The sequence below is a fragment of the Varroa destructor genome, unplaced genomic scaffold, assembly GCF_002443255.2.
Source record: "Varroa destructor unplaced genomic scaffold, Vdes_3.0 BEIS01000006.1, whole genome shotgun sequence".
Taxonomy (NCBI): Eukaryota; Metazoa; Arthropoda; class Arachnida; order Mesostigmata; family Varroidae; genus Varroa; species Varroa destructor.
This window is the reverse complement of record NW_019211459.1, coordinates 25590990-25661595: the sequence shown is the minus strand read 5'-3', so window position 1 is coordinate 25661595 and position 70606 is coordinate 25590990. Positions and strand designations below refer to the sequence as shown.

At 39.4% G+C, this 70606-nt stretch overlaps 6 protein-coding genes and 2 long non-coding RNA genes across 22 annotated transcripts in view; 4 read left to right on the top strand and 4 right to left on the bottom strand.

Annotated features, from left to right (window-relative positions):
- LOC111252920 (uncharacterized) overlaps positions 1-4066 on the top strand; it is a 7286-nt gene extending 3220 nt beyond the window's left edge. The window contains exons 3-4 of the long non-coding RNA XR_015330527.1: positions 101-2829; positions 3294-4066. This is a non-coding gene — a long non-coding RNA (uncharacterized LOC111252920). The remainder of the gene's footprint in view (positions 1-100; positions 2830-3293) is intronic.
- The window catches only part of LOC111252917 (sushi, von Willebrand factor type A, EGF and pentraxin domain-containing protein 1-like), an 11392-nt gene extending 4278 nt beyond the window's left edge, over positions 1-7114 (bottom strand). Inside the window, exons 1-11 of one of the 5 annotated variants that reach the window (XM_086993445.1) lie at positions 6708-7113; positions 5769-6087; positions 5266-5384; positions 4731-4887; positions 3901-4119; positions 3485-3665; positions 2666-2770; positions 2221-2339; positions 1422-1562; positions 1000-1119; positions 221-299 (exon numbers count right to left, since the gene is read on the bottom strand). In XM_086993445.1, the coding sequence (XP_086849571.1) occupies positions 221-299; positions 1000-1119; positions 1422-1562; positions 2221-2339; positions 2666-2770; positions 3485-3665; positions 3901-4119; positions 4731-4887; positions 5266-5384; positions 5769-6087; positions 6708-6919 (1771 nt within the window). In that variant the 5' untranslated portion in view covers positions 6920-7113. Of the gene's footprint in view, positions 1-220; positions 300-985; positions 1120-1421; positions 1563-2220; positions 2340-2665; positions 2771-3484; positions 3666-3900; positions 4120-4730; positions 4888-5265; positions 5385-5768; positions 6088-6707 lie in introns of all 5 variants that reach the window. The other 4 variants (XM_086993444.1, XM_022811572.2, XM_086993446.1 and 1 more) reach the window with 4 other exon arrangements.
- Positions 7115-10369: 3255 nt separating this feature from the next.
- On the top strand, positions 10370-17100 carry LOC111252918 (receptor-transporting protein 3-like). 3 transcript variants are annotated; one of them, XM_022811576.2, is made up of 4 exons: positions 10370-10567; positions 12815-12944; positions 14287-14478; positions 14771-17100. In XM_022811576.2, the coding sequence occupies exons 2-4, from the start codon at positions 12819-12821 to the stop codon at positions 14954-14956; spliced, it is 504 nt and encodes a 167-aa protein (XP_022667311.1). In that variant the 5' UTR covers positions 10370-10567; positions 12815-12818; the 3' UTR covers positions 14957-17100. The 3 variants fall into 3 exon arrangements, with proteins under 3 accessions (XP_022667311.1, XP_022667310.1, XP_022667309.1); XM_022811575.2 differs by having other exon boundaries at positions 10370-11195; XM_022811574.2 differs by having other exon boundaries at positions 10370-11716.
- A 41-nt stretch (positions 17101-17141) lies between these two features.
- On the bottom strand, positions 17142-19710 carry LOC111252919 (uncharacterized). The gene is made up of 3 exons (XM_022811577.2): positions 19326-19710; positions 18265-18587; positions 17142-17851 (listed from the first exon to the last, which is right to left on the bottom strand). The coding sequence occupies exons 1-3, from the start codon at positions 19701-19703 to the stop codon at positions 17656-17658; spliced, it is 897 nt and encodes a 298-aa protein (XP_022667312.2). The 5' UTR covers positions 19704-19710; the 3' UTR covers positions 17142-17655.
- A 3461-nt stretch (positions 19711-23171) lies between these two features.
- l(1)G0320 (signal sequence receptor subunit 1 l(1)G0320) lies at positions 23172-27104 on the bottom strand. The gene is made up of 3 exons (XM_022812446.2): positions 26613-27104; positions 25167-25298; positions 23172-24912 (listed from the first exon to the last, which is right to left on the bottom strand). The coding sequence occupies exons 1-3, from the start codon at positions 26679-26681 to the stop codon at positions 24388-24390; spliced, it is 726 nt and encodes a 241-aa protein (XP_022668181.1). The 5' UTR covers positions 26682-27104; the 3' UTR covers positions 23172-24387.
- A 2966-nt stretch (positions 27105-30070) lies between these two features.
- Positions 30071-54607, top strand: pds5 (cohesin associated factor B pds5). Of its 4 annotated transcripts, none has more exons than XR_015330203.1 (31): positions 30078-30641; positions 36868-37190; positions 38481-38632; positions 38874-38953; positions 39125-39275; positions 39682-39820; positions 40115-40351; positions 40691-40801; positions 40960-41075; positions 41296-41398; positions 41704-41823; positions 42415-42498; positions 42791-42913; positions 43042-43149; positions 43451-43561; positions 43845-43992; positions 44226-44386; positions 44593-44660; positions 44808-44904; positions 45385-45693; positions 45897-46100; positions 46493-46564; positions 46799-46927; positions 47167-47440; positions 47746-47879; positions 48585-48686; positions 48880-49041; positions 49403-49475; positions 49668-50110; positions 50568-51110; positions 54157-54607. XR_015330203.1 is itself a non-coding variant. In XM_086992858.1 (31 exons), the coding sequence occupies exons 3-31, from the start codon at positions 37098-37100 to the stop codon at positions 50598-50600; spliced, it is 4137 nt and encodes a 1378-aa protein (XP_086848984.1). In that variant the 5' UTR covers positions 30078-30641; positions 34667-34744; positions 36868-37097; the 3' UTR covers positions 50601-54607. The 4 variants fall into 4 exon arrangements, 3 of the variants coding, with proteins under 3 accessions (XP_022667534.1, XP_086848984.1, XP_022667532.1); XM_086992858.1 differs by adding an exon at positions 34667-34744 and having other exon boundaries at positions 50568-54607; XM_022811799.2 differs by having other exon boundaries at positions 30071-30641; positions 49668-50104; positions 50568-54607.
- A 1653-nt stretch (positions 54608-56260) lies between these two features.
- Positions 56261-63990, bottom strand: LOC111253016 (E3 ubiquitin-protein ligase NEURL1B-like). Its single transcript, XM_022811805.2, has 6 exons — positions 63851-63990; positions 60452-60580; positions 60049-60206; positions 59745-59814; positions 59294-59485; positions 56261-58932 (listed from the first exon to the last, which is right to left on the bottom strand). Exons 1-6 carry the CDS (start codon positions 63885-63887, stop codon positions 58214-58216), a joined length of 1305 nt encoding a protein of 434 aa, XP_022667540.1. The 5' UTR covers positions 63888-63990; the 3' UTR covers positions 56261-58213.
- LOC111253018 (uncharacterized) overlaps positions 63871-70606 on the top strand; it is a 15182-nt gene continuing 8446 nt past the window's right edge. Inside the window, exon 1 of one of the 6 annotated variants that reach the window (XR_015330209.1) lies at positions 63871-64128. This is a non-coding gene — a long non-coding RNA (uncharacterized LOC111253018). Of the gene's footprint in view, positions 64129-64600; positions 64820-65608; positions 66352-68155; positions 68377-68442; positions 68783-70606 lie in introns of those variants that run through there. The other 5 variants (XR_002674450.2, XR_015330210.1, XR_015330208.1 and 2 more) reach the window with 5 other exon arrangements.

The following is a 70606-nucleotide window of genomic DNA, read 5'->3' as shown; positions in this document are numbered from 1 at the left end:
GATATGGCAGTAAAGTAAAAAGATCAGCACTTGCAGTGCACAGCCTACGTTAGCTTCAAAACTAAAATTTTTCAGTGCCTATACATATATATATTTTCAGACCGCGAACAGCAAAAAGCGTGACGTCTGTAACATCGGGATCTAACATTATTTGATAAGCAAGCATTGAGGACACTCGGCAAAATGACGAGGAATGAAAAAGAAACATTCTCTAGACGACCTTTTTTTTGTGCTCTGCTCGATGTATACTTCATGCATTTGGAAAAGACATTCGGGTTTTCCATTCCGCGTAACTGAAACTTCAACGAAGAATGACGATGCTCCTCATTAGTACTACTATTAGAACAACTGATTATTGCAACGTCCCGTTTCCGCGTACATGCATACCTTTCAGGTGACTAAAAGTCCTCTTAGAACTTAAACCTGCTATTGTAGCACAATAGTAAAATATAGAACTATTCACTTAGTGAGATTTTATCCTACATTTTCTACTCTATTATACAGAAAAATCTAGTTTTACCTTCTTCGAAAAAAAAAAAAATAAAATAATCACAAGATACAAACAAATGTCTTATTATCAAAGTCTTATTTTTACCGCCTCTATTATTTCTGATCTTGATCATTTTCTGTGAATTCTAAATATACCGCTATTAAAAATCGTAGAGTTCGCACTAGAAGCTGGTAAACGTAAAACGTTAAACTTCTATACCTATACATATATATATATATATTATAGTAGAGAAACAATGGAAAGGGCAAACAAAATGCGCATTCATAGTAGGCGTCTAATCTAACGATCGAGTAAATAAAAACATCTTTCTTTTAATAGTAAAGTTATTCTGTTGAGATGCACAAAGGCGACAAGCGAGACCTTGCACACGATAGTCATGAAACTACATTGTCAACAAACACGCAAGATAACACATACAGTGTTCTTACTGATAATAATGATAAGCTTAATTATATAATGTACAAATAAGCGAACCTTTGCTGTCTCACCTTGTTGCCAGCCTTCTGCCTATAGGAACATTTGACGATACCGACTGTAGTGATCAGGACAAGAGCCAGTAGGCCTGCCACTATGCCGAAGCGCGTGCCGCGCGGAAAAGATCTGTATTTCTGGGACCAACAAAGAGACACAAAGGAAAATTATTAAATGGCAATAAACGCACGGAGCGGATTGTGTGGTTAAACGATACCATAAATGGCTTAAGAAAATTATAGGCAAGTAGAAGTGTTGGAGAAAATCTTCCCCAGGGTGTCACTAACAACATACTTTTGTTTAAACGATAAGAAAATTACAAGGAGCAAGTGTGTCTCGACAGCTTGAAAAAGTTACTTGGCATATATATATATATACATATATATATATGCGGCTTGCTATACGGTTGAGTAGTTAAGCGTCTATTTCGATGACGTACCTCTAATCCATTAGTCAAACGCTCTTTGACAGCACACTGGACAGAGTCTACGTTTCTTGCTAAAAAATCGAGCACACGCTCACACTGCGGCGCCGGTGCCCATAAAGAACTCGAGGCATTACAGTGAATCAAGGTATTTCCCTTTACGGACACACAGAAAGGGAAAAAATGTAGTAGGTTCATTGTAACCGCCATCGCAGTTGGTGCTTTCATACTGTATAATTGAATTTAATCTGATACATATATTGCTACCGATAATATCTGCCCATAAGTCAAGAAAGGCGATTTTTGATTTTGGCCTATCTAACAGCTAACTGCATGCGTCTATACGATGTAAAGCGGAAACCGCTTGATGTTATGGGGGAAGAGCTATCTAGTAATATGATGTAATCTGGTACATTATGGGGTTGTATTTACATACGAACTTTCTAAAAACTTCGAATTTTATTAGTTTGGATAATTTATCATGTATAACTGAACTTCCACTTAAGAAGTTTTTAAGCGCTAAAGCATACGCAAAATACAATGCTTTGGTCAATATGTGAGTCGTTCGAGAACATTCAATGTAACGTATAATCAGTAAGATTACCTGACAGATGTAAAGAGCATAAACGTGGGACGAACTTAAGATTAGGGGACAAAATTCGCTATATAATAAAAAAAAATAACCACCTCAAAGTTTTCTGGTTATATCTAAATAAATTTACACTGCTTAGACTTTACCGTTTAATTCAACTAATATAGATAAAGCGGATCGAGCACGTTTGATAGGAATCCGTTGCTTGTCATGAACGCTCACCTTTAGAAGTCGACCAGATATGCATGTGTATTTAACAGAATCTGGGGGACGCATATGAACGCTGGATCCCTCCACAAAAGGAGGCGGCCCACACGGGAAAGGTTTACAGCGAAGGCTTCCTGAAAACAGGCAACAATGTGACCTATGAGAATATATAGCTATTCAATTGAATAAAAAGCGCATTTTTGCTGCTGTCGGGTTTGAGTTGATGCGGAGAGATTGAACATACAAAGCCCTCTCGACAAGTATGACTCGGTGGGGTATTCTTTCTGAGCACGTATATAGCGGTTCTGATTAGGGTAGTGATTATGCGGATGACTATAAAAATGAACACCTTGTCAGATTTATCGACTGTCATTTACGCAGGCAAACTGACTGTGCATTTATCACCAGTGTATTTAGAGTGGAGAATATCATATTGTACTGAAGAAACGAGAGGTGTTACCTGAAAGTGTTCCGTTTTTTTGGCATACAAGACGGTCGTCTGGTGATGAAAAAAACCCGTCTTCACACCTTATGTCGCTCAGGGACTGACCTACTTTGAGTTTATCTGCAAAAAGGCAGCCATTCAACGACAGTGAGAAGTGGACATGCCTATGGCTAGAAGAGGTAACACGCTGAGCTAATAGCCTATCATTGGTTATCCTAACAGGACAATGTAACCTTTCTATTTGTCTTCTATTCTATACTACCTTTAATTATCTGAGGAATTTGACAAAGTCAATAGGAATTTCTATGATATACAGCCAACATATTATCGGCATTAAATGGGCAGATCGTCTTCAGAAAAATATGTCGTAATGAGTGTTAACGGTTTGCCAACATATTGGTAAAATTTTACGTAATTGGTAAAATCTAAGTTGTTGTAGACCACTCGTATAATGCCATCATATAACTCAATCAGTAATGATCCTTGTCACAACCTTATCGTGATCATATATGCGTACAATTTTCGTTGTCACAGAAATTAATAAGACCGTATTCAATGAAGAACTGCTGACGAAAGCAAATATTATTAGAAGTACACGTAAAATATGTCAATTAGACGCTAAAATGTTAACTACCTGTTACAGAGAACTTTCCTTCGCCAGAACAGGAATCGATGAGAGTCACGAACTAGTGCCCAATACGTAAAGGAGATAGTGAGCTTATTTATCATAAGTTCGCTATCCCTAATTAAAATACAACTGAGTTCGAATGCTTTCTACATAGAGAATCCCTATTATCTTCTACAAGCCGATAGATAAACGCAATCGATGCTCACCAAAAAGCGCCCAGTCTCGAAGGGCTTTTGGTAAGGGTGCAGTACCGCAGCTAAGCGGCTCGAATTGGCAAACTACACGGAGACCTTGCGCACAGTTAGCCGGCTCGAATGTCCTTGTGGGTCCGGCGGCGAAACATCGACTGTCTACAGATTCTTCTTCACGGGCCAGCTCCATACTTGGCTATATATTAGAGAACAATTCAATTTGGTATAAGTCTATAGATTTCTACAATTTTCAACCTGGAGTTAATGTTACCTTCGAAACAGGCAACGTTCATATATATACATATATAACGGAAGGGATTGTTCGATGCTTTTGACATCAACTAACTCTATTATATAAGCGTTAGTCAAGCAAGAACCCCTTCCCAGCTTTTGAGTTCGAATAGAACAATGTCTGAGTGGTGAGAACATACATCCTGGCTGTCATCCCAAGTCCACACTCCTTGATTCGAGCTCGCATCTAACCAGAACGGATCCTGACCAAAAAGTTTCGCAGCTCTCCACGCAAGGAAGTGCAATCCGTGACGCTTCAAGCCACGACCAACAAGTCGACCTCCACGATCCTCGCAAATGTTCCGAGCCTCGTTTAAGGGAACGCGTCGTTCAGCCGTATGGAACTCAATACATTTGCCCTGAAACACCGCGCGCGGAATGATGCCCCGTTCAACACGTATGCCAATTGTTTCCCCTATACTTGCTGTACAGATTTCCTATGTTGTCTTATGTGAAAACTAGTAGCAAATTACTTTCTAATCTGTAACTTACTTCAGGTGATTGCTATGTTGAACACTTAAACTGTATGCTACTAAGTTGTGAATCCAATCGTAGTTAGTTATATTACATAATAAGCGTGTTAGATAAAATTGATTTTTTGAGTCTTCGAATATTCACGGAAGGTTAGTTTCCGTCAAAAAGATTCTAAGTAAGCTATCAACGATATAGAAAGCTAGGGTATTACAAAATTTTCCGTGTAACATATGAAGCTGCCAAGACGAATTAAAATACTTTAAAAAATCGTGAGCTTTTCATATGGTTGGTTGGTCGGCAAGCAAACCGCTCTCCTGCGTAGATCATGGAACAGACTACATAATGATCGTATAATTTTGTCTGCATTATTATACATACGTTTTAGAAAGCTGTGCGGTTTAGTGAGTTTTTTTTTAAGTATATGAACCATTACCACGAGGTAATAACAGACAGCAGCATAAGGATGCCAACAATAATAATAATGGTGATGACTGACATGAAATAATTCGACGACAGTATTGTTTACATCGCCTTTTTCGCCAGTGAGATTTGGGCAAGCATCTTCTGGCGCCACACCAGACTCAGAATGAACCTCTACCGTGCATAATGAAAGCGGAGTACGTTCAACGCTTCGAAGGTGGATCGAAACGTATCTGAAACAGCGCAGCAACGATTAGACATTACTAACAGATGTAAAAACTTTCCTAGGGTGCTTTTTCTTAGAAAAGTTCTTTAGTGCGGTCTTTTTAACGGTGCGTTCGCTAGGCACAGGCAAACCAACTTCTATGCAGGACGAATGTCCTCCGCAATCGAAAAATCGAATAGTGTCATAACTTTTAGCGTACAAAACAAACAAGAGAGAGCAAAAAGTACAACCTGTTAAACGACTATTAAAAACATTTGCGACTTTTCTCAGATTGAAAAAAAAATGACAACTTCGTGCTTTCGAGTTAGCATACATAATTTTACCTAGTCTGCATGCTATCGTATTACGATAGAAGTCGAAGAAATGGAATTCAGGGATAGATTACCTTCCTCTGGTAGATGGTTCGTTGCATTTGATGTAGTGTGGTACTTTTGTCTCGAAGTCTTTGGTATCACTCCAGCAAATTTGATTCAGCGCCGGTGGATGGCTATTTCCGACGCGAACCTTTAATAGTGTTATCAGATGTGAGCGATGTGTTGTTTACAGCCTATCATATCACTTATTTTATCGCTGTTTCTTTGAACTAAAAATAGTAAAAGGATATCGACTCGCCGAACTTCCCATGCCCTATATAATAATATATCATAATATAATATACAGAGCAAGGAGGTTGACGCTATTGTTACAAGGCCTAGCGTATTTACATAGGCAATAAAGTAATCCACCGTAAGTAAACATACTGTTACTGACAACATCATTTAATTATTATACTATTGCTATCTGGGCTATATGCAAAAAATCTTGTATGGAAAAAAAAACACGTTTCATTAAACAATGTACTCAGTGCTTCTATTATTAGGCTCATATGCATTGAAATCCCTCGTTTACCTCTAGCTGAGCCTCCTTCAACGAAGTCCCGAAGACGATCTTCAACGTGCTCACGGTCATTTCTTCCAGCAATGCTACACTCCACAATCTCGGATGCCAAGTTGAATGGGTAAAGGAACAAGTTTCATCGTTACCATCGAGGGCAAGACCAGCAACTTGCACAGGCGATTCAGTCCTCTTCGGGTCAGCTGGTTTCAGAAAAGCTGGTTTATCCCTGGCAACATCGCGCACACAGTATGGGACTCCTCTAGCCCATGCGCCCCCAACACAACGCATACTTTTGGGTCCCAGCAACATATAGCCGTGATCGCAGCCAAACCTATCATTTGTACATGGTACATAGGAGTATATCATGTTGAGTACGCCCGTCACCAAGTTGTACTATTATTGGTCTAGGTAGTGGAATGATTGTATCTTGTAAAATTATGTAGTGATGAGTAGTATTTTATCACGTTTGCAATAAGATCAGCGTCTGAACTTGTGACTAATGAAGCAGGCGGGGTCAGACATTTGAGAGATAACTGAACATAGGAACCTGAATAGATGGCAAAGCTTTCTGAGGAAACATTCGCAGATGTTCTGCTGTTTTTTTGCTAAAAAAAGATTGCGTCGTCCGCAACAGTCCGCAGCATATGTGATGCATGCGTCCTAAGTGTTTGATGGTAAGAGATGCTCTATGAAATCAGTTTAGGAACGAATTCAGGACGGTTCTGAGTCGTCCCCTTGAATGCTGTAACATATCAAAACGAAAGGGCTATATATTTATACAATAACACTGCTAAAGTGTAATTAAGCCACGCGTCTAATTATTGCGCAGCCAATTTAACTTTGTTTACAGGATGACCTCGAACGGACATACTTGTTCCGATAGCACTTTTAGCTACCCTTCTAGTCATTAATATGCCCTATTCGCACACACGTAAACATGTTAGTGCTCACTCAATGGTGGAGTTGTCCGGAAACCCATTTTGATGGCGCACTATCCTTCCGTGACGTGGACTTCCCGGAAACGTGCAACGAAGGCTAACTGGGGTTAAATAAGTCTTCAGGCTTGTCTCGACCAGAATTTTTTGTGTGGTCACCTCCTTACCACAAACCAAATCACAAGAAATGAACCCCACAAGCCATGCTAACAAGTACGCAAATCGCATCGTTCCAATGTGAGACTACTCGAATCTATCGGGGTCCGAATCCTATAACTCGCTTGACACTAGCCGTTTAATACACGCAGCACAATGAGCCAATGACATACAGCATTCTAGACTCTCTAGATCCTGGTAATGCAACCGACGCTTAGGAAGGCGCAACATGATGCCATGAGCAGCGGGACGTGTTTGCCCAGACAGGTTACTATGCAGATTGCTGCGCACGTGAATTGTCGCGCGGGTTACACTTGAAAGTTTTCGTTAGAGAGCTAATGTCTCGTGTCGCCAGAGGCATTTATTCTATTAAAAATGGGTAGGGTTTGCTCCCGCATCAACACAGAGAAACTCGCCTCTTCGAAATTATTTTCTATGGCATCGTAAGATCAGGCACTATTCTAACAATTGTATTGTAGGGCCTAGGACAGAAACGGCCAAGGGCTGCACCGGCTTTTTGGGATTACATATATCAGACTTTAAAATCAAACGTTACCGAATGAAAACACGCTTCTGTCCCCCCGTATGAGGATAGAGAAAGAGGAAAAAAAAATGGCGAATACAAAAGCTCGTTTATGTTCCATTGAAAAAAGCTTCACCAAGCGTGACTAACACGCATCGATTTGCCAAATCGGTCTCACAAGGATATTGTTCTTGAATCCATCAGGTAATTTATTGGCTGGCTCAGTTCCTAGCGATGTAGTTCGTTTGCCTTAGTTGAGAAATTCAAGTTCGACTCTAGTGCAAGCTTACATCGAGACGACCTTTTTTACTGAACGCTTGGAGATCTACACATTTTTCGGCATTGAACATTGAGCATTTGGCATAAACTGGAGTTCGTCTTGTTGTCCGGAATAAAGACTCAAATGCGCAAAGTGTGATGTCCTTGTTTGTCTTCAATCCACCTCGAATACTTTGTCCAGCATCTATGAGCATAATTTCCTAATCACTGAAGATGGCTGACTTCGACATAAAATCGATGTTTCCCCTCTTTTGTATGTGTCTATGTAGATAAATGTTTCAATTACGACCCAGTGCTACATCCATTACTATCCATTCGGATATAAGAGCAAGCCTGAAAAAATCAGCTTGGGTACGTTTTTTCAGAATATGCGCCTCATCACTTTCCCGTACTCATTTCCCATATCATCCTGATTTAAGTGATATGAGATGTGAGAAAAAAAAAACTATGAAAAGTAATGGCGAGAAAATTTCAGTAAAAAATAATACGATTAGCTACAAAATGTTGGATGCGCTGGACTGATGCGATGCCTTATGAGAGATACTGAACGTAGAACTTAAAGTATTGCTTCAAGTTCTCGTTTAGAAGAACGTATTGTTGGACGAGGCCAAACAAGAATTGATTATAAAATGGATTTGGCGTATATGGCGATTAGATGTTAACTTATTTTGACATTTGCCTCCAAGTACTCATTCTATTTCTTTCTAGATCATCACTGTCTCAAATTGGACTCTTCATCATTTGACAGTCTGCCGATTCTTTAGTTTTATCGAAATAGCAAATAATCAACGTAGCACGCTAGCCAAAGAAAAGCTCGTCATGAAATTGCTTTTAGGTTTTTATGACTCGTTAGCTGACCGTCAATATGCTACAAGGTTGAAGATACGCTTTGCTTGTTGACGACGAAGCTAACAGGGTATTGTTTATGTGATACTGATAGGAGGACGACGTTGAGCTCCCGAAAGATCTTGAGCTGTCGTATTTATTGAAGGACTCCATATCTATTCTCAGTATTGACCAAAAAACAAACACCTTTGGCCTCCGGACCGACTGCTTTAGATATACAATGTTTATTCATGTTGGTTATATAATAATAATTGGTAATAGATTATAATGCAAAAGCTGGTTGCTTCGAGGGCTAAATTTCTGCGCTTGAGTCCAGCGAATTTCTGCTTTATTTTTCTATTGTACTACGCAATGCGACTCGAAAATTAACTATAGATATAGAGTAAAAACACACAGTGATGCACGCAGTTCTCTCATCTATCTTTAGCCGAAGATAGCCTAGATTAACGGAATACGAGCAATCGACTTTATTAATTGAGGCCTATTTTTCTGCCTTCTTCGACGCTATCTTTTAGTTTTCAACGAAATTTTTCGTTGCTAGTATCCGACAAAGGCGAGCGAAGTGAAAGTGTCATTGAATCAAAAAGAAAAACGACGTGAATCTGGAGATACTTCAACTGTTGTAGGCAGGGCACAGTTTTACATGTATACTATATGCTCCTAGCAGCGATAGAACAGTACAACTTCAAACAGAGCTCTGCCTAAATATAGCATCTTTAATAATGCACGATATACTCTTGCATTATTGACAGGTGACTCGTACCAGCCACTTCGAGGAATCTGCACATGTTTATTATCATAGTATATACCACGAATATTTTGATGAAATGATTTATTATGATCAATGGTGACGTCGATAATGATTGACCACGGTATTACTATTAGAGGCTATTTTCGTGCATGGATATTATGGACATACCGTTCGATCAATTTCACCATGCAGACTCTGCAGACAATAGATATTTTCAACAGTACACGCTTGCACGTGTATGACGACAACATTGCTAGTGCACCACTTCTGTTTTAGTTGGTCACCAAAGCCGGAAGGACAACGGTACGTAGCTCAGCAGCCGACTGTCACTGACTGGCTTAAGACCTGATTGGAAGCTGAACCTGTAACGTTTGACAGTAAAGACGACCCGTTCGTGCGAACGTTTTTCGGCAAACATCGTTCATCGAAGCCAGCCATTTCAGCTAGACGGGCAGAGGTTTTTCGTCGTCGGCGCAGCTAGGCGAAGCGTTCCGTGTTTTGGTCGCAATGTCCGTCATCCCATCAGTCCCAATCTGTCAGTATTACGGTAGCGCATAGCCTTATGCGAGATGCACCGTCACGCGCTGTTCCGGTTCGACTATGGCAGTTTTACTAGCGACAGCAACAATAGCTAGCAACATCATACTGTGACGACAACGTGTTGATATAGGCGGCACTGACAGCAGAAGTCCTATCATTGGTAGTCGTTACTAGCTTAGGGCGTCATCCATAGGCCTAGTCGCCTACACGCCCCTCCGATCTGTGCGTATCTAATCTATACCGATGATTTGCTCTGAGGCGTGGTTGCCTCGTTATACTGCATTTTCAGCTAACGCAGTCGAAATTCTCGTACCACGATTGCTTTTGCTGTGCCTACCACCATAGGCCATGCAGCACTTACGTTTACTCGTAACTTCAGGCCTTCCGCTGTTCCCAGGAGCTGCATTCCTTTACAGCTTCGCCCGCACACACGCGAAAAACAGACATACACACAAAGATATTTGCGCAGATGCAAAGATCGACCCATACATGCATAACAGGTAAAGCTTCCCGTCACACGCGGGCTGCTGGCCGACCGGCCTACTGGCGTGGCTTGCCTAGGTATCTAGTTTGATAGGCACTACGGCGCGTAACAGTAGCAGGGTGCGGTTTGCTGGTAGTTACTAGGCTTGATAGGTTCCGTGCGTCAGTTAATAAGTCCACCCGTTTGTGGTGCTGCTAGTATGGTAACTTGCTGGACGCCTGTGGTAAGCAAGAGGCGGGGCAAGCTGTTCCGCGGCGTAGAGGCCGAGTTAGTCAGCCACACAAATACTCTATGAAGGTAAGGTAGATAGACCTGCCTCCGCCTTTACGGTGAAAATTCCGATTGTCTTTTTGGTTGAGGGAACTGGTACATCCACTTCTGCTGTCATCGTGACTGTTGCCCATCGTGATGACGATGGTAGTGCTAATGGTAGTAGTGTTCGTAGTAAAAACAAGTTGTCGCTATTCTGAGCTCGGCACGTCGATGCCGTGGACACGCGGGGCTGCACCATAAATATTGACAGGCTAGTTTCGACCTAGTGCGTGGCAAGGACTTAACGTTACAGTGCTTCTGTTGATGGCGGCGGGAACAGTTGTTTTTAGTCTGGAATTGCACAAAGTTTATTGAAAATAGTGTATTCTGAAAAAAAGTCTACGTGTGGATTGGCGTGCCGGTGTGCAGAATGGAGTGAATAGAATACGACGGATTATAAAACTGACACAGGAATAATCCCATTACTCGATCTAGATAAATAATATAGGTACAGGGACGGCATGCAATTGATATAAAAAAAAAAGAAGGCTTCAAGGGAAAAAGAAGCACCAGGAAGCTGATAGCAATGACAATAGAGCAAGCCACCTATATCGCCATGACAAACAATACTGTAAATGTATCTACGCGATAGGCAAGAGCCTACCCTGCAAAGGTTCGTCACAAAAGGGATCATAATTAGCCGGTTGAAGTATTCGTAGATTTCCTTGCCATGATTTTTACAACCATTTGAATCAGACCAACCACCAAACTAAGCACTATTCACAGTTTCCTCTACGCATACAACTTCTGTCTTTTAAGAAGGTTTATTCTTCACATGGTTTCGTAATCGTCGCAAGTCGAAGTAAGATATGTGACTCTCGACTAAATTTGCCTTTGGAAGTGCTCAGATAATCAAACTTTGTGTTCGGGAATTCCAACCGGCGTCTGCACAAACCCCTTCATTGCACTCGTTGCTATGTCGGGTATATTTCCTCTCGGCTCCAATGCGGTCGTTCCAGCTCCGTGTGCCAGAACATTTTGCTCAGAATGTTCGTCTCTGGGGATGCCTAGCCCCGTAAGCTGTTCCGGAGGTTCCCTTGGACCGACCCCCACTTTCGGCTTGCTCGGTCTTCCAAGCTCCGTGATACCCCCAGGTCTTGCCTTCGCTCATGTCGTTCCGTGGAAACAGGCCTAGTACGTACAAAGGAAGAATTGATCACCGCTAATCTAGACCATGCATGATATTATAGTATGTTAGGAACTTAAGAGATAAATCAAGAAGGGATAGATTCTCTGCTGCCACCTTGGGCTTCCACTATAGCCTCTGTTATAGCTATAGCTTGTTATGGTTATTCGCTTATTACAATTTACAAAATTTCATAACTTAAGTGATCAGTAGTTTTTTTTACAAATCAATAGCTTCATTATAAATTACTGAAACATCTGCTATTCAATCCATATTATTTACGCGGTATATGTAAGCACTTTTTTGCGGAGGTGCTTTCTGAATTATTTGAGAGTTGTTTTAACGCAGTCCGATCTAAGGCCAGTGCCTTACATACAAGCTGGTTCCTATCTCGCTATGGAAAATTATCTTATTTATTTTTGCGTTATACACTGTGCGTTTTTTTTTTTTGGTGACATAAGTGGGATATTAAGGACTTACTGAGAGCGATAGCCAGGGTAAGTCTTGCTGGATTTCTTCAAATTTTCCCTAACAGACTTATGAAACGGCATTACAATCAATTTGGAAATTAACGTATTGAAGAAGCATTAGTGCTGAAAGGTCTAACTTATCAGGATCAAACCAGTACTATCCGATGTATTAAGATGCGCAAACTTCAAAGCCAGCGAAACGATATATATATATACATAAGGACATTCAGTCAGTATAGGATATAAAGAATTTGTCTTGTTTGTAAAGCTTTTTCTGCCTTCAAAATAAACAAAAACCTTCGTCTTGAATAAAACAGTATATAAGGAAAAAGACTCGGGACTGTATTTTAGCTGACTTCGAAGACAATGTGTCGTTGCTTCTCCTCTGATTCGCAATTTTACGAACTACGAAACATGGTTCAACATACAACGTCAATATATACGCCCGCCGCTTAATACAACCAAATTGCATCCTAGAGCTTTTTTTAGTTATTGTTCCTTTGTCTATGGAACGTTACGAAGTCCATACATAAATAAATTAGTACTGTAAACTTAAATCATGGTACGAGACCTGATTCACTATTGTAGCGTTAGCTGTATCCCATTTTTTGCTTTTCGATTTCTCTCTGCCATAAGTGGTATGGAGCAGGTTTGGTTGGGTGAATTCGGACAACTGTTTTCGTCGTACTTACCTCATCGCTGGAGTCTAGTGCCCGTGTCGGGCACTCCACTCGGATCTTGGAATCAATTCGTCGACTCCGCTAAGGTAGAACCCGAACCTAATCGAAAATATAATAATATAGTTATAGAGATAAGTCATCTTCGATTAGATATCCTATCCTAGAATTCTAAGCGAGTAAGAAAGTGATATATATATATATATATATATATATATATAAAAGAAAGAAAACACTATGGTAAAGATGGTGCCATCTTTGAAAAAGCCAACTATATTTAGAAAACACCTCGGTTTGCTCTAATGCGTATGATATAAAAATAACTGTTTTTTTTTAACGGTGTTTTTCTTTAAAACTATGAGCGAAAGCTTAAAAGCCCGCGAAATGTTATTAGGTAAAAGTTGCCTCGTTTTGAGCAACAGTCATAGAAAAGGACCCGATATAGAGTCATATATAGTATTTTCATAAAACGATTGAACATTTATGCAAATATTGACGTCTTCACAACTGGTTTGTTAACCTTTTTTGTGTGCGCGCATAAAATTTGGGGAATCACGGCCATTTCGTTCTGAGATAGCAAAATCATTGCATTGGAGTCTATCCGGATTCCTTTAATGGACCTATTAATAACAATAATAGAATAACGGGTTAATTGCAAGGGAATGATGGACAATTTTCATAGCGAAATAGCTGAAGGAGGAAAACATACGCGTTGAGAGCTCTTTTTTGTACGGGCTGAATTTCTGCTATGGGCAATACGGGATTGGCTTACCTAAATAACTGAAATATACTGAAAATGACTAGAACAATGTATGCAATCCACTGAAAAGACGTGACAGAACAGCTGTACGAACAAAAACAAGAGGTGACCCTGTGAGTTGCAATGCGATGCAATGGAGAAGCAAAAAGGTCTAGGGTAGCACATTAGGCTCGTGTTAAGGCCAAACAGATTTCAATTCGCTTCAGGCTCGATTGGAATATGTAAAAGAACAGTGTCACTTAGGGTCTTATCCAGTGCACAGGTTGTGCTGGACAGAAAGCAACGAACAAGTATCTAAGCGTAAGAGTACACAGCTACTAAAGACGGGCGGATGTCTGCTGCCGAGCTGCCGGAAAAATCAAGGATCGGCAATCACTTTTACTTTTTATATATATATATATATATATATATATTGATTTTAATTCGAGGAAACTTATTCGGCGGCCATAACTGACTTTGAAGTAACAAAAGAAAATGAGCTACTTGTTTCTTGCTGTCGATGTTCTTGGCGTCACCCCTTGGGTTCGGCGTGTTTTGTAATAACGCACAGGGAAGTACATCTCGCCTCTATTAACCCCTCAGCGAACAATCACTCCGTAAGAACGCTAGTTATCCCTGCCAAAGTGGTGGTTAACAGTGGTTATATGTCATTCGGTCTGATTGAATCACAGGTACGTTTTTGTTGCGAAGAGTGCGGTCACGGCTGGACATCGATGAAAGGTCGGGTGGCTTTCTGGTTTGCCCAGGCCGCTGGGACAGCCGGCGCAGGCGTTGTCGCCTTTCGTCTATACGGCCAGCAGTGTGAGCGGTGCAAAAGTGGCCGCTTTCAAGACGCTATGTGGTATCCTGAAGAAGTAGTCAAGGTACTTTTCTGTTCGATATGTTCCTACAAATATCCAGTCAGTCAATCGTTTATAGGCTTGACTGAGTATAATGCACACTTACCCGCCCCATCAACAACTTACTAGCAATGTACTAGTTATATCGGACGCAGAGTTCGCTTTGTAAGGAATGCGTATATATAGGAGAAGCAGTACATTTCTGATCAATTAGCATCAAATAATTTTGCAAAAAAAGTACGAAACGAATATTAGTCCTTGTTTGCTATGTTCAACTAAGTACCAGTCTCTCTAAACTTGCAACTGTGTTCAATAGGTGTTAATGAACCTCTACAACCGTGTAGGTCAAACCTATTACGGATTCTTCGAACCGCCTATCCAAAAGGCGCGACGCACTGGAAAACCTCGAACACCTCATAATGTACAACTATGCCAGGCGTGCCACGATGGGGTGTGCACTAACGAACACAAAACGTCCCCACAAGCGAAACTGTTGTCCTGATTCTGAAAGCAGTACTCAGCCGAGCAGAGTTCTCTACTTCGGAGACTTTGGCGTTATATTTTCAGCAACGTCATGGCTTACTATAATGTCATTTGGTGCTGCACCTATCTAGATTGTGTGACTATATCAAATACCGATACGATATAGGCTTTATACAAATGAAAATAGATACTATTTATAATAATAGAAAGTAATAATAATAATAATAATGCTAAATAAGCGATTCAGCAAGTTGCACGTTCACAATGATGACGTTGTTTCGCATAATTTTACCAAATTCACTTGTCAAATAATCGCATTTCTTTTTAACTTAAACCTTGTAAGCGTCCCTCGACGAGAACAACCCGACGTTAAGGAATGAGCGGACAACTTTTAAGAGGCATCGATTGGTTCTTAGCGGAACTTGTTTGGTGACGCTACAGGCTTTCATTTCAAACATTGTTTTTGCCTATAAGCAAATTTGAAGACTCTCAGGTCTGCAATTTCCGTTCTCTTTTTGCTGGCAAATCTGAGGAGATGATTACATAAGGTACGAGACAAGCGTTTTTATAAAAACAAAAACGTTATCAATGGCCTATTTAGCGCCATAATCTCTGAAAAATCACTTTTGTAAAATCCTGTATTACTGTCCGGCCGCCATTTTTCAAGACCACACCCAATTGAGAGCGTAGCCACTTACAGGAGATAATCGCTATGTTTTATCGCTATTTACACCCAGACTTACATAAATCGAAACGAATTATCGTGCGGAAAGCTTCCCAGTAAGTGTTTTACGAGTGCGCGTGCTCCGCAATCAAATTTGCCCTTGAAACATTAATTACCTTCGTCTAAGTATGGTTCAACTCGATCAAACGATAATATAATCGAACTTGAATGATAGTAGATGCTTGTCGTGCACAATGTAACTTTTTTTCTAACTAGAGAAGGTAACGTGAATTGAACTTGTTACGCACGATTAATATCCAGCTATGGATGGATAATACGAGCTTTTACAGCCATTATCACTATAATTTATCATCAATTCAGTAGTTCGTCAGGACTAGCTTATTCAAGATCTACGAACATGTAGCGCCAAACTAAATTCAGGCAGTGGTTTTAGTAATAAATAAATAATGTAAAACCAAGTGGGATTATTTATACATTTGGCCTACCTAAGATCGTCTACTGTTTATAGTGCTTAAACGAGCGTAAATCAAATTAGCGCTTTCAGAGAAAACCCAGTCGTGAAAGGATTTACTGGGCCGTTAGAATCATTGAATTGCTAGTTGTACCTACTCTCATCTCCGAATCATTATACTTCGCTCTGTTACAAGCCCTATCAAACCATCTCACACGTAAACATGTTAAAAGGCTAATTGTCACATGATTGACCGTTTCGCACAGCCCCGGACAGAATCATGCACAGGGCTGACTAGACCGATTCATCCTTGTATGATACAAGATCCCAGGAAGGCCAGACGCTGTGTGAATCAGTTTAAATGGACGAAATCTAGCCCAGGGTTGTTGTGACTGCCAACCCACGTAAAAGAGCACTGTTACCCAACCAGTGGTGACGCCAATGTGATTCGATCTTCTTTGCGGGTTCATCATTATCACAGACGCGTGCACAATTTTGTGTGTTTGCCATCTGGTTATTCTATTGTGTCGCCCCTTCTCCATTCCCTCTCAAGCTCAGAAAACGGCATTAACATCACACAGTACAAAGTACTGATTTGTATTTACTTCGCAAGGACGTCCTAAAATGACATTAGCGGGACTGACATAAATAACGCGTGTGTAGCTTCTGTTTTTTTGCCGTTGCTTCTATGGTCACGTTAGTGAGTGTATATGGGGACGAATAAACGAGCATTGTCATTACAAGTACATTTCACTAATAACAACTAGGTAAGGATACATTGAATGCCATTTGCATAGCGATGCAGGCGGCTCAAGCGTATCTCACCTCATATCAACTAGCGAAGCTTTGTAATTTGCCAGAAACATATCGTCACTTCGTGCGCTATAACACCAAATGTAAAAATGTAAATACGTCGAACAGATGCTCGGCGTCGTTGGCCTAATAATTAACGAGACAGCGTCATATAGAGCACGAGCTGTACTAACACGATTTAATAAATTAGATTAATAAATAGTGACAAAGATAATACGATAAAATGTTGTTATTAAGTAAGAATGATAACAAATCTTAGGATTGTTAGCTCGTCACGGCCGGTCTATTTGTGTTGCACTTCTCCCGCAAGTTTACCTCTAACGGTAAACTTAGATGATTCATTGAATACTTTTTACAAAGTGACTTTTTATGATGCAAGCTTCTTTTCTGTCGTTTGTTTCCCTTCCGACTTATATCCGAAAAATAGAAATTAGCCATACATACGGAAACTGAACAATGTAATATGCATAATTGTCACTATCTCATACGACTAGCTATACAACCTTGTGAAAAAGTCTTTACATGTCGAATCTGTCGTACGAGATCGTCAAAAGCTAAACCGAAAAGGTGTCGCTTCATCATTACACTCACTGGCAATTTCTGTAATTTGTACATTCGCCGTTTCAATATCTCTAGCTCCCGTTTTCCCGACAACTTGGAGATATGGTTCGGGGTCATGACCCAATGATGCCGAAGGGGGTTCCAGGCGTAACTCCATTTCTTAACTAACTTTCGTTCTCAGAATTTCTTTCATTGTCTACGAGACTTTTCAAGCGGCTGCAGAAGCTTTGCGATAGTAGGGGAATCCGGTGACACTTCGAGAGGGGTATGCTTCTGCCATGATAGCGGCTTCTGGGCCCGTAGGGGCAGTGGAGTGAAAGAAAACGTCAGCAGGCGAGTTGGACTCGGTACCCAATTCATTCGTTTCAATAGCAGCTCGAAAGCCGCCCTCGTCGGCAACATATCTGTAAGCATTTGAACGGTACAGCCACTATATTAAACGAGCATTGTATAGTAGTAAGACAACAGACGCCTTGTTTAAGCAAAGGGGCAGAACCATATCCAGTAGTTCTAAATTGGGTACTGAGAGCATACCTTTCATTGGTTAAAGTCAACAAGTAGATTTGGAATGCATCCTTAGCCTGAAGTTAAATCCAACAATAAGGCGGTTCATGGACACAGGATAGATGTAAATGCAAAAGCTCACTAACGTAATAACTGTCGAATTTTAGGTTTTGCACAGCCGTTAAGGATTGCTTTAGATAGTCCTCTTCAACTCGAAACAAAGCGTACCTATTCCGGGTTTTGAACCTCACATGCCCTTATGTTTGATAAGAAAACACGTAGGTACCGTACTATATTATGGGGACCCACTAACTTGACTATTCGCCGACGTCCATCAGCAATGTTGATCGTGTACGAGCCCTGGCGGCGATTGGCCCCGTCAGCTGTTTCTTCGTGGCTGTGAGCACCCTCCTCGGTGACGGTTGTGTAGGCAAAATGATAAGGCTGAGGGGGGTATGCAAATTTGGCATGCGCTGCGACTACTGGAACGGCCACGGGAACGTGGGAGACCTGCACTGGTGCTGTTGAGACGTGGGCAATCTGTACAGGCACGGGTACTGCTGCCACTTGAGTAACCCGACTTACGGGAGTAACTACTTGGGTCGCGGGGACGGCGATCGTGGTGATCTGAGCCCACTACATCAAAAAATGAAACCACTGAGTTACGCGATTTAACGCGCAGCGTTACCAATCAATCGTTCATTCGCACTCGTTTTTGATCAGATAGACCCTCCAAGTGATGTCGCAGACTGCGTGTATTTAGCGGCGCATTATCAAGCCCTGTTATTCTACAAGAGCTATGTATACATACATATAGAGTTTATTCGATTTAGCATTAGGTAATCAGTATGCTGGTACCTTGAACACAACCCATAATAAATGACGTATTGTTCAAATTTGCTTAATTTAATAAATTTATTCACAAATAAACTTGCTAAGTGGACTGGTTAGCTGTGGCAGTAGGTAGAAACCCTTCTTGAGTTAGAATTCGTTACAGATAGATAGGAGTACATACACAAAAGAAAACAAAACCACAGGAATTTACACTTGTTAGTGATAGAAGGCAATATTATATTAACCGAAAATGCATATTATCGTTTGGCAATCGTATAATGAGTGGCCGTGAGGGATACAATATTGTTAACTCAAAGTAAACTCTTGCAAACAGGATTGAAAAATTCCAAAACATCACTGGTCAACAAATTAAGTAGAAAAAGCGTCCCACGGATACAATTATCCATTGGAGTCCCAAAACAGCATAACGGTAACCCTCAGTATTTCTCGTAAAAGGCGTTCTATTTTTTTTTAGACATCGGTTTAATGCATATTGGCGCTGCGCGCGATATCTACACAATACGACACTGTAACACTCACAGCTGCCATGGCGGTGATGACGAACACGAAAAGGACACGCATTGTGTATCTGTCAGCAAATATCTCCTTCCAGAAAAATAAAAACGAAGGTAAAGCTGCTGACTGTACTGGAAATTCAATAAAGTTGAGGGACAGACAAATGAGCAGGTATCGATGTATCAGCTTAACAACAGATAGCTTCTCGTACACTGCGCATCCCAAATGCCAAGTGCTAGATGTTACCAGATATCGCCAGCTTTTTAGTGGATCTCGCCTGGCCTTGACGCCCTCGCGAAAGACCCTCGTATCATGGAGCAACTCGACAGCGCACGCCCATATTGATTTCGGGGTCCACCGTAACCGCACGCCTGCAAGGGCACCCCGCTTAAAAGTGTGCATATCTAAAATAATATAATCGCGCAATGCACCAAGCTTCACTCTCCATTTCAGATCAGGACATACTTGGAGAGGAAGACCAGAGACGAAAAAGAAATCAGCTTATAGCGATCCAGCCAAATGCCATTAGTCACAGTTCATTTTTTGAACAACAACAACAACGATAACGGCAGCGGCGTTTAAAGCGCCGCCGCCGCCGACGACGACGACGACGACGACGGCGGCAGCGGTGAATGTAGCAGCAATACCGGCTATGAGGGCGACGACGACAACTCATTGCTTCGTTGGTTTCGCTTAAAAACGGTCAAGCACAGTGCCTGTGAGGACCAATATGGCCACACACATATATTAACGCACGTAGCAAATACGTGAAGGCAATGACATTTAATTAACTATGCAAATGTTGCTGTCAATGGAAAAACAATAGCAGAGATGTAATAATCTTAATAAAGATAGCATGTCACTAGTGTTTGACCCAGCGATAACGGACGAGTCCAACGAATGCCACAATAACAGGAGAAGTAAGTACATATAAGAGGTGCTTGAATCACGAGTCGATTACCATAAATATATTATAAACTTACTGATTTATTGACCAATTAAACATGCTGTCCGTTGTGCCGGCTTGCCGCGTGTCAGTTATCAATAAACAGGGGCGGTCATAAAAGAACGCGTTGTTGGACTCCACTCAATGTTCCGCATTATCGCTACCACAATTGTTTTAGCCGCCGTGAGTTGGTAAGTATACGCTAGTGTCGGCGCTGGCGCTTATCGATGTTCATTATCATGCTTACGTGCTAACCCTCCACTATCGCACGTACGCTGAGACGGATCGCAGCAGAAGCAGGTCTTATAGCGGCAATCAAGACATGTCACATTTAGTGGTCACGTCCTAACCTCCAAAGTCAAATCTCTGCGGAAGTAATCAACGAAAGAAGGCCGATTCAACCTGGTGAAAGATCCAAATTTAATTAATTAGTAGTTGATACAGATTGTAGTCTCTTTTCGTCTGGCACTTTTTTCCAGACAGTAATTTCTGTCGGGAACTGACTGCTGATATCGTCGCTTTCGTGGTGGGTGCTCTCGCCTGCATTGCCTCCAATATAGATCGCTGATTCGACTATCGTTCGCAAGCTTTCCGCTTACTTCGTCGTTAAGGGCGATTGTAGTATTTTACTCATCATGTAAATCATCATTGTTATCAATACCATTTAGGTAGGGGCGCTGGGGGAAAGTGGGCGGTACCGCTGATAGAAATGTTTCAATGTTAAGAACATGGCAACCGTCGAAGCGAAGGCAGCTGGCGCTACGCTGCAAAACAACAAGTCCAATGAGAAAAACAGGGTAAACAGAAATCAGTACTCAGCGTGTCGTCCAATCGGGGCCCGTGTGCACGTACGTCATCAGGCAGGTGTATTTAAATTAGCTAACTGCGGACTAGCTTGTACCTTGAAAAATCTACTGACTCAATTAATATTCTACCTCTGTCTGTTAACCCTTTTGATATTTTTACAGTGTCGTTGAGCGTCGCACATTGTCGCTAACGTATCTATTGAACGATATATAGCTTAATATCTACCAGTCAATTAATTCGTGCTTGTTTTTCTTGTTGGTTTATTTTTAGCGTATTGACGGTTGGTGACCCACCACTGTAAGAAGGAAATGGGCACTTCATCTTGAAACAAACTTCATGATTAGTGACAGCTGATCGAGCGAGGCTATTGAGGTTTGTTATTCGTAACAATTTAATACCAAGCATTGAAACTATTAGGACCAAGCTTCTCAGTTGAATGAAAATGACAACGTTGAAGCGGTTATTTTGTCACTGGGATTTCGCTTGCCTAAGCACTTTATCGGCGCAAACTAGGGATATCATAGAATAGAGCTCAATTAGTTTCTCCCACGAGCGATGAGGCTAGCTAACGAAACGAAGGCGTATTGGTAATGTTTTCTTCAGTCAGCTGTTCAGCTAGGGAGACGTGGTCCTAAAAAGTGTAGAAAAAACAAGGGCACTTAAACATATAAATAAAAAAAAAACGTACACAATAGGTAGATATGCGCTCGGCAGGCAACGGATTGCTACTTGCAAAATTTATAACGAACTTGGGTTCGTAAACATTAGCCTAAAGAGGTTGGCTGGAAGCATAGACCGCATATTGTCATGCTTGCAGCATATCTTCGTTATTGGTGTCTAGATTCTTATGGGTTTTTATAATCAACTTGATTAGATTAACCAGGTTAAATGAAATGGAAGATATTGGTTTTCAGCTATTTATCGCATAGTCAAAACTTAGGAAAGATTTAAGCTCTTACGTACATTTACCTTAAACTGCATTTAACGCGAATTCAACTGCAAAATATATCTCAAAACACAAAACAAAACATTATTACAAAAGCTGACAGTCGCAACTCGAATCAAAATCATCTCAACTTCTGAGAGTTATTCCATTATGACCCACTTATTTACTTGAGGCGCAAATTTTGCATACGAGCACACTGAACTCCTAAATGACATTATCGTGATTATAAGTTGAGGGTTCGTGGCATTAGAGCTATTTGATTGCATTGTATGGAAACAATGCATGCGCCAATTCATACAAGGTAGGTAGGAAACAATTATATCCAGTGCACAAATAACGGACGGGTCTAAGGACAATACTCACAGTCGAGATAGTGGATCAGTGTTTGATGCTTTGAAACGAATGCAGCTTCTAATGCGAAAAATATATAATTTAACGATAATTATATTATTTGATTAAGTTATTATCCGTGGCTGATGTAAGCACGTTCTTTGGTCAAGAAGAAGGCAAGGATCTTAATATAGATATGAAATTTTCGGGGTCTGAGAACACACATTTGATTACATACACTATTCCATGGGTAGCTATAGTGAAGATTTATAATAAAAGAATCCATGATCTATGTTTGACTTAAGCAAACAGTTCATGGATTCGCTTTCGTTTAAAGCTCTACACACACGACGAAATATTTGCAGGCCATTGTGTTTACTGCAGTTTTTTCGCGTGCAATTTTGCAACTGGTTTCCACATTTATTTACTTTTTCTTTTTAAAGGGGTTTGAGTAGTGCCGGTCACGCAAGATTAGCCCCCAGAGCAACGTCTACCTAACGTGACCAATAAGTGTGGGTCTCAACAACGACGAGTGAATTATGTTTTAATGAGAGCACTAATTCAGTTTTTTTTTTATCTTACACGCCACTGTAACAACTTGGTCCTTCAATTTTCTTGTATAGAGTAGAAAGGGCGACTGAATAACCCGGGTCATCTCTGATAGGTTTTTACCCCCGCCAAACAACTATTTTTCGAAGATTTAGCTTAGAGCATAGCTGTACACAGCCCATGTAAACAAAGAAAGCTAACAATCACTTGGAAACTAACAAACGCACAAAATACCTAAAACAACTAATTACACATGTCACAAACTTTTCTAATTAAGTGACAAAATCATTGGTTATAGTGCCTTATTAAGTGTGAAATTTATTAAGATTTGTATTACATTTATTACACAATGCTCCCATAAGGAAACATGCACACAGATATGCATCGCAGTCAGTGATGTTTTCATCTTTCCTTAAATTACATCGCAACTTTTCTGTGATACTTCTCTACAGATACCACTGGTAGATGTCACACACGATACATACAACACGTCCTCATCCATCCGCAAGTACTCCTAATCATCTTAGTCTCTAACTCCACAGGTCCCTCGCTCCTATTTAACACAGTTCAAACGTCCCAATTTGTCACTCACTCATTTTCGTGCACTGTCAACATCGTTAAAAAACCTTAATTATATAAAACAATAATTTGCTCACGTTTTCCCTATCTTCGTCAAGCGCCAACCTTATTCAACGTCGTTCGCATGCCGTCGTCGTCGCAAACGATGAGCGGTTTCCATCCCAGGCGACCTCCTGAGAGATGACAACCTCCAATCTCTCCTTTTTACTTAAAGTCCAAGCCTTTCCAAAAATATCACGTGTTCGACATTTTCACTTACTTAGTAGCAGGCCATTTTTCTCAGTCTTGGGTGAATTGTCTAATATGAGCAAGTCGAAAGTAATACGGCGCACCCCATCCTTCTAAGTATATATCGCTTGACACTATGAACCGGACATTGGCAATCAAGTTAGTGCTAACTAGCTGTGCCGTTTCCGTTGTGTATTTCCAGCTCTGCAACCACGCGTGTTCTTCAACTCTGTCACCTCGTCTGATTCTCTCATTTTTTCCAGCCCAACAGAGCTGCTATGACTGGTCCGGACACGTACGTTGAGCTCAGTCGTGAAACAGAGATCGATCAAGCTGATTCTCGTCAGGCCAAACGGCCTTAACAAAAGCGGTTTCAGGCGGGCCCTTCAATCCACTGAAGTTCAAGAAATTCGAAGCAGTATCGATATAGACTTTTCATGTCATTAACGTTAACCGATCCGAATTCGATTTTCTCATGTGTTGTCTTTATTTTTTCTTTTTCAGTAGATCATCTACATGCGACTGATTTCTTGCTTCTACTTGTTTCTGACGTTAGTTCTATTTGTAGAGTGAACACCTGCATATACCAATGATTTATACCTGTTGGTAATTAGCCGAATAGTCTTTCTTTTATATACGAGTTGTTTGTTCCTGCTTACCACTTTTTCCTTTTGTTCTACGTCGTGTCATATGTAATATAATTATGCGTTTTTCGGCTTCCGCTGCTTTGGGCTGTTAGGTTTCGATCCACCCTGCTTTAGAACGCTTTGCGGAAGCCAAGCATAGTCAACGTCACCATCCTTGGTTCCAGTCTCAGTTCTGCCTGCGCCCTTTTTGCTGCTTGACATGCACTGCGCAAGGAGGAACAAACCTAACACAACACAGCTTGCTAGGAAAACATACAAGAAGAAAGTCTCTGCGTCAAATGTAACCTCGGGCTCTTCAACTGTCAACGTCGAGTTGAAGACGGCTTGACGATAGTGGCGCCCACCGATGTCATGATAGGTCAGTGACACCTCAAGACCAACCGGCATCCCACTCAAGACATTATCCACATGGAACTGATAAAAGAGCGAAGCTTCTTGGCCTTCTGACAACTTGCGAGAATAGTCAATTACTGAGAGATTTTGGATGACAGAGTTATAGTCGCCGGCGAGACGAAACGACGCGTGCAGCGTATCGAGAAACAGATCGTCAGAAGCACGATTAATGAATCCTACGAGTATCTGTAAAGAGCAGTCAGGAAAAACGAAAAAAAAAGGATTGTTTGGAGTACGATTTTTGATATCGAATCCGGATCAATCCCACAACAGGTATGGATTTAGATTTCATTCTGATAGTTATTTTTTTTTATTTAGCGAGACAGCGTAATGAGCCATCTGCGTGTTTGAAATTTGCCAACATTATACACAGTTATAAATGATCGACTTGATTCAAGGCACAGTAAAGCACAACAACTTGAATCACTAGGCAACATTACCTGAGCATCCTGGCCTGAAATAAGGCGCACTCCTCCGGGTTTTGTAAACAGAACATGCGTATCGGCCCCGGGATGCTTTTCCAAGAGCGGATCTGCTGGCAACACGTCCTCAATTGTCTCAACCTGCTCGGCCTTTGAAACAATTTATGAAAGGTACGCATGTTGGTATCAATTAAATATGCATAAAAACTATACTAGTACCACTAATATATAAAAACTATATTATACAAAATTGAGGCCTCATACTTGAATAATCAGCTTTCAATCAAATATTAGATTGAAGGCTGGTATCTGTTTATAAAATCCAAAGAAATATACCAGTGTCTATTTACAAAAATAGATAAAGTAAACCGGCCAACTTGATATTTAACCTATCATTGTGTAACATCGATACCTTTATGCGCGGCAAACGAAATCCGGAAGTAAGGCGCCAAAAAGTAAGCAAAACTTTGGCGCAGTCTTAGGTCATATCTACTTGCAAAATCACTATGTAAATGGCCTTTGCTCATTTAACTCGTCCGACATTCTGTTTATAGTCGATAGAAGGCACCGTATTTGAAAAAAATTAATCAACAGAAGGTATTCAACATAAGTTCGAACTTACAAAAACGATGCCGATTAACGTTATATTATCGCCGCTCAATGACTTCAGTGTTTATTGCCCTACAAAGTGCCAAGAGAAGGAAACTTTGCGGATGCCATGTAATTAACACTCCCGGTTATTTACATTTTTCACTAATACCGCTAGCTACATACTGTTAACAAAAACTGTTCAAGACACTACATAACTTTTATTCCCGATTATTTTCGTGCGTTAGTAAAAACTAGTCAAGAAGGGCCAATTTGCTGCAGCTGTCTTTTTTTTTATGAAACAAAATTATTATCATAATAATGGACTTATTGGTTTTAAATCAAGAACAGCACGGTATTATTGGATATACCTATTTTAAAAAGCAAATGTGTTAGTTCTCATTTACTAAAAGTGAGCGGCACATTTAATCTTTCAGTGTGTGTGTGTGTGTGTGTGTTTCTCGTTGAAAAATACTTTCTTAACACACATACTTTATACACTTGGATCGTAAACTGCATAAGATCAGCACAATCATATCTTTTATCTTGGTCTCGCTTAGAGACTAGGCAACGTGGCCAGGTAGCTGGTTTACCATGTCCCCAATGCACTACGGGACGCAGCGGATGGCCGGTTATTGCTGCTGTCGATCGACTGATCAGAATATATCGTGAGGGGAGTTGGTTTTCTATCGTTCGCTAGAAGCAAAATTTCGGACAGCAGATAAATAATGGTCATAGGAGCCATCTCTAGTTTTAACTTAACAACATACAAAATTAGCGCTCAGAAATTAACTCAAATTCACTGTCTCCCCCCGGTACGGAGAAGAACTTCCATCCATCAACCACAGGTGAGATTCCCGTACTCGCTTTACTTACGGATTCATCATCTGTGGCGCGAACAGCTGCCACTGCCAGAGCGGCTAGTAGCAGATGAAGAAACTTCATTGCCTCAAAAAATTAATAGCTATAACAACAAAATTTTGCGAAGAACTAATTGCACCGTTTACACTTCACTTGTTCAGGTCGAATGCTGCTCGTTTCCTATGGAATATCACAGCCGTCTGCCAACGTTAGCGGGCAGATACAATGGGTACCTCGCAGTTATCGTTCGTGCACGGTATTCTTTTATCCGGTGCTGCCAACTTGGCTAATAACATGACCAACTCAACATACGATGAACGCATTGCGGCCGATGAATGCGGGCCGTCAGCCTACTTTTGAAGCCGGGACACATGCTTAGCTGTTCAATGGTAGGATAGAACGATTCCACGCCGAACTTCAAGATCTTATATATTGAGGCCATCCTACATATGAATAATGGTCATAGCCTGACCAGGCACTAAGCTGAGTAGTGACGGTACCCAAATAAAGTGGTAGGTGAGACTCAGGGATCTCTTCGAACTAGTTCACTAAGGAAAGTCTATCAAGAAAACGTTCACTCAACTGTAGAAAAAGATATCAACAATCTGGAGGGTTCAAAGTGTTATTGATAAATTTATTGGAATGTTCAATGGAAGGCAAATGTTTTTATTACACAGTGAGGAAGTACAGGTCACTTCAATTTTAGCGAATACTTGATTGACGTATTCGGAAGGCTGTCTGGTGTGTTTGCCCATTACACTACGCTTTCACAGATTGAAACTTGTTACTTAAAGGCCACCCCATGAGAATAGTCTCTGCCTATATCTTCAGATTTTTTCTTGCCTGTATAGTAAATAGCGGTCATTTTTTTCAGGTTATTATTTGTTTTGTACCAATAGCCACCCAACTGAGGCAATTACTTTCACATACCTGGCAGCACACTTTTAAATGTATGTTTCTTAATCCACGCCTAATCTATTTATTTAATATACGAAAAAGCATTTAATGTGTAGGAGTGAGCATAATCCAAGATACACGAAAGGTAGCAAATTATCATCGTGAGATTTTACATGTAGACTGTATGAGGAGAAACTGTGAATGCACATAGTAACACTCCTGTGTTTTCAACGTTTTAGTTATATCACGGTTTACATTTTGAAATAATAAATAATAAGTTCTAACAATAAGTTTGCGTGTCAATAATAAAGAAATGTAGGTCAACATTGCAAGAATTTTCTTAGGACGGACTGGGCTACTACTTTTCAGTATGCGTATGTTTACAAAGAACGTGTTTTATAAGGCATTGCTATACATATACATACACGTAAACAGAATAGTGCGTTGAAATTGGGAATAATCTTTTACTTCAACGGGCATGCGTTCATCCGTTGCGGCTCGTATATATATATAGCTTAGTAATTACGTCACCATCGGACATAGGGCATCTTGCCGGCTTATAATCTTAAAGAAATTATTTTGCTTTACTTCGATTGCACGATAATTCAATAAGTGTGTGCACATATTGGTGCTGATAACAGTTTATAATTGTAGATGTAATCTCAGTTTATAGTACTAAATTTTTATAAGGTTTTGAACCACCCCAAATCATAGAGTATAGCTGCCCTATCTTGAGGAGGTGTTATATAACTCATATGGTTTTACTCGTCCAGATTTATTAATTCGAATATTCAATGTTCTATATAGCACGTTACTTTATGTATACATATGAAGTAACGTATACGCGTATATATATATCGTACAGGTGTCGCTGCATGACTGACGAAACCATGACAGAAGCGAAAACAGACCAGATCAAAAATACACAGTACACGTAGCGAAAAAAACTGATCCGCGCCCGCTAATCAAGAAAGCTCATTTCAGACAAGAGGGGCACCCAATAGTCTGATTACCTTCCCGAGCATTTTTTGATAGTGAATATTGCAGCAATATTCACGACAGAAATTATCACTACGACAATATTTCTTGCCCACATGTTTTATGCATGAGGTTGGTCTTTATCAAATGAACCTGTTGGCTATTAACGATAGTGGATACAGCAAACTAGTGCAAAGATGACGTTCTTAATTTGATTGAAGATAATCTTCTAAAAACCTTTGATCAAGTACAATATCTTGGTTTGTAAATTTTTCGACTCATGTTCATCTCAGCTGTCGCTTATCCGATACGGGTACTCAGCGTGTTCGTATACGTTCATATTTTTGAACGTTTCAATTTTCAGTTCGAATACATCCGTTCATTGAGAACCACTCTGTCTTCGTGAAGTAAGCAGATGGGAAATACTCCTTAGTTATAAATCATGGAGTTGACAAAACGTTTATAATCTTTATATTCCAGACTTTTTGTTTCTCGCGATGAGTTCTGATTCATGAAGTTGTAACGGGTTTTTACTGTAATAACGGATTTATCGTGTGTCGGGCAAAACTGTTGGCATCACCGAAAGGGCTAATAGTCGACTATCGAAAATAATAATCTGTTACGTGTGTGCTGTACTCTAATAGGAAATACGCGAATGGGACGTATCTTGTTAGAGAATTATCGCTGTTCCAATTCAGCGACATCTGACGCAAGCATCAAGTCACCTATTAAGCCATAACTGGATCGTTGTCTGTTAACAGATAGCAGACTGATCTTTCATAGTCACAGTAACAGAAGTGGATCCAACTCCTTCTATTCGATTCCTCAGTAAATTAATACCTCAATAATATCTCAAAGTACTCAATAAATTAATCCAATCTCATTTCAATAAGAGATCCCATTGTACAGCGCCGAAAAAGGTGCGTGTTGGTGAGCAAACAGGATATTTTAAAATAACATATATATGTATACCTTATGCAGTTCATTAATAGTCACATGTAAACGTACATACAATGGTTGGTTCTTGATCAATCATCCGAAATCACGCTATGAAAATTTTTTGGTCAGTAATTCAAATTCCACTAGATATTTTGCGAACTGAACCGTAGGCTGAGTTCAAGGCGCTAATTTCGATGGCTTTGATGATTTGTGTGTTGATTATTTTAGCGAATCTTATGTAGATTGACAAAACTAAAATGACGTTTTTTTTTTTTGTAGGGGCGTCATATTCTATATCGAAGACGTCAATGCAGTGCTTCGAAAAATAGATAAGTATAAGCTTTCCCACAAAACCGTTTAGTGCTACGTGCAGAATAATCTTCTAAGGCTCCTATTGATCCCAAAGTTATCTATATGGCTACCTTATAATGTTTTGAGCTCAGTCTTTGCGATAATGTTTGGCTCTAAGGTTTTTAGAAGACACGTTGCGAAATGCCTATCTTAAGCGTTTGCAGAGAACATGATGCGGAAACCAAAAGGGTCACTTCGGGAAAGCCAGAAGTAGTCTAATGGATATGCGTTTTTAACCAAGTTAAACCTGTTTACTTATTCTGCTAACAATCCGTTAGAAGGTGATATGAGAAATATTATGTGTGTTTTAGAAACAGACATTTTGTTCTTGACTTGAAACAAAGCATAACTATTAAAGATAGTAATAACTTGATTTGCTTGAAACGCAACCACAAACCATGTGACTAGCCCCTAGTTACATATACGGAACCTGGTAAACTACTAAGATTTATTAACAACCAATAAAATGAGTGAAATCAGAATATGAGGAAGAAGACACAGTATTGCCCGCCATTGTCAGGATTTAAATTTGGCGGGCCCTTTCCACGCACAACGTCCTCGCCCCCAACCACCGCCATGGCAGTCCCGCCATCTAGGCGACATTTTGGGAACTTTTCTCGATTTCTTGGTGCAACTACTAAGAGCCGCCAAAACGTTCGAATTGAGGTTGATCCGCACCGAGTTTCGCGTCGCTTTCAAGCAAATTTCACCGGCGACGAGGTGTGCAGGCCCTGTGGACTAATAAACGTTGGACGTTTCGTGTGCAATCGGTGCATTGTGAACACTGTCGCTTACGATAGACTACCTATCTAAGCCTCTCAGCTAGCCACCGACGAAGCTATCCTTCAGCTAGAAACTATACGGCGCTCGCTTCACAAGGTAAACAAAGAGACGAAATGCGATTCGCTTCTTGCGACTAAATGTTCCCCGACAAAGAAACCAAGTCGATCCTATCTGATGCGGGCAATTCATTAACCAACCATGGTTAGATATCTTTCAATCATGTCCGTTTCGGTAAAGCAGTTTCGAGTCCAGCTAAGTGGAAGGAATCATTTTTGTGTGTGCTGCCGGTCACCCAGACCTGTGGGTTAACTACTAACACAAGCAACACCACACAACGTCCGGAGCATCAGAGCGGACCCAAGAGCTACTTCTCCCCGTTTCGCAAACGAACACATAAAGAGTTACCCGCCCAACGACCCGTAATAGAGAGAGTTTCAAACATCTCGGTGCAGTCGTGTCAAATATGTCCTGATGCGACATAAAAAATTGTTGAAGTATCAATGTAGTTCCGCTAGATACGATGGCAGATGCGACACCGTCGTTAACTGTGTATGCCTTTCTCTATTTACATCAGAAAGATAAACACAGAAATGGAGCCCTGTGAGCTGGTTCAGTGAGTTAAGTGTACATCATCAATTGCAAAAAACACCTTAGCTCACCCGTCTTATTTTTTTTGTTTGATTCGATTATTGGCTGTGTATTGTCGACAAATGGATACTGGCAATTAGTTAGTAAACTGCAGGTTGGAAAGACTGGGAAGAAAGAAGGAACTAAAATCCTTCCTCAATGATAGGCCGAAAATGATATCAAACCAGCATCATAGCCACTAAATAGTGTGATAGACTGTTTGGACAACAGTACCATATTATTCTAAAATGTTTCCGTGCCGCTGCGATACATATCTATTATATAATACGAGTGACCTCTGGGTGGTTTCTTCGACTTAATGTACAACAGCAAAATAGAAAAAAATTGACGTTTCTTTCTGGTTTAATCGGAACGAATGGCTTGTGCTCAATAGCAATAATCTTCATAGTTTCCGTGACACTTGCAGCGACTGCTGCTTCCAATGGACAGAGTTACAAATGAGTGTCAAATGTGATCTGGGGTATACAAAAGCTCGACATGCTTTCGACGCAGTAATAGCTCCTAGTGTAGTGTACTTCAACTGGCTGTGAAGGCTATCGAAAGGATCGAGTAGTAGTTAGCCTAGTAGAATAGAATGATAGAGAAGAAATGACGAACTATAAAATTACTACACTGTCAAACTAATAGTGATTTAATTAAAGTGCCATTAGGGGATTACTGAAAAGAAACCATCATTTCTACTCGAAAGCTGTGTTTTATCAGTCGTAAAAACAATAATAATAACTTATAATTGGATCGGTAAAAGAGGAGAATGTATGATACCAACCTAACAGAGATAATCAGCTCTAACCCAGATTGTGTCAAAGCCTGCTCCGCTTTGTATCTTTTGCTCTCATTTTTCGTCAAGTATTCTATTTGGCGTGTTTTTCGGCGCCTGGCGATTTTGTTTCCCTAAATAGGATCCGTGTGGTGTTTACGACGTGTCATTTTTGTTCGTCAACATACACAAGGCGATACCTTGTCACTAGAAACATAGTGTATAGAAATTACCTTATCAATTCTGTCTTGAAAAGCATATATTAAAAGCTTATAAGCATATTACGAAAGTTAGATGTTACAAATGGCAAAAAAGTTAAGGGATTCCCATATACGTCAGCCGAAATTGATATGTTGGCTGCGTTTAGTAAAAACGGATAGAAAAGTTACTGTGAATGATGTCTGTTGCTAACGCAATTATGAGACAGACAAATCGAATATACGAACTTGCAATAGAAAGGTGATGTAATCGCCTGTTTATGTATCAGCACAGCTGGTATTGGTGGCGTCGACTAGTGGAATTAAATGGGTAGCTAATTATCTATACGCTAATAGCTTAACTCGATGGTTACATGACGACGAGACGTGCTTAAATACAATTACCTATTTAGAGCGATTTTACAGTTGGGACGTAGTTCCTCTATGGTACGCTCACAAGCGTACCATAGAGGAACTCTATGGAGCTCTTGTTATTCTTGAAAATCGACTCCTTTTCGTGTGAAAAATGCCAAGTATAATTCGCATATTGTTAGTGAAGTAATAAGCAAATAGCCTTGCAAAGCTACGATGACGACGTGAACATTAGCTCCCGAATGACAATAAACCGACATTTAATATATCGAATAAAAAATAAAACGTCACATAAACGCTACGTCCAATAAGTTATCAAATTGTTAAAACCTTGTTACTTGAGACTATAAACTTGAATTTAATTAAACTCTTTTGATTTTTTTGCTAGTTTGGTAAATTGTGGTAAAGTCGATTTACTACTGTCCTGGATTGAACTCTAGAAAAGTGTAAAAATTCGCCTATCGAATTTAGCTTGCTTAAGCTGGTTCTAAGGCACTTTGACCGCATGACGGCGTTTGAATAAGCTTAGCTTAACGAAAAATTATTTAATCAATATAGGACCATTCACATATTTAATGACTGAATGATTACGAGACCTGAGCATGCGCATTTCAGGGCTTTCATAATTGTGGAGCTTAAAAGCTTGAAGTTATGATTGTATATTCTAGGAGAATCGACCAAAAGTAATATAACCATATCCCTTGCCGTTCAGATAGAAACAGTCAGATCAACAAATATTTTTGCATACTGTGCCAGATGGCCTCTACCTCAACTTAGTATTGGCACACCTCCAAGCAGGGAAGGTGATCGTTGACCTTATTACGCGAGCTGTATATTTATCATACAATCTCGTTACTCGACGTCATCATTCGGCATTACATATGTCAAATACAAGTCGCTTTATGACGAGACTTTCGCTAAAAAGAAACTGTTTCATTCATTCAGGATGGTAACGTATATTATATAAAACCGTTTGCTTTGCTACACTACTTTTTTCGTTAAGATTGAGCAGATACTTTCAGGGGGTAGATGCATAACTATTTGTGTTAAAAGCGTTTAATTTTCCGAACACCTCTCCTGACGAGGCCTGCTATACGGTCTGATTAATGCTAAAAGTTTTAACGAGCAATCTAACATGCAAGTCATTACTAAACTAACATCTTAAGTAGGATTTACAAATGTACACGGTCTTGCGTTTGGTCGTTGTTGCTTTCAAGTGTTAGACCTTTTACAACAGATTGTCGACGTAGCCGACTTCTTATTACCCCTCTTCTTTAGAATACATTCGATGGTCAGGAAGCCGCAGGAAACAGCAACTTGAACTTCCACTTGTAATAAAAACCATTTAAAAAAATACCATGAGCTTTAATAGAAATGATGTGCACAGTATATATGTCTTAAGTTGATATAAAAGTAATGACCATTTTTTAAACTAATTAAAAAACAGTCTCTTGCCCAAACGTTAGCAATAAATTATCTAGTTCTATCGCTCAATAATTTTTATTTAGAAATTAACTTATCATATGTCTGGTATCGAAGAACCTGTTCAACTGATTTTTGAGATTTTTTTCCTTTACATGTTAAATGCACCATTCTGAATTTTATTTGTAAGTGCTCGAAAAAGGTGGTCATCCTTTAGCGTTACGTATCGGAATGTGGTGAACGAAAAACCTAGCACTCAGGCTCTATAAATAATCCGAGTTCCTTCGATAGGTTCTTTGATGTCGAAGCAAAGTTTAAAACTGCGCTTACTTTTTGCTTGTAACATTCATCCTAAAACGCTATTTCAAAATGAGATTTCGTTCATCATAAAACAAAACAATAATTAATTAATAGTGCCGAAAACGTGTATAAACAGCGGAGAAAATGCGATTAGATATGTGCAAAAGCTATTCTGCACCAATCTAATCGAAATCATTCATGAACCTGAGTTCGAAAGACTATGAAAAAAAAAAACATTCTGACGTCTCTTCGTCCAAGGTGCATACAACTGGGAAAAAATGTAATCCGTGCTATTGTCTAAAATACCTTTCATACGGAAAATTTTTGTGGCATAAACCTGTCATTGTTTCAAGACAATGACACAAACTCCATATTCGGCAGGGTTTATACAAATGTAAATATGTGTGTCTGTTGTTTGTGACCAGGTCAAACCTCATCGATGTTTATACAGCAGTTGGCTTATTATTTCGAGAATTTTTTCCCTGGAGAATTGCATACAACAGGTTCGTGAAAAAAGTATGTTGTTGATTTACGTCTTTACACACCTCATTTATGAGATACGCCAAACCTTCCTAGATGAAGGATCTTTAGAACACATGGATATTGGCGTTATTATTATGAAGGCGAGATCCTAGTCATTCAGCCCTTCCAGCAGGTGTTGCTAACCGGGTTCGACATTCGGCCAAATCATATAATTGATTTTAAACATACGGTGCTTCTTTTTCACGTCTTACAGTAACAGATGTACTCAACGCCTTTTCCTCATTTGTTATTATCCTCCGCGAACACCTATTTCATTTTCTTGTAAATGGTACGAAAACGTAAGCACCGGTGCTTTCGCATCTATCTACCAGTATTTCCAATTTTCTATATTTATTTTTAGCAGTTTTAGAGAAGGCCCATGAAGGTCATCACCATCGCTAAAGCTATGGAGAATGCTACTGATAACCAATAGACTGTAATTGAACCCGCTTTATTTACTTTTGAAATTATAATATCTGGACGAGTAACTGTATATCAAATCGTATATACATCGGGGGTCACTAAGCTTGAAATGTTAAAAAAAAGCTTGATATGGAAATACTAGCAAAACTATAAACTTGTCAAGGCACTAATAGCTAGGTTTACGCAGAGATTATTTGGGTTTTTGTTTATTGATTTCTTTTTAAAATTTGCTGTTTGCTAATCAAGTAATATATTTCGTTGGGGAAATCATTATATTCCTTATATGTTTTAGTGCGTAATTGTCCAGACCAAAAAACTATTTCCAAGTTTGAACTTTAACATAAATCTATTTTTTAAATTTCCAAGCTCTGATACTCCCAAAAAAATGAAAATCCTATTTAGCGAAAAGGATCTTTAACATATACAGTAATTAATTTGGGCCGATGATAAAGATGGAAAATCCGGCTAAAAAACGGCTGTTTAAGAAAAAGGTAAATTTTATTATTAAAACAAAACCTTTAAGAGGTGATGAACACATAATGAGCATTAGGTAAAATATAAACAAAAGAAATCGAAACAGAACTCGTTAATTTTGAATCGCGTTTAAATTTTATTTAGTTTTTTTTTTCGATTAAATTCATTTCCTTAAAAATTGGTTGTTAGTAGCTGTTGTATACCGATGAGATGGTGTTTATTTATCATTTGTTGTAATAAATATGCTTTTTATATTAAATATAATTTCTGTTTTATGAAATGCCAAATTGCCACAGTTTAAGAGGTGCATTCTCTTCAACGCCTGAACTCATAATAAAATTTTGTAACTCGGAAAAGAAACTTTAATTTAATCAATCAGCAACCGAAAAAAAAGAAAGCAGTGGACAAAAACAATGCAATCCTAAACGTCTACCCAATATATTGTGAGATATTTTGTTTATTAATAGGACATATTTGTCTGGCTTATTGCTCGCACTGTTCTGATAATATAGCAGCTTTATAGTTTAATACGATAGCAAGCGTTCTTCATGACCCGAAACGATAGAAGTACGTCAATTGATAGCTTCGCATATCAATCGCGTGCCCCGGCTTAATAATATTTCATTGAAAAGCTTCATTATTTGCTTGTTGTGCAGTATGTCATTGACGAAGCCTAAACCAAAGATCCCTGGCCATCTCAGCCAAAGGTTTAGCCATGATTGTGATCTCTCAAATTTGTTTTTACGGTGATTATCTCAGTATTGACTGCATCATATACTTTTTTACTCTCAAAATGTCACTTATTGAAAATAAATTTCAACTATACTATTTAATTCCAAAAAGGAAATACTGAATTCTAAATATGGTAACCTAAAAGTGAGGCTGATTTCTATATAGCTAATTTTTTAAACTATTATTTTTTTACAATACTTTATACAAAACTACCTTTTTTTCTTACATCTACCATGTTATGGTAGCCCTTGTACGCTTTTAGCGAAATCTCCAAAACGTAGCAGCGGTAGTACAGGATCATGATATTCTTTTGGACACATTTACCATCAGGATACGTTTTAACTTTAGTGTCTTCTAATGTCAATAACAATTTCTATTTCTCGTTTCCTTTGTTCTCAAATATATCGCAGTAAATGCCTCACAGCTTAATTCTATTAACAAGTGTCTTTTCTTTCCGCAACTTTTCCTGAGCCAGACACGAGCCGGCATGGCGCTGCCGGCTGCGCGGCACAGATTTTGGGCAGCCTGATTTGGGAATCGTTTGCATAAGGCATGCGGCGTGAAATCGGTGAGGGCAGCTGTGCTGAATGAGGCACGGTCCGACAGTCATACAACGAGCGCTAGCAGCTACCCCGCCAGTTTTTTTTTTACCAAAATCTATCGTAGCGGTAACCTCGAAAGCGACTCGGATCCCGATCGGTTACAATGGCTAGCACTCAGATGAGGATTGTCTACCCGCCGGGCGTTAAAGATATCTATGCCGAGCTTCCGGAAGATGACTTGGCAAGGAGACTGAAGGTACGTCCATTTTCTTGCTTGCATGTCACTAAAATCCAGCAGCTCAATCAAATGTAACTGCAACAAAATGTGCGTAATAGTAGTTTGTAAATATTAGTAAGGTCACATTATTATGTATATGACGCAGATAAAATGAAGCGGGGTGGAGTATAATGTATGTAACTATACTCAGAGCAACTAGCGCAATTGGAGCTAAATATTTATGTTGGTTCCAAACGAAACGCCTCTAGGTGTAACGGATACAGAATGCTTGCTATTCAGTCTGTGAACCACTCGGCAAACACCTTAAGATAAATTTCGCTCAATAATATGAGCGTTCGCTCTTGATTCGATATTTTCGAAAGTTGTTTTAGGGCTTCGTTACCTAAAAGTATAGTTTGGAAACATAAGCAGGTAAGAAAGAACAAGTCCTACAAGTACGCTAAGTTAGCCCGTGAAAACTGTTGTTTATCGCATAGAAGGGGCATTATATGCTCACTTGTTCGCGCCCGCACCTGGTTCATATTTAAAGCTAACGCGCTGACGCAGAGCTAAGGCTTGGAGCTGAGAAACCAATTTAATTCCATAACATCGTAAGTTCATCATAAGTTGAGGTCTAACCACCATTCGTTGTATACAGAGGCGTTCTAAGCCGCTCTTTCTGGCCAGATCTTACTATTTCGTTCCAAAGGTAGAAACCGCAAGAACCACTAATGTGATTAGATTTTGGCCAAGCACCAAAATCGCTCGTTGCCAGTTACAGTTTTTTTACAACACTAAACGAAGAATAAAAACCGAACACATTAATGGAACGTAACCTTGTCAGAGTTGCACAATGCAGCTAGTACCGTCATGTCGCAGGAGACTGATAGATGCTTGTTGCTAACTGAATCATTTACAGGTGCCTGATAAACCTAAGCCTACGGCCTAAGAGATCTATGCTATTCACAGTTTTTGAAAATAATTTTAGCTTAAGATAAGTGAATAGTACAAAAGTGATAAATAAAGGAGCAGCGATATGAAAAGCCGTCGAATTCTCTACTACATGATAACGTTTTTTTTCTATTGAGGACCTAATTATTTTGGTGATTGTCAGTATCATAGCATTAGTTAGCACGCACATATCCATAGACAGCAATTCTTAGCGATTGTCTCGGACGTAAAACGTAGATATCAATAATTAATTCATGTCACGGCATCACGTTATCAAAAAGCATACATACGTCGATGATGGTCCAAATAAAACTAATGGTGAAACTCGAAATCGTATTCACTCGATTCGTGTTTGTGTAATTTTTGGCAATCGCACAGGAGTGCGCTCAAGCCTTCCAGAACCTGAATCAAGAAGACGACAACTCGCGGTACTCTGAACTGGCACTGCATCTTGCTTCCGAGTTCTTCCTTGAACATCATTCCAGAGATGTACGGTTGCTCGTTGCCTGTTGCATTGCCGATGTCTTCAGGTACGCATATACAAATCCTATCATTTCATTTGATTATTTTATATGCATGAAAAAAATGAATCGCTAACAGGAGATTCCATTACTCATTTAGGGCTAACTTAGCAGGCCAATTCTAATTATGTGTTACCCTATGCAATCACCAAAACCATTATCACCACAGTGATAGTGGTTATACGAATATATATGTTCCGTTGGAGCAACATGGGAGCTGCTTCATATCATTATACTCTTATTGTTTTAGGGTTTTTGCACCCGAGGCTCCTTATAAGGACCCGGAACAGCTGCGGGCCATCTTTGAATTTTTCATTCAACAACTCCAAGGTAGGTGTTTTCACGTGTCCTGACCTTCCGTCACACGCTGTTCGAAGTTAACTGATGACAACAGCTACTAAATTATTAACATAACCTATATTTTGATTGGCATATAAGCTCAATTTGTAGTACGTTATTTGTTTCTAAATTGAATTTTTACTGCAACATTTTTTCTCTCAGGTCTTAAGGATCCGAAGAATCCAACATTTAAACGTTACTTCTATTTATTGGAGAACCTCGCTTGGGTGAAAACGTTTAATATTTGTCTTGATCTCGAATGCAATCAGACCATTATCTGTAACCTCTACACACTCATCCTTGGCATCGTCAAGTACGTATAAGAACAGATTACATACGCCGTAATCTACACGTATCTTGATTCTTATTGATGTTTATAATGCCTGGCACAGACGTCGCTGTCAGTTGTGGGCGTATTAGCGCTGAGGAACCTTTATAAAAAAAGCAATTATACAGATTGTACATGTTTCTGACCGAATTACTGTGAAAGCCATCTGCGTTTCAGTCCCAAAACAACTGCTTAATTTTGATAATGATGATAATTATTATTATTGTATTAATATTATCATTTGTCAAAACTATAATATATTTTAATACGTCTTGAAAATTTTATTGACATGCATATTTATTATAACGTGTTTTGACTGAAGTCAGTCATCGATTTCCGTGTTCGACTGGGCTAAGAACAACAGATATTTGTACTTGTCATATTGTTGCAGCGATTACCACAGCGCAAAGGTTCGCTCGTTCATGGTGGAAATGTTATGCCCACTGATCAACGAGGCTGACGGAGTTTCGCAGAAGCTGCTTGACACACTGCTTGCCTACATTGTTCCACCCAAAAAGTCGTCTCATAAGGCATGACGACTTGGCTTTGATCAGCTTACATAGGCAAACATTAAAAAAAATGTGTTTGTAGGGAACTATATGATATTTTATATCAGACAAGACTGTAATACTACTGGTTAATAGCATAATTCACCTTTGCGTTTCCCTAAGTACGATAATAGCAAGAAAATCTAATTGAGTGAGGCTATCGATATTATGAATGGCTAACCGGAACACAGCCATTGCTTATTCTTCGTCTGGTTTGGCTATCTTGTAACTGATTTTCGATTTGGTCATGACTGATATTGGTTTTTGCTTTTACAGGTAGCATCGCAACTGTCACGTGAAATTCTTAAGAAAACATCATCGGCCCTCGAACAGCACCTGCATCTGTTCTTTAACAACTATTTAGTCCTGGGCAAAACTGGTGGTTCAACTCTCATTCCGTCGATGTATGACATTATCTACGAGCTGTCACATATCCTACCGCAGGCCATGGCAGGAGTTCTACCTCAGCTCGAAATGAAACTCAAGTGCAAAGAGAATAATGAGAGACTAGAGGTTAGCAAACACAACGACAAAACGATGATACTTCAAAAGCAATAGGACTTATGAGACGAGGGGTAAATGTGTGACAACAATTTGGCACATGAAATCGTCAATTTGTTTTCCAAGAAAATAATAATTCATTATCAATACCAAATCTCAGAGTTAAGGAATTTATGTGGTCTTTCATTTCTAGACCCAAAACTCGGCATGGTTGAATCTAAAAATTGATCAGCCTAAACGAATCCATGTGTACACTTAATCGATTAACGTTCCGCGGAATAGATACTGACCCAAGAGTTGTTAAACAAGTAGGTAACAAATTTTAAATCATTGCTTCTTGTGGTTACACAGGTTACCAAGCTGGTCGCGCGAATGTTCTCGGAAAAAAATTCGGAATTAGCCGGCCAGTACCCCGCTTTGTGGAACGCTCTTGTCGGCCGTTTTAATGATATCAAACTGCAGGTAAGCGCTTCGGATTAGCAGAGTGATTTATACTAAACTATTTTTTTATTAAATGGCTCTATAATTATAACACTAAGTAACCATTTAATCATTTAAAGAATAGGCCTGATTCTTGTAGAGCTGCATACATTACTTATCTGCCTCTTTGCCGTTTATAGGTTCGAATGCGGTGCGTCCAGTATTCAATGCACTTCTTATTAAATCAGCCATCTTTGAGAAATGATATCACGCAGGCGCTGAAAACGAGACAGCATGATCCCAACGAAAGTGTCAGGTACAGAATTGGTCAGCATTTCTGTGTCTAAGATGCTGCCGTTCGCGTACTTAGCAAGCGTTTCAAAAAAAAAAAAAGGACAAGGGCTATAATGGGATAACATACTATGTGAGACGAAGTTAATGGTGGACAAAACGTGAATTGATCAAAAATTGTACTTGGGTTTTGATTATTAGCCCAAATTAACTTTTGGTTATTGGTGCATTCTTTTAATGAACAGATTTGAGGTCGTGATGGCGATTGTCGAGGCAGCGAAAAAGAACTTCGAGTCTGTCAGTATTGAGCTTCTCAACATCGTCAAAGAACGCACCCTCGATAAAAACGTGAGTACTTCTTTGCTTTCTGCTGTCACTAGTTTCTAAACAATCCTTGGTGTTGTAGCTTGGATGTCTCTGTCTAATCAAGACTCGAGTCGCAAAAAACGAAATTAAAAAAAAAAATGCGAATTTTATCATTGAAGTGCACAAAAAGACTGATTTTGAGATGAGAAGATTGCCGACTTTAGTTTTCGAAGGCTGCTAATTTGAATTTGGTGTCACCGCCGATTAGTGATAAACCCTGAGATGAAATTCAAGGCTATCTGTGAACTTAATGTTGGATCTATATATTTTATCTTTTCTCTGAGCAGTTCAAAGTTCGACGGGAGGCGCTGTTAGGTTTGGCGCACATCTATAAGAACCTCACATGCGGCTCGCATGAGACAGAAGACCCCAATATCGTTGCATGTGTGGCCTGGATCAAAGACAAGGTACGACTACCTGAATGAAAAGCGACCACATTCTTCAGTTCAATACACTGATCATCTACTCTGTAGTAGTTCGTTGCGCAAATCCTTTTCACATACGCTATCCGGACGGTACATAGCTAAGATTAAGCTCGAAGAGACAAACAATCCTGATTTGATACCACTTCAGCCCGCAGTCAGATAATTCAGCCGTACCTATCTTTGAACAGATACTAAATCTTACTGAAATACTCCCTCTTATCATCATTTACTGAATTGCCTCGTCTCGCTGGGCTAAGATTTTCGGTTTTTTTTCTTCGTTAGACTCTATACTAGTATAACTTATTCAAATCCTGCCTGAATATAAACTGGATATCGTAAACTAAGCCATGCAAACTAATTAGGTATGACGGATCAGATTCTTCTTCTTTTCATTAATCTTTGGCTTGGTGGTTGGTATAATAGCATGTGCTGTCCTAAAAAGCTTTTTCCATATTTTTACTTGTGTTTCTTCTGGGCATTTTTATAGAACTAACATTTTTGAGGCCAAGGTGTTGCTTCCACAGCTGGGTCGTTCATTGAGGCGTATCTAAAACATCTTTGCTGTCCTTGCAGGTGCTGCACGTATATTATCAGAGTGAGCTGGAAGACCGGCTGATTGTTGAACGCATCCTACACACTTGCCTTGTTCCCTACCAGGTATACTCAAGCTGCTTTAAGTGATAATATAAGTTATTCGTATTGCCTCAAAAGGCTGTTTGCCATGCGGGGCTGCGCTGCATTTTTCGTAAGATAAAAGCGGTGAATTTGGTTCGTTGCGCTTCCTAGTACATACTTTATACCAAGTGGATATTTAATAGGTTTCTGGAATCGAAGATTATTCTGAATCTTCTTAGTGTTTTCATAAATAAACTGTAAAATTTCACTATTAAGCTACGTTTGTCATTTTTCTTAGTAAATGTGGTGGCGTTTTATGCTTTATGTCTTTCAGTTATCATATGATCTTCGAACGTTTAAACTGTACCAGCTATTTGTAACGTGTGATGAACATGCGGTAAAGGCACTCATCGAAATTCTGAAATGCCAATGTGCCATTCGGCAACAAATCAAACAGGTATATTTAACTTCTTTTTCGCTTACATTTAAGGCGAGTGCTGCTGATTAGGCCACACATGTTCAACACTGATGATTACTTGACGCAACTCCAGTGCTCATTGATAACTGTCCCACTTTTTACACTAGGTTGTTCACCTGTTGGGTTCCGGACCCATGGACTCGGAGAAGCAAGAAGAATTAATGAAACGGGTTCAGCACATGTCGAGGAATCTACCTGAACCAGTTCGAGCACAAGTGAGATAGTGCTTTTTTCTTTCCTGCCCTATTTGCAGTTACGTGCTTCGATATGAATGCTCAATTTGTTAGCGATTGATTTGAAAACCTTTAGCGCGACTCATAAAATGGAAGGCGCATATCAAGGTAGCTAAGTGACTTGCGAAATACTCACCGTTATGTCTCGTTGATTTTGCTACTAAGAAGCCCTAGATCATAGTAGTTCCTCTGGTGATGAACTTTACCAGAATGATGATTTCGATGCCTGCATGTAGTTGTTCGCATATTTTCTAAATGTCTTAACCTCTTCTCGAGATTCTAGGAGTACCTGGTAAGATTCACAGACCTTCTCCGGGTGAACCCTGCTATATATCAGCATATGGTTCTGATTCTTGATGGCGGGGCAAGTTGTGCCGAAGCGGAAAAAAGTGTGGTACGTTTATGCCTAAATGCGCTTATATTTCTTAAGTTATTTAATTTTTTTACGAGTTTGTTTATAGTATGATAATCAAGCTAAGTTCTAATATACATGTTTTAAGAATTGATTCGGCTAGTCGTGTGGTGTAAAAACAGAGTCTTTATTTAATCTAACATGGTTGTTCAGTGCCGTCGATTGCTATTACCGTGTTCTTGGACCAATAGTTTAATACGAAGTTAACACTCAAGACGGATTTTAATTTTCTGCTATATTTTTTTTCTTGGACATAATTTTGCAGAAAGAGGTTCTTAAGTCACTCGGCCTGCCCGTACAGACCAACTCGTTCTTTGTTACGATCAAACAAATGCTGGAACGGGTGGCGCCAGTTGTCGTTGATTCTGCAGGAATTAAACAAATTTTAGGATACGTCCAGGATTCGTTGCAAGGTGATTACCTTGAAAAATAGAGAAAAAAAAATGTTTATTAAACGACACATCTTGTCAAGAGTAAAAATGAATAGGTGCGCATATAAAAATCAATACTTTTCTCACTTCAAACGATAAGCCACGCCTTCTTTGTGCTTTGATGACATCTTATTATTACCCATCTCTCAAAAGGTACCTCTTTTTCCACCAAAATTAACTTTTCTTTCTTAATATTGGTTCACTATACTGTGTAGGGACGGGTGAAATAGACATCCAGTGCAACGTGCCACAATCCGCGTATCGTGGCTTGGAGTTACTCCACACTTTGAGTGGAGTGTTTCCAAACGCGTTTATGAATGAGGAAATCTTCGAGACGATCTATCATTTTCTTGGGTTCGACTGTTCTAGGACACAGGTACACCTATACGTCGCCGCTGCAATTACCATAAATATAACATCGGCTAACTGTTAGACAACGAAATTGCTTTTTTAAAGGGATCAATGCCGATCGTTACTTGAAATTAATTTGCGCATCGACTTGATCTCTATAAAGATTTCAATAGAGAGAAAATAAATAATGGAGTATTCTAAAAATGATGATCCGTTTATCTGCCGTTGAAGGTACAAGTACTGCTGGTCTTGTCGAATGTGGGAAAAGATCTGGAGACGCATTTCCCTAACATTGCACAGTAAGTAGGCGGGTATTCTATGAACAATGTTTATATGCATTAAATTTGGGAGCTTGATTTTCTCTCGAGGGCAGGAAATAAATGCTAAGTAGTTTGATAGTTCAGCCTAACGAATAACAGCTAACAAACTTCTGTGTGGCTTTCCAGGCGCCTCCAGCCCGTTGTGCAGAATTTCGTTGAAAACGGCACTCCAAAACAAGCGAAATACGCCGTGCAATGCCTCTACAACATGGTGTTTCACAAGGTTTAATATAAAAGTTATTGTTTACTTATCCCGAAGCCTAGGGCAATTTTAAGATTGACTTAAACTGGAAGTTTTGTTTTTCGAATCCCCTTTTAAAAAATTATTAGACAGTAACTCACGTGCATTATTCCAGTCGCGATGTTCAAGTTAAGGGTACGCCATAAGTAACAACCCAGTAGTGGTTTAGTGGTATGGTCTTTGCTCACTAAGCTTACGGACCTGTAAGATAGTCCAGGTTCGAGACTGAACACACACTCCGTTTCACACTGGTAGGGTCCAGAAATTCAAAGCAAAGCTGTAGGCAATGCAGTACATAAAATTACTTAGATTTATTTTAGACCATTAGTAGAATTAGTTACGCCATCTTCACACGTTCAATGTTTTGCTAAAAGCTGAGAAACCAGTTACGTATAGCTTCTTCATGAAACTTTCTTCACCGTTGTGATTCCCGTACCGTTTATGTTTATTTTCGACTTTTAGGAGCGTGTTCTAGGTGTGGTAATTGACCATTTGAAACAGCACCTTACCTTGGCATCGGCCAATTTCGAAACGGCCCTTGTATCCCTTGGGCATATTGCGTTACTCCTACCTGAGACGTTCTACCAGCAAATGAAGAGTGTCGTCTCCAAAGTTGTTGTAAAGGAACTCTTGATGTTGGATCAAGAGGAAGCACGCATGAGTGAACTTCAATGGTGCGAATATGAAGCGCTGCCGCACGAGACACGATGTAAACTAGCTGGCATAAAGATGATAGGACGGTGGCTTGTCGGCCTGTCCAACATGCATCAGGTAAATTTGTTTTTTTAGGACACTCTTAAATGCTTTTTATTACCTTTAATCGTTAAGTGATGCAACCTAACAGCTCATGCACGATCGAGCAATTAAAAAGCCTTTATCTTGATGTACCGTATACGGTGAAATTTTTGGTTTTATGCACTACTTTGGTATTTTATTATATGGACTCGCTTCGCAACTAATGTCCTACTTTACAGGCACAACAGCAGGGCAATTCGCAGTTGCCGGAGCAGGAAACAGAGGTAGAGCAAAGTACTCAAGCTTTGACGGCCAACGCAGCGAGTACATTGCGCCTTTTGATTACAATGTTAAAAAATCAGGGCGACCTGATGGAACGAGAGCACGTGAGCGACTGCGAGAAAAGTTATCTCCGTCTATGGGCCGCTGCGGCAATTCTAAAGGTTTGTTACATTGACTAAATGAAACGCTATTGCATATACAAGGGAAAACGAAAGTAGGCTTACAGTAGGAAACAATGTCAATATAAAAATGAGAAAAACTAAACTTCTTGTTAGAAAAGAAATTAAGTTACTAGCTAATACGAATGCCGCTTCAATTGTAAGCCCTATTTTTAACAATTGTAAGTTTAACACTTTCCTAGCTATATACTTCGGTTTATTTTCCCTTTGAGCTTATTTTTGCCCTATCCTGTGTCGTAATTTAGCAAAATACAACGTAATTTTATTGTGGTGCCAGGTTGTCCATAGATATAATTTGGAAATATCTAAAAATGTGTTGCTTAGGATAACGGTAGCGGAACAAGTCATTAATATTTTTGTTTTGACTGTTATAGGTGTGCTCGTGTACGGTATATGCGGATGTTATCACGCAACCGCAATTCCAGCGACTTGTAGGGGTCATAACAGTAAGTCATCTAGCGTCTCCCATTAACCGGAGCGAGATAGCTTTTTACATCTAGTTTTAAGGTGCCTTGGATAATGAATTCATATATATATATTTTTGTATATAAAAGTATGAAAATACAAAATTCCATATGAATAAATTGAGTTGTACATTTTTCCTCGATGAAAAATTATACTTACTTTAGTATCTAAGAAAGACTTTATTTTAAGTAAGATTAATTTTTCATTGTGTTTAGGATCCGGTGGACGAAGTCCGTGAACGTTTCAGTGCGAAACTCCATAAACGCCTGATGAGTTTGCAGCTGCCTTTACAATTTATGGCTCTGCTCTCCTATGGAGGCATCGAACAACGTCGACCACTCAAGGTAAAAGAATGGAAAAAAACTGTGTTTTCCTGAATGTGAAAAAAGCTGTGGGCTTGCAGCTTATTTTGCCCTGTTTCTAATCTGGTGAAAAAATTTCTGCATATCAACGGCAGTACATACAAGTACGTAAGTGTACTTGTAATAATGCACTGGCATATATAAATACACATATGTTCTGTACAATGTAGTGGTAAAATAAATTATACTTTGTGTTCTTTGCTCTCTACGTTCCATTCCAGGCGAAGATGCGACACTATCTTCTTGCAAACATCCAGCGGCGACGGGAGTATCTCAAGGCAAATCCAATTGCGGCTTCACCAAAGTTGTTGACCGTTCTGCCAGATTACGTCGTAGTGTATGTCATCCACTTGATGGCACATGATCCACTGTACGAGGAACCGGCTGATGTGGAAGCGCTTAACCGTATCAAGGAATGCCTCTGGTTTCAGCTTGAGCCGCACTGCTCAAAAAATGACAATTACTCATTTTCTTACTTTAAGAAACTGCTTGAAGGTATGTTTGCATCCAGCTTTCATAACATTTTACTACATTTGTCTGATTGAGGGTTAGTAAAGTCCCCTGTTGTAACAGGTTTTTGAAGAGATAGCACAATCTCACTTATGGTAAACCCTTTTTTATTCTGACTGAATTGACATCAAGCTGTTTGACTTGGCACTTATCAAATAAACAATTATGAAACGGTATAGATGATTGTTCATGAAATTTATCAAAATAGAGAAACTAATATTATTAATTATCAAAGTATGCGATAACGAGGCAGGTAACTTCTTTATGTTTTATGTACGTCAATAATTTAGGCATCAAACGTTCGAAGGATCGGCAAAATCCAACAAATGAAGCAGCAAATCATCGCCTTTATGCTGTCTGCGACCTTACGCTAGCTCTCATAATGAGTAAGACTGCAAACTTTGGCCTTCGAGAAGTGCCTCAGGTAAGAAAATACCCTAATAAAAAAAGGTTATCGCCATTAAATATGCCCCTATTTTATCGCAACTTTCTATATTGACATAGGTTTTATGCAGCATGCGACATTCGTCGAAGTCAAAATCTCCCTATAAAGGTATCAAAGAAGTCTATTGAAATTGGTCTCTGTGATTTCGAATTCGACTATAATTCCGGAGCGAATAATTTTCGATGTTAGACAGGAGGCCATACGTGTAGAGCGAAAACATATCGAGTAGAATTGTGCTGCTTTAAAGGCTGCTGGCTTCGACAAACACTAAACGTCGAGTAAGACACCCGACGAGATTTTTTGCCGCTTACATTTCCATTTGCAGTCCATCCTTGAGATTAAGCATTATGACCTGAACAAAATGATAGCAAAAGCCCTGTAGGGTAAACAGAGCTTTTCAACGATATATCAAATTTGACGATTCGCAGACGCTGAAATTCTCAACTTAAACAATGGACGAAACAATAATGTTTTGCTCAACAACCGAAAATTCATGTCTCTCGAATGCCTATTATAAATTTCCATGTAAAAATTAATATTTACTACATATTTTTATACAGAAACGTAAAGTTATTTTAACCGCTTTAACAGAGTTTCACTCTCAGTTCACCTTCACATAGTTGGTGACACGCATCATGTGCATGTGTATTTTATAACGTGTGCGTATTGGCATGCGCCTTTCAGGAAGCTAGACTGCCAGCAAAACTCTTTGTATTACCAGATAAGAGTACTCCATACAATACCAAATACTACCTTCCTCCTGAGCTCGGTTTTGCTCCTCCGAGGGTAAGTCGTTATTGGCTAACGGGGTTATGATATTTAAGTATGAGACGTTTCGTTCCGTGGAGTTCACATAGAGAAAGGCTCCATTAAGTAAACTTCCCTACTCGAGGTGAATTCCAAGTTATGCAGTGCGCGCACCAATTGTTGTCTTTTTTAACAGCTTGTGGTTTTGCTGTCTTCTGGTATTCTGATACAGAAAATTCAAGACACATCGAATCGAATGGTAGCAACATCCGCAGTCACTGCTAGTGGGGTTGGAAGCAAAAAGGATACGCAGCAGCATCAACAGCAGCAACAGGCGACAGCTGTTGCGACACGAGCGGCTGTAGCCGCAGCCACCACAGTTACACAACAACAGGTAGGTTAACCAGAATGATGTAAAGAACTCATGACGTTCAAGTCGAATTGTATAATGATTGCGTGGGATATAGAGTGCGTTATAAGCACTAAACAAACTATATCGAGGGTTTTTAATGCAATAGGTAGTGGAGTGCTTTGATTTGTTCTCAATCAAAAAACCGTGTTTTTTTTACGTGATACGTATGTACTCGGGAAAACCCAGCTGTGAGACTAAGATTTCATTTTCATTGCTACGACTGCAAGTTGTATGAAAATATAATGTTTATTGCCAGCATACTATCATCATAGAAGAATGCTTTTACATTAGCAATCGTTTAGCACACAGTGTATATCAACTGATTGATCAATCCATTTAACAGAGTGGAAGTGGAGTCGGACTTGAAGCCACGTTGGATGGAAATCAAGTGAACATCATCGGCCAACAGCCGGGCGGTATGTACAGCTTAACAGTGACAAAAATAAAGCCACTGCCTTTCTAGCATACGCGATATCGCGCAGCTTTATAACTACGGGTAGATAGCATTGAGGCATTTGAGATTTTGACTACGAACTGCACCTTGCACAGCCATGTACAAATTTTTTGACGATCGTAATCCTTTCTTGATGTTTTCTCTCTTCCTGTAGGCACTCTAATGCAACTTCAGCAAGTGACTGTACCGACAGAAGTAGCTCTACAAAGCATGGCCCAGGGTCAGGTGGCAACCATCCAAATGCAAACCTCCCAGTCGACTCCTACTGGCGGAACCAAGCGATCATTGGACGCCAGCTCGATGGTGCCACTTCAACAGATGCAAGGCTCGGCGAGTATTCTCATCACCACCGATGGAAGCCATCAGCAGATCGCGCAGGTGGAACAGCAGCAACAACTCCATCATCATCTTCAAGTAACGACGATTCAGGTTGATCAGCAACAAGCTAGCGGAAACATGCACCTTCTTACGCCGGACGGCGCTTCGTCCGTGAAGCGATTATGCGTTGAAGCGACCACCGGTGGGATCTCCCAAATACAGCCATCTGTACAGGACAATAATTCTGCCAATCAGATCGATCAGTCGCATCAGGTAGGGGTAAGTGCGCATTGTGTTGTATTTGCGAACTCAAGGCTTTAACACACGTCATCTAAAATTATGATCTATGGTAATAATCAGTAGATACTTAACTTAATTAGTTAATTAACTAATTAAATTAATTAATAGTAATTCTGGAGTCTTGAAAAACAGATTCTATTACAGACTGTTGAACTTAAATCGAAACGTTTTTTTTTTTTAACTATGCTTAATTGACAATAAAATATCTTCGTCCATATAGAAAGGTAGGGATTACGCTTAATCTAGCTTAATTGTGTAAGGAATATTGCAAGAAAAAAATATCGTTTCTTTGCTATTATTGACATCTTTGTCCCACTGCTGCTTTTAACTGTGGCCTGGGACAACCTTCGAGCGTAACTACTTCCTACTGGTATACAAATATTATCTAAACATGTTCCATTTGTTTTATGATTTGATTATGCATGATGTATTGTAGAAACGAATGACCCGATCATCCCACGTCCAGTGAAATATGTTGATCGGATTTGATGCAGGAAGCACGGCGCAACGATCTTTGCGGCATACCAGTGACTCTTGGTGACGTCAGCCATGCTTTGGAGATGGCAACCCCTCGTTCGATCATATCAACAATGTGCGATCACCTCTAATCATTCTAACTTCATGCGCCGCCAACTGTACGATCTAATTCAATTTTCCTGAGACAGCTGACAATGTCGTCTGCTAGAGTATGAATAGCTTTGACGTCGAATATCAATAGTCTCAGTCAAACGGTTGAGGTGGCAGTGGTAAAGCTACGGATAACGCGTAGCGAGCGATACGTACGAAACACGAACATCACAGCACAAAATGATACCAGAAAAAGGGCTGCTCACAGCCAGATTTGGACAGCCAAGTAACTCGGCCGCAAAAGGAGTGGACGCGCAAGCGCGATGTTATGACGACGCGGTGTATCTAGGCGAATTTCGCAAATCACTATTATCGAGGCTGACCTGTTCTACCCCATCCTATCAAACAATGGGTAGGAACGATGATAATATTTCTGCTGCTTATTTCAATACATTGTGTTTCTTCATCCACAAAAAGAGCATAATAGGGAAGATGTTCTGCTGATATAAAAAGGCCGCAACATTTTTTTTTTAATAACATTGAGTAATGACACATCTTCAATAACACATACAAACCAACCAACAAAGAAACAAGCAAACACACACAAATAGTCATCGATTCCGAAATTGACACTTAAATAGCTAGTATCGGTATAAAGTAGTAACACTGTGTTTGTTTTTGAAATATAAAAAATTCGATTTTTTCGGATGCTATTCGAGCAGATGAGGAGAACTATTAGGTTCCCATAGCTTGACTGAGCAATGGACTCTACCACTGAGAACAATCTGAAAGGTTACGAGTTAAAACAGCCTGACAGTGATACCGATCGTATTCTGACAACACCCGCAGCAAAGCAGATAAGCTAACGTAGCTCAGGAATTGTCGGTAAATGATTCTGCTTTTTGTAAAAAGACATCGGATAGAGGTGGTTCATAAGTCACAGTATATGAATGTCCTGCCAACCGGATGTGCTACCAGAGCGAACGAGTAACGTAGGTATGCCTCTAATAGATGAAACGTGGTGGTTTCGCATGGCACTTCGACCAGCCATTTAAATGTGGCTGCGATGAGTGTTATACGCTGTATGTCTGAGTGAACTGGACTGGAGTTAGAGCCGACTGAAAACAACAGCGGCGTCTGCACCTAATAATGTTAATGAAGCGATTGTTGTGTCGAAACCAATCGGAAGGATGGGCGGGTGGTTAAATGCCAAATATTCTATATACGTCATTACCACTTTATGATGCTTTTTCTTTTTACGGGTCGTGTGCTCTTACCATCTTAGGGCGCTTGACGACAGCGCCACTAAGTTTCAACAAAAATTGACCCCGTTAAAAGATGATGACATCCTCTCTATATATATAATAATCCCGAGCAAATACGATTTATAAGCAGACAGGTAAGGTTGCTACGAGGTTTAGGTACTAGAGAGTAATAGATACCCAAAGTATGACGTCAGATGTCAAATACGCCACTGGTCAAAACAGTGCAGGTAAGTTAAAGACTACTTGTGCAGCAAACGGTTGGTGGAAACGCGTTGATGACTGAGTGAGTGAATTAATTGCCCTAACGGTACGCATCGATTGCATATGGATGTCGCTAGCAGCGTGTTCAGGGAGTGAGTGATGCTTGAACGCTCAAAGCTCGCGTTCTCATGTGAATCACCGTTCTGCTGGTGAGCATTACTGTATTATTGACTATTCAGCGGAGATAATTGATTCTCGACTGATAGAAAGGCGAACTCTTTGAGGCGTTGTGAGCAATCTATTTAATATTACTGACACACACACACCCCCACACACATAGATACATACACAGAGCGACATGGACCGGCCAAGACTCTTCTATATTCATTCAACCGTACCGAGGATCGTTCAGACGCAAGAGCGCACGCAAAAGCAGAAACACATCTCAATTTGCGATGAAGATTCCTTACTACATAGAGTAGACGTAGACAAGATGGCGGCTGTCCTTCTATCTCGAGTTTTGAAAGTAGGCAAGGCCGTTACAATTGCTTAACTGCAAGTTTCCATGGTAGAGAAACTTCGCGAGCAAGAAAATATCACACTGAAACGATTGCATTGTAGATTTTCATCACCAGAATTATTTTGACCCGGCCAGTGACGCTGTTTAGCAGAACGGATCGGCAGATACATTGCGAAGGCGAGATTAATGGCCCAATTTATACATTCGATGTCATTTAATAAGAAGTCCGCATACAATGGTCATTTGTAGCATTAATGGAACGATTTGATTTGATACGTGACTTGAACCTGATTCAAATTCAGCAAGTAAAACCAACCCACGGCTAAAGCATTGTGCGTTTTTCATTAAGTCACTATAATTCATTCGCTATATTATTTTACTAAATTGTTTATTATACTGCATATGAAAAAATGTAAAGGACAGAATTCTTAGCGAAACAATTCTAGCGACATCACATTTAGCACATCTTTCTAAAAAAAAAAAAGCTATTTGTTTTTCTTTTATGAGTTGGCGTTAACGTGTTCATGTATGCTCATCAACCCAATCATCATTACCAATAGAAAAATACGATCGTATACATTAGTAGACCAACGAAGCTAGAGCATAGTTACCGGCGATAGCTGCTTTTCCGACGACATTCACACACCGATACCCACATCTATGTGTGGAACTCCTATAACTATACTAACCAGCTAATGACTAATTCATCTGATTAGACAATGGAATGAATTATATTTCATGAAACGAATTTAGCCGTCAATCAACGATGTAATGTAACGAACAGAGCAAATATTGCGCGAGTGACATAGGGATGAATGCAGAAAAAAAAAAAAATATTTTCAATCACCGAGCTATTTTAGCACAAAGAAGACAAAGGCATTTGTTTGCGACAAGTTCTGTAGTGAGAATGAAAGGTTGAATTATTAGAAAACCAGAACGTTTGATAGTAGATACTAGTTGAATATAAATGCGCATAATGAAAGGAAAATAATATCGCAAAAGTAAATATTGCCCTTGAAAACTAAAAAAAACGATTCTCAAGCAAATGGATATAGCATCGAACTGAAATGGAGGCGATTGTGAATCCAGAAAGTGGAATGGCTGTGTATGATCGCGGCAGTAATAATAAACATATACAAACTATTAACTGCATGACCAGTGCGATATTGCCCTTGATAACAGTGAACAGACACAACAGTATCAATGCGAAGGTGGAAAAATCGACAGATCGTCGATGCACAGTGGCCGCGGATAGAGATTAACGATCGACATGATTAATGCGCGGTAACGACGATGGTAATAACAATGTGAACCACGCAAACGAAAATATGGGTACGAAATGAAAGATAGAAGGTGGTAAAGAAAAAGAAACGAAAGGCGATAATATGAGTAGAAATATTAATTATATTAGTAGTATGTATTTCTATTTATTTTTATTATTATTTGATTTTTTTTTTCTGAAATATTAATAGTGAATGGACATTCGTGAGAAAATGTGGAACGAAATCACTAAATTATAATAAAGTGCGAGTACAGGTTGAGCAGAGTTTAAAGGCAAGCAACTACTGCAGTACCAATAAAGCAACCACAGCAAAAACAACTTCGTGTGATATCGTGGACTGAAGTTCGTGCTATCACCAAGCAGCAGCTCTCAACAGCGATGGCATGCAGTTCCATTAACAATATTGACGAAGCGAGAGAGATCCGACGCTAGGAACTCGAATTGCCGCGAAAGATTAGACTACGGTGTGTTCGATAACTGTCGAGCCAGGAAAATGTAGAGAAAGAAAAATGTGCGAAAACGATGCAAATCTGATGGATGGCAAAGGTAAAAGCAGACGATTATGATTGTAAATAGACATTATATAAAGAGAAAGACAGAGAGAAAGAGACGGTGTTGTCTGTACTGCTATGGACACATAAGTTGACGTGTCGTTTTTCCCTTTGTATCGTATAGTTGTATTGCGATTCGGCTAGTTCATTATTCTAGAATTTCATTGCATAACTATAAACGAATAATGCAAAAAAGGTCGACTAGCTTGTTTAACTACTATGCCAGAAGTTCGAAGCTTTTGTCATCACAAAAATCATTTGATTATTCCTCGCACCTGGCTTAAAATTCCATTTGGGTCATTGGGGATGAGCCGTTTCTGTCGTTACAAAATCAACTTTGTACAAATCCTCTTAAATATTAGGTAAGGATGGCCTTTGATGCGCTTATACCAACGCCCTCTCAAATTGATGTCAAGTAATATTAAAGAAAGCTTCAATAGACGAATATATGTCTGTTAAATTTTTAGTGTGCTATTCTATGGAGAGACTGAATTCAATGCATAGTCATATTGTTTCGGCGATTAGGAACCACGTAGTTATACATTCTTATTTTTCAGATGAAAGAGACACTGTCTGCTTTCTTTGATATGGAGAATCTTTCGGAGTTTTTTTACCAATTTTTTTTTTAACGAAAATGTCAATGGTGGGTATCCAAACAGAGCAGTTTTGTTCTCAAAAGTCGCGCCAATCAGTTTCTTTGAAATGCCGCCAGGATTCTTGTATTTTTTTAACGTATTTATTCATTCACAGCAGATGCGCATGATGGTGTAGTAGATAGGTGTTTGCCTGCTGAATATGTAGGAACCGTGATGATTTATATTTTAGGCCGGGCGCAGACACATTACGTTTCTCGTTTAAACTCGAAACACTTAATCGATTGACACAAAAACTATCAAGAAATACTTATTAATAATAATGAGTTCATGATATTAGTTGAAATGTCAATAGATAGCTGATGATATTGAAGGTTCACATGAATAATAGAAAAAACGATAATAAAGAGGAGATTTAGACGACCGGTTCTTATTCATCATCAAAACACGCTTAAGAACTTTACTGCGTATTTTGAGAAATTAAGTAAAATCATGTATTTAAAGGAAGGAGAAATCTTCAAAATCATTCTTTTATCTAAAGAGATGACTCAGATTTCATCAGATTTCAACCATAAAAACCCATAAAAAACTTTATTCCCAAACCCAACTCGAGGTCTTGTACGAGGCGCGAATCTGTCGTAAAGGCCTTACCTAGCAAAAAAGCTCATTCATATACTAACATATTGACTTAGGATCATCCAGTCTTTCCTTTTAAGTCCACTCATTCTCCCGTTGAGACGTTTTTAAAATTCTCCTACCCTATTGAATTTGTTTTCTAATTACAATAAATCCGTCATAAAGACTATTGACATATTTCATTAATTTCTTCTTAGCAAAATTCCTATTCACAACAGAAAATTTGTGACATTTCTTTCGAGACTAAGTTTCTTACTCTGTGAGGCTTGAAAAACAGATAAAATATTAACCTACAAGAAGGTCAGATTCACTCTACTGGGTTATTCGAAGCCGACAATTCACACAAACCGACACACCTTTAGCACTGCGGAAATAGATCGTAATTCATGTTTATGCACTTCTCTGATGCTTTTTTGAACCTAAATCTAGGGAAAATCACGTTACTCGAGCGGAAAATGCAATGTACCGATATATATACATAAGGTAAATAAATAAACGATATAAAAATACATAATTTTCTTAATTAAAAAAAAATACTTTATTCTTGACTTCCACAGATTGGTAAACGACATTACATCCCTCACGAATTTGGTTTACCTTAGTGAGAATTAAAATATCCCAATGTTTCGATTCTTCTGGATTGATAAGAAGTTTTGGCGTAAACATTTTAGCTTACCTGTAATAGCACTGCAAACGTCTCCATTACATCCGCCTACCGCAACCTCTAGGTCTGTAATCACACTAATTATTCGGTATCAAAGATACCTCATTTCTCTTACAGTTTAGCGACGTAAACGTCTTTGTTTTCTTCGCGCTCGCTGCTACCCTGTATTTATGTCTCGCTGTTTGTATTTACGACAAATACTGATCCTATTTAGTACAGCTGTTCTGACGCAGCAGTTCTGTTTATGATGACCTAAATAATTTCCCTGATATGATTACAAAAACTGCTCAATAGAATGCTCACAATAGAGTAACGTCAGTTATAAACCTCCATAGTCATGTCACTTCATAGATTTCGTGTCAAATATGATCAAATGTTTTTAGTTAAAGCAGCTTATTATTTTGTGCAAAATAATGAGCCTTGATAACATGAGCTATAAGAACGTAGAATTAAGAGATCATTAGCATATTGTTATGTCAGTGAAATGGCAATACATAGTAAACCGCCATGATTTTTTGAACAACTGTTTATCCATGTTTTTCAAAATATCGTTTATTACATCTTTTTTTTTTCACTTTGTTTACCATTGTTTTCAACAATATCGTTTATTACATCTTTTTTTCACTTTGTTTACCATTGTACAAGTTTCATGCGTGCCTGCATTAGCTCAATATAAGATGTATGAATATCCCAATTTTTACACACGGTAGAAAATATAAATATTACTCCCGAGCGCTTGTTATGAATCGACGCCTGTTCGCACAGAGGATTATAGGAAGCAGCTAGTAATGGGTGCTGCTTGAAACTTAGGCTAGCTTTAGCCTCAACGCGTCGTGTGTCACAATATGGATTTATCACATCAGTTAGATAGCCGAACACACACCGGGCCTAGCACGAGTAGATCAGCATTACTGGCAACAACACGATCACGTAAAGCAGCAATCAATCTTTAATTGACGTTTTTGAAGTACTCAAAATGTAGCGTTCACATATTGCTGTAAATATACCAATCAATCTCTTGATTTTAGGAAAATAGTTCCTTATAGCTATACCGTATGTCAAGTCCCTACAGCCCAAGTAGATTTTCACGAATTTACACGAACGGATGAACTATGTGCCTTAATTCAATAGTGCTATGTGCCAAGTGATATCGACAACCAGAAGTTTTCGTTGAAGCGTCTTTTGTCGTAGTTACAACACGCGTAAACGCGATTTTCTTCGAACGAATCCACACGCAACTACAATCAAGACTTCTAGCTGATGCACTTATCGACTAAATTTTTGTGGATATTTGTAAGTGAATATAATATTTATTACGTGAAATCTTTTATTGCGTCCTCTTAATGTTCAACCACCATTCGTAAGTGTGTGTGTGCGCGCGCACGTTTGTGTGAACGTGTGTGCATCCCATCTTAATAGTTGCATCTGAAAAACTAATGCTCTTACTTCCTTGTTTGATTCCTTGTCTATCTTTCCTGTACGTCCAGTTTAGCTGTGCATTTTGATTTTGTCAAAAACTAACAGAGGCTCTCTGAAGTTTTTTTCTGTTTTATTCTGAAGTTATTGTTTTACTACTGCATTAGCCACTGCTAAAGTCAGGTTCGTGCAAGTGCATAATATTAATCCAATGTCTATTTTCACTGGTTATTATACGATGCAATTTAGATCTAAAGTATGTCATTCAAACGCGTTACGCGTTAGTTTCTTAGAAAAAAAACAATGAAATTTTCAGGGCTCTACCTACTCACCATGTGCTCATCACACAAATACATTTGATAGATCTTCACAGAGCTGTTCATCTACTTAATTCATGTAAATCTTTTCCGTGCCCTTGATGGGTTTACGGCAGATTGGGCATTCCTTGTGGTCACTCTGGGAGAGGGATCGCGCACAGCCGCCGCACAGGACGAAGTGTAGACAAGGCTTAAGGAGCGTATCGCGGAGATTCTCGAGACAGATGACGCAATCGATTGGTGCGCGGTCAGAGTTATTTCCGCTGGCTTTCTTTTGCTCACTTTTGCTTGAGCCGTCGCCCCCATCAATCTGGTTCGCGGGCGCCTGTAGATGAGTCGTGATACCGACTACCGATAGTTTCTTCACCGTTTGCATATCAAACACAACGCGGAATTGTACGACCGGGTCAACGTAGACACACTGAAGCCATTTCTTATTAGCGTGCGAAACATGTACAATGCCTTGCTCGGAAATCACAACGGCTATCTCTTCTCCGGCTGTTGTAACACCGCTCTTAAACAAAACTGTATATGTTTTATCATAGAGATCGTCAAGGCTATTGAAGCGTCGAATTTCATCAGTTGTGGCAGCTGACAGGGCGAGGTTCATTGGCACTTCACGGTGGAGGTCTGCCAACTTTACGATAAGTGCCTGACCGGCACGCAATGCTGTTTCTGTCATGACTAAACCTCCTGGACAGTCCATTAAACCATTGGCTACATTAGACGACGCCTGAACGTGACTTGTGTTAATGCACGATAACTGAGCGGGATGTAAAGCGATGTTGGCTGCAAGGAACACACCAGAGAAAGACATTGCGAGGATAAGAATGTCTGAAGAACGACTAGCGGCAGCACCGAACTAAAAACCTAAAACTAAAAACCTATAAGGATCAAAGACTTCCTCGAACTTCCGGTTAAGGGAGTTTGTGCTTATAGCATGAATCAACCTAACAAAAATACTTATGCACGAAAGTTTATTACATTACCGATGTTAGTAAGGTTATAGAGATCCATTTTCTCTTGTAAGAGAAAAATGCGGAAAATATTAGTTAAGCAGGCGACATCTTTCTCTTACCATCTACCGTTTACGAATTCGAAAAGAGCAGCAGCGCTGTGCAGAAGTTCACACTTTTTACGTTCTACTTACGGAAACACTCGCTTCGGAGGTTCGTATTGTTCAAACGTTGACTAGGAACTAGAGTAGATGCTGCATTCCTTACGGCTTGAGTTGTTCCGGCTGGAGTTGTCGAATTGCGCAGCTGTACCTCGCCCAATTCAATACCCAGCGTGTTTCCGTAAACATCGAACAACACGAAAAGGGGCACTCCGGTACGAACTCCTGTATACAAATTAAAAAACACCACTGCTGTTATTGTCTAATGTGAGAGTAAGGGAATACACCTTTCCAAGGACGAGCCGCCTCACGGGTCGGTTAGAGTCCAAAATTTTGAAAGTATTTAACAGCAAACGAACAGCTAAGTGCAGACTTGCCAACAGTTGCAGCTCATTATTGGACGACAAGAATAAATCCTACACAATGGTTCTATACGATTAAGGACAAAATATTCTGTACAATCAAGCATCAAATGAAGTCTTACCGGAAAGAAATACTCCCGGATCATTACTGTTCACCTTCAACATCACATTTCCTTGTGATGTGTAGAAAACCTAAAACGTACGTAAAAAAATGTAACATTAAAATGTTTTTTTTTATCAAATTATGTTTTAGATAAATGAACAATGGTCTAAGATATGCTTTTAAATTACGTGACAAAACTAAGAGGTTGCCAATCTGATAGTTTCATTAACCTCTACGTCACTTTCCAGTTTTCTCTCTAAAAACTACCTTAATTCGCTATTCAAAATACGTCGTTAAGGGCAAAGCGAAACCATGATGTTTACCTGAAGTACATTATTTTCAAGAGCATGAGCTTCTTCAACAGCTTTTCCCCAGTTTCCAGGTTTCATGTTGAGGTCAGGACAGCAGTACTTCGGGAGGTTGTCCTCGAATGTGTCGGGATCGTGTATCGTTACGCCTACCCGAAGCGTGCCACTCCATGCTAGAGAACAACCACAAAAGCATATTTATTAAGTATTCGGGCCTTCAAAAGGAAGGTACGGATAGGATTTTCATAATCCCCGATACGTATAAGAAGTCTAAGAGAAGGTTTATTGAAATCGGTTATGACACAGGTTAGAAGTTTACGTATATGGGGGTGCGTAGCTTATAGTGACCGCTGCATACTAACGATCAAGAAGGTATAAATGAAAAAGTACGAACTCATCCTTAGCAGACTAAACTTACCTCGTGTAACCCGTGAAATACGAAAGGTCAATTTTTCGTTGGCTCTTAGCGGCCGATCCGTAAAACACAAGGCCTTATTAAAACTCTCAACACGCATAGCTGTGTTGTTGGTAACGCGTATGTTTTCCCCTGAAATTTGACATTAAATTTCAGCCACCAATAAACACTTATCCAAATTACATTTTCTTGAAATACCTCACTAGCAGGTATAAGTACAGTTTTTAGCAATAACAAAGATCGTGTAGCAGTTCAGCTGTCAAAAGCTCTTTCAGTAGTTTCTCGAAGCCTTATGGATATCCGGATACTATAAGTGAGAGTCATTCTTTAAGTAAGAATCTGACATTCGACCACAACACAAATTAACGAAATGATAACTGCTCGTACAAATATGTAGAGTCAGCGACTGAATCAGTTTTCGGCAGTTAGTGGAGCTTGCTGTCAGGAACCACTATACTGAAAGCTAACCCTGAAAACACTTTTCAGAAAAAAATTAATAAGTAGCCAACTTTCAACAGCCGAAATCAACGGTATACAAAATTTGCGCAACCAAAATCGCTACTAGTACTTAGGCAAATAGTTAAGTTAAATAGTAACTTTTAATGATATGCATCTATTTTGTCGCCATTTAGGTTTTTGCATTTGAGCGGCGTCGGCAACTACATACAAATAAGAACTGCAGCAGTAGCGGTGTAAGTTCCAAGCTAAGTGCTTACGTTACAAAGCAATTCTTGCATGAAAGCATCTACTCCCATTCTAAGATCCTTTCATTTTGTTGGCAATGGACACCGGACGTCTTCATGCACTTCATTGCTTTACTTCGAACAAATACAAATAAACTTTCTTGTTTATGATATTCAATTAATCATAATTTATTAACACTTCCATCAGGTAAATATGACGAATACAACTAATGTTGCTGGTATTGATAGTATGATCTGGCAAGATAATGTAATAAGCGAGATAACAGAAAAAAACGACACGAACAAACCGCAACGAAACCCAAATTTAAGGTTAAACTAAGCGGTGACGCCACTCGGTACTCGATACAGAGCGTTTTTCAGTTCTAATTAAAACTAAAGAGAAACCGCACACCAGTTTCAGCCTGCAGCTTCTTAGTACGTTGACATAAACATTCTTTATACGACGATGACTTGCTTGGCCGGCTCGGTATCCGACGGAAGTCTAGTTATCTAGTACTCAAGTGAGCAATATACACATCTATAACATCTATACTTTGTCACATTTATTTCACAGAAACAGTATTGCTACTGATTTAGCATGTATTCGAGTGTCAAATGCAAATATACGACGGACTTGTTCCTCAGTTGTTATGTGTATAATTCGACAGATAATATCCCGTCGCAGGACAAAAATATGACTGTTTCAATCAGTTATATATTATATATTAATTATTGTTTGTTTACGTACAAACAACACAATACATACGGGCGCAATTATTTTTTTGTTCAATTTGTTGGGGGTAAAATTCGATGTTGGAGGAGTACTCAAGCTGTAACTGGAGTGACAATACGTTTTCATCCTGGACAAATAAATGCCCAGGGCTCTTCTTAAGCATTAGCATAACTGAGACAAGTTCATGTGGAAGCAAGAATTCATGATTCACCGACCGCTACACACAAGCAAATATTACGGCAATGGCTCTAGAATTTTACGCTATAGAATATATTTAGAATATATTGATACTGCGTGCGATACATGTTTTAAGAAGTTGCCTTGTAAACTTTTTGCAGAAATCTGAATCGAAAGGTTTACGATTATACGCGAAATTCGAAAAGATATGCTACCTATTTCCATATTGAATAGCTTTCCTTTATGCAAAACAAGGCTGCATGGCCATCACTTGCCTTTATGGTCTTATCTAAGGTTTTGACTGACATTTTACTACAGGTACCGATGCAAAAAAAATTTATATATATATATATATATATATATATATATATATAAATTTTTTTTGCATCGGTACCTGTAGTAAAATGTCAGTCAAAACCTTAGATAAGACCATATATATATATATATATATATATATATATATATCACACACAGTGAATCAGAATGTTTTTAATTTCATTTTATCGGCACAGTATGCGTGAAAACGTTTCTATTCCATCTTTGAAAGCAATATGCAGCATCGAACGTGTCTGAGGACTCACAAGGACTATTAAACTTGTTTTTTTTCGGTCGAGCGCGAGCTGCTTGAATTCTCACAGTATCTTCGTGTCAGACGCCCCACATTTCCAAGCAGAACCATGACAAGGCTCAGTTAAGAAGGTTTGAGTTGCAATTAAAAATGACTGATTCTGCTGTAACTTCAGTTCTCTTAACTAGATAATAATTGCAACATACGCGGACACTTAATCGTAATGTCACTTCACGTATTGCTTGTTTTTCGCTAGTTCTGCATGTATCAATACTGAGATGGATGGTTACCCTCAAGCTATTCTGAGATTTAACCGCTTCTATTCTACGCTACGAGATTCTTTGAATTGACGTGATATTTTTTGGACATTACTTCGGCTATATATATCAAGGAAGAAGCACCTCTGGGGCATAAGCTATCGGAACCACCAACCAATGCTCAAGAAAACAGATCATGAAACTGAGAATAAAGTAGACTGTTCGCCCTTCCTCTACACCGATGTTCAACATTTCTTGACCTAAGTCTACCATGCTCGATGTTCTAGTCAGTCGCAGCCTTTGCATTACCAATCCAAGGTGACACATTAGATACTGTATGCCAAAATCATGATATGATCAAGATTGAATCTTTTCGACAATCATACTCCAGTTTTACCCTTTGAAATCCTACGTCATCTGCACAAAAACTATTTGCAGGTCAAGTACTCTTCAGATTAAAGAATGCCGCATTCGAAATGATTTTTTTAAGGATTTGATGCCATATGCGCAAACTGTGTGCATTGTCATTGCCGAAAACATTATGTTCAGTCGAACACTTTCTATGAACATATTAACATTCATTGCTTGCTGTCATAATAATTTTTGGTCGGCTGTTTTCTACTCCGGTTAGTAAACATTCGTTACATTTCGCGTCTATACGGTCATTCATTGTCATGAGAAAACAAATACATGTAAGTCGCCCGTGCCTGCTCGCACTCGTCTATGAGATCCATCACAATGAACAAAATCATATTAAATCTATATATACATATATTTCGTACGAAGCAGCCGCCATATTCGCTGTGCTCTAGTAATTAAGGATAACTTTTTATTGCGTACCAACAGCAATTATTCAGATGGCAGCAGGAGCACAAATGAGATAAGGAACATAGACTTGCTCCAGCGGAAACGCAATAGCAAGAATTAAATACGCTGTTGATGAAAATATACGAACATGACAGACGCAGATTTTCAAAAACATACCTCGCACCCTATGAAATCCGATGGGTCCGACCGTCATCGTGGAGAAATGCAGCGGAGACGCACCCGTTGTTGCAGATTATCAAGCAGACAATTCGGTCACACCTCAACTACGACTTGGAAGATTCCGGAAGTTCAGTCCGCGCAGAGAAACCTACCAGTTTCTTGGAACAGTCCACTTCTCAGCACCTAGTCCCTGTATGTCACACAGCAACGAAGTTTACTATGCTGCCGTTCTCGCAGACCGTCTGCTCTCGATTGTAGCGGGTTTTCATCCAACTGTAGGTTAATTTACGCTTTGTTACAAAGTCTCTGTTCATTCTCTTAGTAAAACGATAACGAAGAGCGCTAACAACTACGGACGGAGCCGTATTTCGAAAAAAAGAATTGCGCCCTGCTATCAGTCAGGCACCGGCTAATATACTTTACTCATAGCTTACCCTTAACAAAAGCTATAGCACGCTTGAACTACAGACACCGCTAACGGTGGCCGATTTGAATTGATTTGCGTGCAATCAGCGGCTGTCAGGCATCTAAGATCTACACACACAGAGATTATCTTCGTAACTTCAAACAAATATGTCATACATATTTATGCATGAAAACACCAGTCGTGCCGTATGATATGCTATATAATATTGTATTTAAATTGTTGTACTTTAATGTGCAATATTAAATATGTGTATATAAAGAATGGGGTTATTGGGAAGTTTCTCTAGCTTTTCTATATATATATATATATATATATATATATAAGGCAATTGCTTCGAAGTTCTGCCCAGGCACTGTTTACCTAAGTGCAGCTTAATTGCTAATTTAAAGGGCGCGATGAACATTGCAGTTAGCTTCATGTTTCATTTGCTAAATTGTCTCTAAGCATCTAAACTACAGATTAACTAGAAACAATGTGAGTACATTATTGTAATAATTGGGTAGACACAAATCTGCAAAATGACGTTTCCCGCGTTAAAGGCAAGTTTTCAGTGTACTTCGAGTGGTTATAAAAATATTGAAATCGATAATTGGACAATGCTTTTACAGCCATTAGTTATAGTAAGTTAAGTCAGAAAGGTTGAATTGTAGACAGGCTAAATGCGATACAGCTGTTCTGATCTCTGGTTCAGCTGTTCTGAAGGTTCTGAAAGATAACGTTGTGGTTCTACGTTTAGAATCACATATTAAGGTAACAAAATTTGCTCGGCACGGGCAATATTGCGATCTCGACTTAATACTGCGGAGTCATATAAGGTTGCTTATTTATTATTACGATTATTATTATTACGATTTTATTTGCTACCTACAATATCGGTGGGCGAGGGTGTTTAAAAAAGAGAGCCATATTCCTTAGCGCAACGACACAAGTGCCTAACATTCGACTATATATGGACACGTTTGAGATGCTGATATATCCGAAATAACATCTTTTCGGCTCATTTTGCAACTCAACAATGCTCATTTTTTCTCGTTCTTTTCTGTACCGTGACACTGCTCAGTTAATAATTATTCGTACGTTACATCGAAACATGCAAGAGACCCAGACACGTTTGGTTTCCGTCTGAAGTAACGCCTATAGTTTAAGTAGTCGGCGTAAGATATGAAAAACATCGTACACCATATGTTGAATAAACACACCCAGCACTGCGGTGTCGTCTGCTAGCACTAGATATTTAACTATTCGGGAATATTCTCTAAATATTTCCAATAAAAATATCTTTACACATGTGGCGTGCTCATCATACAATTATCTCACTAACTTGAGGCAATTCAAAGATAATTACAATTGATAATCACAGACAAATTTAATCTTGATATTTGAAAGAAGCTAAACAGAAAAAAAAAACACAAAATTATAATGGTTTATCCCATTGCGACTCGGCGACGAGCCTAAATATAAAAGCATCCGAAACAGTCTGTGTTTGAAATCCGGTGAAGACACAATTCGCTTTGTGCTAACAGAGTAAAGATTCAACAGGATATTGCATGCCTTTAGGCGTTCCAGAAACTATGTTTTAAGCATATGTTGTGCGGGAAGCAAATAACCATTTTCGTCCCTCTAACACTGTCGCATATTAAGGAACTCTAAGTATACTTGGAAGCCTACTATAATACATCACACTGAAATATCCAAAGGGGCATTGAATGTAAGACAAGGATGAGGTTTCCTTCAAAGAATACTGTTGTAGAACTATAACAAATTAATAAATCTATAATATCGATCGAGCCTTCTAAACCCACCTAGTTCGCCTATCGCTCTACACCAAACTACAAACATCTATTGAAAAGCCGCACTGAATGCAGTATCCTTCGCAGGAGCAGGGCAAAACTTGAGCTCTTAAGTGGTCCAACTGTGGACAATCTGGTGGAAAGATATATTAAATTACAAATAGATAACGAATTAACTTAGATCAGCACATTCATGATGTGCTGCGTCAAACGCTTAACTCTTTGGCTGAGAAAGCCGAACGTTGCTGGTTCGCCGGTGGCACACACACTACACTACACATGTGAGTATATAAAATGAAAGATATATTTGGTTGCTTATGCCATACGAGCTATTTAAAAAGTGGCGCTATTTGAACCACATAGTGTATATGTTTCGAATTTTACGTCTGATATCGCTGTTAGGCCGTCCATCAGATGGCTGGCTCCCTGGCACGTATACGCCCAAGTTCTAATTTAGACCACAACAGAATCACACAGTCCGAAATCGCTCAAGTTGCCCTGGTAGGAAAGCTATAATGATTCGCTAAGGCGATCTCTACGGTAGTATTATAGAGGAAGTTACCATAATGATTCACACTGAATAAGAGTATGAAATCTGTTTTTTGGCGATAACTGTATAAGACAATCCTTTTTCAAAAAAATGAAATTAAGAAAAAAAGGTTAAATGCTGTAGGTACGGCCTCGAACTTACAGACATGGCTTTTTTGGGCTGAGCCTGGCGATTTTTCCAAATTATCTAAGCGATTCATATTTAGCTTCATCTTACAGTTACAGGTACGTGGTATAAAAATACATTTATGCTCAGTTCCTATTATTCGTTCGAATTTAGCCGCCAATTAACCATAGGCAGTCTGATGCGGGGATATTCCAGTCTTGATACGATAATACGGCTGTCCCCGGGAATTTTAACAAAAAAGAGTTAATTAGCCTTCTAAAGAATGCGGCGCATCTTATAAGCATATCTCAATGGAATAAAAATGCATTGGAAATATGACTAAAATAAGTTTCGGTATAATACTAAATCATCAGCGCTCTAACTGACATGCGGGAAATAGAGCTTTGATCCGCTTTGAATCGCCTCAATCTTCCCCTTTAATCTTTTAAAAATATGACGTGGAAGTGGAAAAATACCCGGAAGCGGTGTGGTATTTCATCTCCGTATAAAATTTTGCCTGCAGGAAAGATTTCCTAAAAGCTTTTCGTATCTCTAAGAATAGGCCTGAAAAACTGTTATGATATTTAATTAATGCTTGCTGATGGTTAGTTTAACTCTGGAAACTCGAGGAAACAAAATAAAGTTACTGCAGTGTTATTGATATTAACAGACAAGAGAAGTTGTGTTAGAAGGCTTACGTAATCTAATAAATCATCGATGGAATCGCTCTACTTGAAGAAAATCTAGCGGCATAGACGGGTTATGGGGAATACCGCCACAAATAGTGAATATTCTTTGGTCGTCCGTTAACGCTTCATGGCGTTATTTTTACTAAAATATCATATTTGAGTAAATATCATCATATCACATGAGCCACATCGTGCGTTGGTATGTCGGAAACGCCCGAGTTTTTTGTTTGTATGTCAGCTTGTACCACAAAGGAATTGCACATTAATACCACAGGACGACAAATTCTGCAAGCTACAATAAGCTCCCCAATGGTACTAGCAAAACATTTATTTTGATATCTCTGGAACGAAAAATTCGAGCCCATATCCCTGCCAATGTACGGAGCCGCGTGTATTGTGCTCTGAGTTCGTTCTGAATGAAATGTCGTGTAGCTTACCAAAATATCGTTAATGGGGTATGCACTTTTAGGTCATCTACACGTCGAAATTCTGCTAGCTTTGATCGAAAGGTCTTCCACCAAAATTTCGTGTTGTGTTACCTATTTACTTGCGTCAGAAGCTGATTGCAGAAAACTCACATCGCTGTTTTGGACTAGTCGCCAAGAATCTATACCTATATAAAAACATTACGGAGGCGACTCAATTTGTGGGCAAGATTCATTGAAATTATCATAGACATACATTGAATCAAACCATTGCATAAATCATTCGGACTACAAAAAAAAAGATTAACTATTACCTTAATCACGATAAATGTGTATCTAATTTTGTCTCATGTCCATCTTTGAGGATTTTATTCTTCTAGACCACTCGTATGTCATTTGAAAGCAAACATTTGAAAAAATAAACATCGATTTTTCTTCGCGTTGCTTCGTATTCTTAAGGTGGGCGTTACGGCTTGCACCGCTGTTACGGCATGTGCATGTTTCCTACAGGATGACAAAATGCAAACGCAAAGCTAGGTAAGGCAAACCAAAACATACGATAAAAATAATCGGGCCTCCATAAAAACATAGAAGGCTCAGTGTTTAATTTGATTTTGTCCTTTATCACATAGAATCCGATCCATTGCCGACGGCTACTTCGCAATCGCCTGCTCCGCTGCTTCACCCATAAAAGAGCAGTCCATACAGGCAATAAATAATCGAAGAGCAATTGGTTCCGGCCGTGTCATGTCGTAAGCTGGAGTACTTAATCCAACTATACTCATTTTATCTTTAGAATATTTGGGACCATATGTTCAAATTTTCATTTGCTGCGCCTGACGACAACCTTCACGCATGATCACATGGTTCAATAAACGGATGTGCACATTATGTTGTTCTGTTGAATCGTTATCGACACGGACAGCACACGCCAGGCTTTAATGTATGTCGCACATTTTTCCGCACAACTTTCGTTGAACTACGCGATAAACCAGGACTCCACAAGTAGGACAGCTTGAGTTCTGACTAGGGTGCTCCTGGTGTGCGTTATTAGCATCGTTCCAAATAGACCTCAGAAAGTAGAGAAGCTTCTTTTTGTATATCGGGCACGTTTTACTGCGTTGATCATTGATCACTGTACGCACGCACGTTTAGCACATTGTCGAACGCTTACGAGAATACGCCACCGGATGGTCGTACAAATTTCACTGGAGATTAGTTCCCTTATGTACAAGTGAATGGTTTTAAGAATACAAAAGCTCGGGATGTATTTTATCGCGATCTCGGAAGTAATAGCTAGACAGTATGGGGCGGAATAGTAACAGGCTTTACGACGAACATGTTGCCACTGACGGATTTGATCGTCCTGCAAAGACTACCTGCGAACCCTATTAATCCTCTGACCATGATCAATGGTCGAAAAATGTTCTCCTGATTTACGCCGAAACCAGTAGCGGCTGAAATGCCAATAGAATGAACGAAGTTTGAAATCTAGCTAAGTTTGGCGGAGTGAAATCGTCACATCGACTGGATACGATGAGGCGATGCTCGTTTGACTGAATAACATTTACCGTATGCATAAACGAAATCCAGCCGTTTGCCGATCTGGTTGCGCATCAGTACTGACAATTCACCGTTTTACAATAGAGTTGGGCTTTGCAGCGCGTCTCGAGAGGAACTCAGTCCTATAGGGTTGAGAAAAAGCTAACAACCTTACATTGCTTACATAGTATTTTCGGTTCGGATATTGCAAATTCATTGCCGTGGAATTGCATTGACTTCAAAAAACTCCGTAGTTTTTAAGATAATGCTACAAGGGTGCATATGTTAAGATAACGAACATACTAAAACATGCTTTAACGAAAGGATTTTTACTTAGTAGCCATGTATTATTTACCAAAGCATGTTGGGACTTACCGGCATCAAAGACTTCTTGCTGAAGTAAGACTTCGTGGCAACGGTGTAGCTGTACATGTATGGAGGTCATGTGTTTAATTATTAAGTCTCTTTAGTTTAATAGGTAGATTAGTTAGGTAATGTTAAGTAAAAGAAATTAAAAGGTGATTAATTATTAAAAAGCTTAATCAACCCTTAGAAAATGAACCAGTTATATCTCGGATTCCTAATTTTTCTAGAACAAAAAAGCCACGAACTCGTTACGGCACGCGTAACAGGTTTGGCTACGAAAAGCGAGTAACAGCTGTGCTTAAATGCTTTTGCGTAGGATTAATTTTTCTAGTTACTACGTTGTCCGTGTAAATGTTCTGTGTTTTTGTAATGATGGCAATAATTATATGGCGCTAGTAAGTTAAAAATACTAGGAAAGGAGAAGCAGTCCCATATTTTTATAGGGCTTCAAGACTATCGGTGTCGAAACAAAGTTAAGATGAATATACCTAAAGGACAGCCTTGAGAATATTGACAGCTTCCACGAACAAGCACAAACGCCGGAGCAACTAATATTGTTTCGTAGGGTCGACAACGATTCCCAATGGATGCTACATGCCCTCATTCTGTCTGTGCAACATCCCACTTGCTCCGATTATTACATAAACATCAACTCAACATCAACACGCGACCACAGTGGGCGCACCGACTGAAAGCGCATGTTGTGTGTGGAAGAAAACAGGAAACGTCGTACAACTTCATCCAGCTTCCTTCTGGAAAGAAGCAATCGCAAACATACGCTATACAAGTCACAAAAACTACGTATTTCTGAAGATACGGATGGAACTGTAACGTGCACCATCGATAACTGTTGAATATT

Coding starts and splice junctions, on each gene's coding strand:
- LOC111252918 (XM_022811574.2), top strand. CDS start 11,499: ATGTCGGGTATATTTCCTCTCGGCTCCAATGCGGTCGTTCCAGCTCCG. Junction 12,945..14,286: donor AATTCGTCGACTCCGCTAAG/GTAGAACCCGAA, acceptor ATTGAATCACAG/GTACGTTTTTGTTGCGAAGA. Junction 14,479..14,770: donor ATCCTGAAGAAGTAGTCAAG/GTACTTTTCTGT, acceptor TGTGTTCAATAG/GTGTTAATGAACCTCTACAA.
- LOC111252919 (XM_022811577.2), bottom strand. CDS start 19,703: ATGCACACTTTTAAGCGGGGTGCCCTTGCAGGCGTGCGGTTACGGTGG. Junction 18,588..19,325: donor TCATCACCGCCATGGCAGCT/GTGAGTGTTACA, acceptor TTTTTGATGTAG/TGGGCTCAGATCACCACGAT. Junction 17,852..18,264: donor GGACGTCGGCGAATAGTCAA/GTTAGTGGGTCC, acceptor AAATGCTTACAG/ATATGTTGCCGACGAGGGCG.
- pds5 (XM_022811797.2), top strand. CDS start 37,098: ATGGCTAGCACTCAGATGAGGATTGTCTACCCGCCGGGCGTTAAAGAT. Junction 40,352..40,690: donor AGAATAATGAGAGACTAGAG/GTTAGCAAACAC, acceptor GTGGTTACACAG/GTTACCAAGCTGGTCGCGCG. Junction 42,914..43,041: donor TTCGGCAACAAATCAAACAG/GTATATTTAACT, acceptor TTTTTACACTAG/GTTGTTCACCTGTTGGGTTC.
- LOC111253016 (XM_022811805.2), bottom strand. CDS start 63,887: ATGACGGTCGGACCCATCGGATTTCATAGGGTGCGAG. Junction 60,207..60,451: donor TATTTCACGGGTTACACGAG/GTAAGTTTAGTC, acceptor GTTGTTCTCTAG/CATGGAGTGGCACGCTTCGG. Junction 59,486..59,744: donor TCCGGGAGTATTTCTTTCCG/GTAAGACTTCAT, acceptor ATTTGTATACAG/GAGTTCGTACCGGAGTGCCC.